Below are 72,089 nucleotides of genomic sequence, written 5' to 3'. Positions count from 1 at the left end.
ATTGGATCTTTCACCCCACTCCATCGAGAGCTTCTATTCGAACGCCGCTATTTTGGTTCACATATTTACTATCCTTTGCATGGGTATAGTACATGTACCCATTGATGTCATAAGCTTTCCAAGATGTCACTTGTCTCGATGCCCCTCCGCCAACCCACTGATGGTAATATAGTCTATGGTTTCTCTAAGCGGTATGTTTTGGTCCTTCAACCATGTAGTTAGTCGTTGCTTGTGCTGTTTCATGACCCAGTCATCTGAACGACCATTTCTCTCCACCATAATGATAGCCAAGTGTTCATCAATGTATGGTTGCATCAGTTGTGTACTCTGCAAGGCACTGTAATGCGCTCGACTCACTTCTTTGTAATCATAGTTGATGAACACTTTTCTACCACTGGTGCCCTTCCCAGCCAGCCTACCCTTGTGACGAGAATCGGGTTTACCAATCACTTTCTATACTTTTAGGTACTCTTGACAGCACTCGATGACTTCTTCAATACTGTAACTCTCTATCATGGAGCCCTCTGGGTATGCTCGATTATGCACGTATCGACTTAGAACCAACATGAACCATTTCATGCAAGTTGGACCATATTTCATGCAAGTAGCAAGGGCCCAGCGCCTGTATCTGATGAACCATGTGAATCATGAGATGTGGCATTATATCAAAAAAGCAGGAGGTAAACATATCTCTAGTTAGTTTTGTGTCTCCACTATAAATTCATGTAGGTTACTCAGCTCTTTCTTGCTAATCGTCTTCTATGAGATCTTCGAAAAGAAGTAGCACATGCGGGTGATGGCCATTTTCAAGAACTATAGCTTTATAGCCCTGATTGCAATAGATAGAAACACTGTTAGCATCACATGACAATCATGAGCCTTGCAGTGTGTTATTGACAAGTCCTTCATCGACACTAGCTTCTTCACATTCGCTGAAAACCAAATCAGGACTTTGACACCCCTCAGGAAAGTACATATAGCTCTCTTCTCTTATGGTGTTAGGTTGAAGCATGCCATGGGCAGAGTGTATTTTCCATTAGCGTCAGGTATCGGGTGAAGTTATGGCAACACGTTTAGCTGCACCATGTCTTTCTGTGATTTTAGACCATCCTTTGACTTCCCTGTGTCCATCAAGGTAGCAATGAGACTCTCAAAGACATTCTTCTGCATGTGCATAGCATCAATGGCATGGGAGACCTCTAAGTCTGGCCAATAAGGCAGATACTGAAAGAAGATCGATTGTTTCTTCAAAGGTACGCCTTCGACAGGAGGTGTGCTTTTATCTCTGTTTGTCCCATCCGGATTCTTCTTTCCATAGATGACGCGTATGTTTTTCACCATTCTGTACACGTGTTCTCCATTATGATGTCTCTCCAGAGGGGGTTCAATCTTCGGGGTGTTGTCATAAAATCTAAAGAATAATTTGCTACGGTACTTCTGACTTATCTTTAAGAAGCGTCGGTTCCTTAGGTAAACTATCTTCTTGGATGCATCCAGGAACACCAATGTAGTACCATCCAAGCAAACTAAGCATCTCGTCTTTCCTTTGATCTGTCCAGACAAAGCAAACAACGTGGTATAATCATTGGTAGTAACAAATATTATTGCTCTAAATATGAAATCCTCCTTTCGAAACGCATCATACATTGGCTCCCTATGCCTCCATAGCCTCTTCATTTCTTGCATCAAAGGCTCGAGGAACATGTCTATATCAATGCCTGGTTGTTTAGGGCCAGAAATAAGAATAGTGAGGAGAAGATACTTTCTCTTCTGACACAACCACGTTGGGATATTGTACATGGTCAAGATCAATGGCCAAGTGTTGTGGTCGCTCATCCTCTCATTGAAGGGATTCATTCCATCGGTGCTCAAGCCAAATCGTGCATTCCTTGGGTTATCGCTGAATTCTTTGTGCTTCTCATCGATCCTTTGCCACTGACTACAATCAGCCGGGTGTGCAATCTTATCATCATCAGTGTTCGCCTAAATGGATTAAACAACCAATAAACGATAAACGGTGGTAAACTATTTTGTTTAGGGAGTAAACGGAAATTAAACGGTTGACTGTTTAAACGATCAAAAAACGGGAAAACGGTCTAAACGGCCTAAACGAAACGGAGATAAACAACATTAAACAGGCTAAATAGCGTTTAAATGGCTGTTTAGGCGAACACGAGGTAAATCTAGTTTAGTTTGTATGGATAAATTTGTATACTTAAGTTTATTATATTTATAAATGTGTACACTTGATATGTTACATGCATAAATATCTATATTTGGTTCTTTTCACATGCATAAATATATATACATACCAAAATAATTGATTTTTACTCGAATAAATATGTATAAATGCTAGAATACTTGATTTTTTACATGCACATATATAATTATATGTATTTTTTCTTAAAAAGTACAAAACCGTTTAGACCGTTTAACTTCGTTTAAACACCGTGTAAACAGCCTAAACGCTAAACGAAGGGTAACCGTGTAAAGACCGTTTACGAAAACATTGATCATCATCCACCTTGCACTCATCATCCCACCATGTCATGAGTGTGGCTTCTTTAGGGTTTAGTATGATACGTCTCAAGCGATCGGTCACTGACAGGTACCACATTACCAAGGCAGGAATTCTTCTCTGCTGTGCATCATTGCCTAATGGAGTGTCCTTTGGGGGCCAAGATTCTTGTACCACCTTTTTGTACCCTTCTTATTGCTCTTTTTCTTCGTGGAGGCTTCGTCCCCACCGTAAAGGTCATTATTCTTATATCGGCTGGCCCCACACCGGGGACATTTATCTAGTGACTTGAACGTTTCGCCACAAAAAAGATATAGTGGTTGGGCATGCATGGATTTTTTTCAACCCCCATTGTCAATGACTTATGACCTTCTTCGCTTGGTATGTGTTGGCGGAAACTGAGTTTGGTTGTGGTAGCACTCATGATAGGAGACACAATAGATCATTGAAACTACAGTCTGACCAGCCGTACTTAGCCTTCAGGATGAGTAGCTCAAGCACAAAACATAGCAATGTTCAATATGTTGGATAGCCCTTTTCAACACCGTACACATTCTCCTTTGATGCTTTTGTCACCCTTTCCAAAAATTTTAGATCTTTCGGGCTCTTTAGTAAAATCTCTGGTCCAAGGGCTCGAATCATGTCCTCAAAATCATCTTCATCACCGACACGTGCTCCGCCATCATTATTGGCACCACCTTCGTCGTTACCATCCCAACCACCAGCATCACCACCTTGTTCATTGCCAAACTCAGGATCCATTCGTGCATCAAGCTCTGCTGAATATTGGGACAGGGATTTTAGGGTTTCGTTATCGTATTTCTCCTCATCCTCATCGTTAACAATAACCGTTTCACCATGATGAATCCACACTATGTAGTCCTCAACAAGTCCTCGCATAATCAAATGTGATCTGATGATAGTCACATCTGTCCATGCCATACAGTTCTTGTAATCTTTACAGGGACAAATAATTGTATCCTTATTCTCTGTCAACGTCGTTGCATGCTTCTCTGCGGCTTTAATAAATTTATCCACCTCTTCACAGAAACCTGCCTTGAACCTTAACGAACCATACATCCAAGAGTTCTTGTACTCCATCTTTTACAACAACAACAAAAGAAACATTAAAGGACTACTTATTCATATATATATATATATATATATATATATATATATATATATATATATATATATATGAATCAAATATACAATTACTTGAGAATAATTGTATATACTTCAGATATATATGAATATAAATCAAATATAATTACATGAAGCATACAAACACACCATGGTAGAGGAAAATTAATTAATGGCCCATTTATCCATAAATAATTAAAATACATATTTGTTGATTACAATAAACAATTTCAAAGACAACAATTATATTTTACCCAATATCTTTCATGCAAACCCTAGTCCAATTTCATCAAACATAAATTTACAAAAACAAAATTAATAAAAAAACCAAACCCTAGATCTAGATCTACATGCACATAAAACATCCATAAAACTAACTAATTGTTCACTAAAATCAAGAAACATGGACCAAATAAGGGTATAATCTTGTTCCCCTACCTAATTTACCCTAGTACATTCAAAACTTGGGTCTAATTTGCTTTATAAGTAGCTCAAACACCATAGAAGAGAGAGAAAATCAAAACTCTAATTACTCACTAACCATTAAAACTTCAAAAAAAGTGTGGAATAGCATTTTCTTACCTTCTACAACCTCTCCACCAAAGGATTTGTGACCAAAACCTTCCCTCCTTAGTATAGCAATTTTTGGGAGGTGCCCAAGGCCTCCATACCTTTTTTCACGAGTTGAAGTGAGTGACCCGACGAGAAAGAAGGGGATGCAGGTATTTATACGTGGGTCATTTGTAGGGACGGCTGGTGATTGAGCCACCCCTACAAATCGCATATATTTATACGTGGGGCATTTGTAGGGTGGCTGGTGATTGAGCCGTCCCTACAAATCGTAACACCGGGGGCGGCTGGTGAGTGAGCCGCCCCTACAAATCGACCTATTTGTAGGGGCGGCTCGTATCACCAGCCACCCCTACTATCCCGAGCACGCCCACTGTAGGGGTGGCTCCATCACCAGCCACCCCTAAAAAAATTATTCCGTTGCTACAAACGTTTTTTTGTAGTAGTGAGTGGGAGCTCAAGGATTTCGAGCACTACTGACCGATATAATTTTATGATAAAGTGAATACAAATTTACTATACATGTGTTATTGTAACTCATAGTGATTATAGAAATAAGCTATTCTATGGCTAACTATAGAATTTCAAATAAACATATATATTGGGAGTGTGTGTGTGTGTGTTAAAATATCATGTGCTTCTTTTTCCTGAAGCTTTTATTGGGAGCATTTTCTTTATCCTGCACTAATTCCATGTTTTTGAGCTACAAACTCTACTTTTAATGTTTTTTGTGTGAGTTTTCTATTGCCCTTTGTATCGTGCAATTCTTCATCTTGAATTTGAGGAAGACACTAGGTGTCTAGGTGCTAGAAGCTTTGGTTATTTTCCATTAATCCAAGACGAGGATAAGAAAAGGGCAGTATTGTCATCTTCCACCGTTACTATTGTTGATGAGTTGAGGAGCGCACGATCATGACTATCATAGGGCACTTGGAGCTTGTTCCATTGGTCTACATTTTTGCCTCTAAAAGCATATCCAAGAGAATTGCTATTTGACTTGTTATTACTATTTTTAGCTATAAAACTCTAGAAAACTGGCCTCCAATAGACTAGCCAATGCGATTGCTATCATATTCGACATGCTATCCCGTGAGCCTCAACAGCTAAATTTGGCTAGCCGGCCTGCCTTGCTATCTTGGTGTATGTGAGGCTAACAGCTAGTGCCATGTTTGCATTGCTCCAAATTCCATTCCTTTCTCTTGAAGATATAGCTAGTCTGTTGGATTATGGAGAAATTTTTTTTATGAAGTCGATAGCTAAATGAATATATGGAACATGAAATTTAGAATGTCACTTGGAGATGCTAATGGAACCATAACCACACGAGCCGTAGGTCTCTTGTGAACGCTCCAGAATCCAAATCAGTTAAGCCAACATCATTGTTTTCTTTCGCGAGACAAGTTGTTGTCCAATTGACTAGAGAGTGAGCTCCGTTCACCTTGTTTGGTGTATCTCCATGTCATAGGAATCTTCTCCTTAGTCGGTTAATCCTGCTGATAATAAGTATAGATGGCCAAACAGACCGCTCGACACGGGTCTGGTAAAATCACAGCCCTATGAGACTAGGCTACGTACGGCACGCCGGGTTGCCGAGCCGCGCCAGAGGGCTTCGTGCCTTTGCCATTGGCGCAAGGGGCCAAGTTCATTGACGGCGACTTATTTATCACAAGAATTAAAGGTAGTCTCCTGTTGCAACCAGAGTATTAGGGGGTGTGTGGCCCCCCTGGTCCCCACTCCCTCCGTCCCTGGTCGACAAGAAGAGTGGTGCCTGAACGATTTCAGGCGCTTGTGTATTATATAGGAGATGTGGTGCAGCACACTTGATAACATTTTCTCATTTGAATTAATTATATTTTTTCTCTCATATGCTCTTGCACCTCTATCCCTTCCTAATTTTTTTTTTTCAAATGTTAACTTATAATCATATAAATGCTCCTGTAGCTAATATTATTTTATAGGGCCTTGCTCCGAACGAATCATGCATGTTGGGCCTTTATTGTGGAGACGTTAGTTGGGCCAAAAACAGCTACAAACGCAGAACGGAAATGCTCAGGAGCAGGCATCCGGTTTCTGGGCTTGCGCGCTACCGGTCCAACAAGTCTGCTTCCTCTCTACATCTCTTCATCCCTCTCTCAAAAATATCTCCCACTCCCGTGCTCGCCCATCGCGTGCTACTGCGCCGTGTGCTCGCTGCTGCCATCATCCCCGCCACGCACCCAATCCCGCGCCGCGCGACTCCCCCATCCAGCGCCGCACTCCATCCCGTGCCGCGCCTCCTCCATCGCCGTGCCATGCTCCATCACACACTCGCTCTAGCTCGCTGCACGCCGTGCCTCGTCCCCTGCGCGCTCCAAGGTGCTGCTGGGGTGCTACTGACGCCGCCGTTCTCCACCAGAAGGTCATGGTCGCCGCGATGCGCGACCTCAACAAGAAGATATTGCGATGAAAGCGCATGTTGTAAACGTATGTTTCAAGTGTTTTAGATGTATGTTGCAATTGTTTCATATGGATGTTGCAAATGTAGATCGAAAAGTTGCACATGTTGCGTATGTTGCAAATGCTTCAGAGGCATGTTGCAAGTGTTTCATAGGTTTCTTCAAAATGTTTCATCTATTTCAGAAGTATGTTGCAAGCATTCCGTACAGGGCGGGCTGCGCGTGCAAGGCGAGTCATCCGGACATGCGGGCACTGCAATGGGGCGAGGTGCGCGTGCAGGACGGGAAAAAAAATCAATGGACAGGGACAGGCTGCGCGGGCGTCCGGACGCGCATGTCCGTCCGGACGTCCGGGCGCTAGCACTGCCGAACAAAGAAGGCGGCTTAATGACTAGTGGATCTCAATTGTATTGAATGGTGATGAGCACTGTCAACTGATGAAAAGAATAAAGAAACAGGTTTATGAGGTACATGCATGTACATATTCGTTGAGTCGTCGGTGCGTTATTTCGTGCCTCTCTAGTCTTTACAGCGATCCAATTTCAGAAGCGAGACCAACTGAAATATCGCTACAAAATATCATACGCGACATGCGTGCGTGATGCTCATGACTATAATCTGAGTCCACTGCATATGCAAGAAACTTTAGGTAAACTTTAGTACGTAGGCTGTGTGCATCCTAATATGCAGTAGGGAGGTCAATATGTTTTCTTTAATTTTTATAAAAGGAATATGTTTTCTTTAATCAACTGAGTTTAATATGGAGTTGTTGTCTTGTATGTCGGTCTTCAGTCCTTTCAATTTATTTGCTTCTTTTGATGCACAGAAGTTATGTAGACTAGTTGAGTTCTACCCAAAGAAGTTCTCAAATAATAATTTGTTGAACTTGAATTGCAGCTACATAATTATATTGATAACATGAGATAGGACAATAGCTTCAAAGGTCTGGACAATATTGTTGATCTCTAAGTTAAGTTTGTTGAAACAAAGAGGCACAAAGTGTATGATATGGTTTATGAGTTCCTCAAATTGATATTGCTTCTACTCGTGGCAACGACAAGTGTTGAAAGAGTATTTTCTGCAATGATTTTAGTGAAAATAAAGTTAAGAAATAAGATGTGAGATAGTCTTTTGGATGATTGTCTAGTCACTTTCACTGGGCTGGATATTTTCTTTGAAGTTGATGAAGATGATATAATCAAGACATCTATGTCCCTTCGAAAACGTCAAATAAAATAGTCAGAAAAGTAGCATTGTAAGTCTCGGTTCTCTTTTATGCCTATATTTCAATTATTAGTATGGCTTTTGAACTATTTATACTATATTTAGTGGATGATTTGAACTTAATCCATGAATTTAAGTCTTATTGTGTTACTTAATGCATATATACCGAATCACATTATCAATTATTACCGATCGAATTGCTGAAATAGATTTACCGAATTGTATATGAAAATTTTTAGACAACATACCCTTAGACAAAATCCTAGATTCGCCTCTCATCAACTCCATGAATGTAACGACCTTAAAAATCAATAAAAACTTCCTTTGTTGATATATATATATATATATATATATATATATATATATATATATATATATATATATATATATATATATATATATATATATATATATATATATATATGCGCTGAATCCAAACTCTAGAACCACGAAATATTCACAATCTTTGTCACGAAACTTGTAGTAATCATGGCACATGGCATGAAGCAAGTGAATTCAAAATTTCATATTATACTATTAGTATATATATAATTATATATTGATGAAGAGATGTATTTTACTGTACTTTACTTGCCTGGTCTCTGGCGCTGGCCTAGTTGAACTTGGAGTTGGAGTTGCTGGACGTGTACACGGAGAGGAAACCCTGATGCACCACGGCCAAGGGGTTGGCGGCGGCGGCGGCGGAGCCCAGCACCGGCGCGGCCGACACCGGCGTGAAGGTGAAGTCGTTGGCCCACTCCAGGTCCTTGACGGTGCCGCGCCACGCCATGACAATGTCGCGCCTCCCAAGCTCGGCCGCGCCCTCGTCGGTGGCCACCGCGACGTACCCGATCTAGTTGGACTACCTGCACCACGCCTCCCTGATCTCCGGCAGCGGCAGGAGGAGGACGTCCGACTCCGGCACGCGCAGCGTGGCCGTGGCGTAGACGAACCTGGTGACGGCGTAGCGGCGCGCGGCGGCCACGCCCACGCCGGGCAGCAGGTCGGCGCGCCCGTACAGGCACGCGCCGGCGTGCGGCGACCGCCTGCACGAGCTCGCCGTAGGAGATGATGGACTCGCGGAGGTCCAAGTCCAGCGGGTCCAGGAGACCGTTCCACGAGTTGTTGCCTTGGAGCTCGCGCCATCTGGTGGCTGTGCTTCCAGACGTCGACGTCGCCGCCGACGACGGCGCGGCCGCACTCAGCAACGAAACCACGAAATGCGTAAAGATGGAGGCCACTAGTAACATCTTTGCATGCACTTGATGAGGCTTATTGTTCATCTATCTATTCTCGTTTCGTCCTCTCTTGGCTTCGCTAGAATGTATGCTTCAGATAGGTGTGTATTATTTATATACATATACATTATCACGTGTTTGTGTCTACACGCAGGTTGCTTCAATGTGATCCATACTGTTGTACTATGGTTCCAGCTAGTCAACGACTCAACGCACAGTACAGCTAGCGAACTGAACCTAGCTTAGCTGGTTAGGGTTATCGTGGAATAATTTATCCTTCAAGGTTTAAATACTCGATTTGACATGGAAGTGATTTAGCGGCGCAATTTTATCAGTGGTAGACAACGTGTCCCTCAACAATAATATAAGACACCTACGGTGACTTTATCAATCTTGACATCTGCCGGTGGGCCAGTGACGCAGTCTTTCAAAGCTGCTCATAAGGGTAGAGTGTGTACATGTGATCTATAGATTAGCGACCTAGCCTTATGACGTGCATGGGCTTCTGGTCAGCGAGACGGCTATGACGACTTTTTGAATCACGCTATCTGTAGGCTTAGTCTTTTAGATCGGAGAGGCTCATAGATGGAGGGAGTGTGAGGGTGCCTAGCCTTAGGCGACGTGCCCCTCATCCCGAGACAGTTGCGGGCTTCGTCAATCTTGCTGTCGACTTAGTCTTTTCGATCAGAAGTGCTCATAGAAGTAGGACGTCTGAGCATTGATCTATAGATCTGTCGGTTTAATAATATATTGGATGTGCTTATAAAAGAAGAATGTGTGTGTTATGATCTGTATTTTTAAAAAATAAAAATAAAAATTGTTGGTCTAGCTAAGATGCTTCCAGGAACGGGTGCTGAACCTCAAAAGTCAGAACCTCTAAAAAAATCGCTCAAGCGTGTATCATGAGCTCGAGGGAAAAAAAGTACTTAGGAATTATCCAGGAGAGACATGATAGTAAAGTTTAGCGTGTATCATTATGGCTTACTTACACTATGGGAAACACGTGATTTGCCGAGTACAAAAATATTTGCCGAGTGCCAAATTTCGGACACTCGGCAAAGACCTGCTTTGCCGAGCGCCGCACTCGGCAAAATATGACACTCGACAAAGAGGCCTTTGCCGAGTGCCTAGCAAAGACCTGCACTCGGCAAAGGCAGACACTCGGCAAAGATTGGTAGGGGCTTAACGGCATCCAGCGGCGTCCTCTTTGCCGAGTGCCCCCCGTTTGGCACTCGGCAAAATATTTTTTTTTTGTTTTTTGCCACCAATTTTTTTGAAGCTTTAGTACACTACCACAAACAACATGTTTAAATTTGGGACATTTTCATTGTCTTTTGGCATATTTCTATAGTTTATTTTGTTTTGTTGAATTTTCCAGAAAATGTAAGTTTGAACTGCAGGTGCATCGAATAATGGATTACATTCGTTCAAAAAATGTTATCCTTGTTTCTTAGTGTAAATTTAGGCTAAATCCAAGAACTGTCTTGAAATTTCGATCAACGTGCTCACGGGGCAACGCCGCCAACTTGTGTGGGAGTGGTTTTTTAATTGTATAAAATGCGAACGAATTCCAAAAATCATGAAACTTGTCGAGTTGTCGCCGTATCATATGCGTATGCCGTGGAAAAAATTTGAAAAAGTTTCGAGCACGTTGTCACGTACAATGCTCACAAACCAGGACATCTCCACATATGGAAAAAATTTGAAAAAGTTTCGAGCACGTTGTCACATGTGGAGATGTCCTGGTTTGTGAGCATCGTACGTGACAACGTGCTCGAAACTTTTTCAAATTTTTTCCACGGCATACGCATACGATATGGCGACAACTCGACAAGTTTCATGATTTTCGGAATTCGTTCGCATTTTATACAATTAAAAAACCACTCCCACGTAAGTTGGCGGCGTTGCCCCGTGAGCACGTTGATCGAAATTTCGAGACAGTTTCTGGATTTAGCCTAAATGTACACTAAGAAACAAGGATAACATTTTTTGAACGAATGTAATCCATTATTCGATGCACCTGCAGTTCAAACTTACATTTTCTGGAAAAATTCAAAAAAAACAAAATAAACTATAGAAATATGCCAAAAGGCAATGAAAATGTCCTAAATTTAAACATGTTGTTTATGGTAGTGTACTAAAGCTTCAAAAAATTTGATGGCAAAAAACAAAAAAATTTATTTTGCCGAGTGCCGCCCAGCTGGCACTTGGCAAAGAGCTACTGAATTTTTTTAAAACTTCGCCGAGTGCCAGATCACGACACTCGGCGAAGAAAATTGACTTTGCCGAGTGCCGCCGATCTGGCACTCGGCAAAGCCGCCGTTTCCTTCAACCGCGCCCGGTCGGCACGCTCTCTGTCTCTTTCTCTCATTTCTCTCCCTCTCACCTCTCTCTCCCTTAGCCGCCGCCGCCGCACCGCGGCGCCCGTCCCGGCCACCGTGCCTCCCCGCGTGGGCCCCCGCGGCGCCCGTCCGGGCCACCGTGCCTCCCCGCCCCGGCCACCGTGCCACTGTAGAAGAGAGGAGGAGGAGTTAGGGGAGAAGAGAGGAGGAGAAGGAGAAGGAAGGTGTCGGCCTAGGCCCGTCGACCCTCACGCCGCTGTGGTCGTCCCCGTCGTCGTCACCGACCCTCGTTGTTGCCATTCTCGTCACGAAGGTATGCCCTACACCTGTAGTAGTTAGTAGTAGTACTTAGTAGTGTTAGTAGTAGTAGTTAGTAGTGTTAGTAGTATTGTTAGTAGTAAGTAGTGATAGTAGTAGTGTTAGTAGTAGTAGTGTTAGTGTTAGTAGTAGTTGTAGTGGTAGTAGTACTTGTTGTACTACTTCGATACTTTCATCTGCATGGAAAGAGAACTAAAGTACATGGCTCATCTTGGTATATATATGTTTGTTGGCCTTCATGCCTATGTTTGGTATATATGTGGTTGTTGGCCATCGCGCCTATGTTTCTTGCAGGTTTTGGAAACCTCCCTGTGCAGGGGAGGTGCTGCCGAAATTTTCACTGGATTCTAACCTATTGCCTTTTTATGTAGGAGAAGGACCCATGGGAGGGACTCGGCAACCCCGATCATCTTCGTCGGTGCTGCTGGTCTGCCTACACCGCATCGCCTCACCACTGCATCGACACGCCACTGCCCCGCTAGCCTGACTCCACCGCCACCCTAGGTATAACCCCCTCCTCCTTTGCATGCATGTTTTATATGGTCACGTAGCCTAGTTAGGCGTCTCCCGTTCGAAAGAGGTACTGTCGGAGGTATGCAGATCTTTGCATATCTGCGACTGTATCTCTTTCGGATTGTCCACGTATTTTGGATAGCCCGCGGATGCGTAGATGAGGTTAGTTTCCATGGTTCGCTCCGGTCCAAGACAGACTTTCGGCATCACCTCCCTGTTGTTCTCCGGATACACACTCTCCCTTGCAGGACGTGTATCGAGAGAACAGCGGGGAGGTGCTGCCGAAATTCTGTCTCGAATAGGAGCGGAGCATTGAAACTGACCTCATCTACGCATTCGTGGGTGGGATTAGGACCTATCCTCACCTATTAGATGGTAGGAACGCCATGCAGATGCAATTGCTGGTTATATTACTCGCTTACATATGTATATGCCAGAGGATGGAGAATCGTGATTGGATGTACACGGGCCATGCAAGTATGACCCCAGAATAGATGACTAAGACTAATGCTTTCTTGGAGCATTCATTTGGCGAGGCTGCTAGAGGGTCGAGTTGGATACCGTGTCCCTGCAGCAAATGTGACAACCATGTAAGAAAGAATAGGAAGAACGTGGGGGGAGATCTTTGCAAGTATGGGTTCACACCAAACTATACCTACTGGATCCACCATGGTGAAGCCAATCGTATTAGAGAGGAGGTGGTGAGACCATGCCTCGAGGCTTTTGATGGAGATGCCGGGGTAGCAGACTGGATGGATGACTTTCAGGAGGCATGGTTCAGTGAAGGATTAGAGGACGAGCCAGAGGAATCCGCAAAGGCGTACTATGATATGCTGTCTTCGGCACAGAAGCCCCTTCACGAAAAGACAATGGTTTCGCAACTGGATGCCATTGGACGCCTAATGGTGTTCAAGTCGTAGTGTAGCATGAGTCGAGACAACTTCGATGGTATGTTGGTAGTTGTTGGATCCCTACTTTCGGAGGGTCACATTCTACCGAAGAACTTGTACGAGTCACAGAAACTTCTTCGTGCCCTTAAGATGCCATATGAGCACATCAATGCTTGTCCGAATGGTTGCGTCCTATTTAGGAAAGATCATGAGAAAGCAACGCACTGTCCAAAGTGAAAATCCTCTAGGTATCTAGAGGTCGACACTAGTGATGGCAAGAAGGAATAGCTTGGTATCCCCGCGAAGGTCCTACGGTACCTTCCTATCATATCGAGAATCCAATGGCTGTACATGACAGAGGAGTTCGCAAAACATATGACATGGTACAAACATGGCAAAAGATACAATGCTGACAAGATGGTACACCCATCGGATGGCGATGCATGGACCCATTTCGATGGCATACATCATGGTAAAGCTGAGGAGGCTCGGAATGTACATGTAGCGCTGGCAACATATGGGTTCAACCCCTATGGATTGCTGGTGGCCCCGTACACTTGTTGGCCCGTGTTTGTGATCCCCCTCAATCTCCCCCCCTTGGCGTCATGTTTCAACCCAAGAACGTATTCTTGTCACTGATAATTCCTAGACACCCGGGGAATAAGATGGGTTTGTTCATGGAGCCTCTCATTGATGAATTGATCCTTGCTTGGGAAAAGGGGGCACTAACATACGACCGAGCTACAAAGAAGAACTTCACAATGCATGTGTGGTACCACTACTCCCTGTATGACTTCCTAGCGTATGGCATATTCTGCGCGTGGTGTGTTCACGGGAAGTTCCCATGCCCAATATGCAAGACAGCTGTGAGGTTCACTTGGCTGAAGAGGGGTGGCAAGTTTTCTTCATTTGACCAACATCGTCAATTCCTCCCTCTTGACCATCCATTTAGACGAGACATCAAGAACTTTAGGAAAGGGGTTCAAGTCACCGACCCTGCACCTCAGATGATGACCGGTGCCGAGGTCCGTGCTGAGATAGAGGCTCTCAAAGATGATAAAGAGAAAGGTGGTTTTATTGGATATGGTGAGGAACACCAGTGGACTCATAAATCAGGCTTGACTAGGCTCCCCTATATGGATTGAGCGGCTCCTTCCTGCGATGACCCGGGGATACGTCCCTAAGCATGTGTGGCACGTGCTGGTAGAGTTGAGCTATTTCTTCCACCAGCTTTGTGCCAAGGAGTTATCTCGAGACGTGATTGATGACTTGGAGAAAGTGGCACCTGTGTTGCTCTGTAAGTTGGAGAAGATCTTCCCACCTGGCTTCTTCCTGGCGATGCAGCATCTGATTTTGCACCTACCGTACGAGGCATGAATGGGGGGGCCCGTGCAGGCCCGTTAGTGCTATACAATTGAGAGATGTCTAAAGTGTCGGTGTTTTGGAACCGGGGGTCCCTCAACCAACAAGTGAATTTGTGCTGCGTGCCCCTAATCCCTGATGGTGATGCAAAGAGACACAAGGTTTATACTGGTTCAGGCGATCGAGGCCCTACGTCCAGTCTGAGAGATCGATCTTATGTTCCTTGCACCGGAGTGCTCGTGGTAGGGGATTACAAGCTAGGTGAGAGAGGGAGCTAGCCCTAGGTCTCAGCGAGGGTGGTGCGGGCTGCTTGAGGCGTTGTTCTCAAGCAGCGTAGAAGTGTGTCGTTCTATCGGTGTGTTCGTCTCCCTTTTCCCCCCCCCTACGAGGCCCAAGTCCTCTCCTTTTATAGTTGAAGGGAGGACGAAGGTAGTACATGTATCACTATGCGACGTCGTGCCAATAGAAGTGGCACGTCCGAACCCTATGGCCCGTTCCGGTGGCGGCGTGGCCGTAGGAGCGATCCGTCCTTGGAATACTGGAGCGACGTGGTTGTCCCATCAGGTCCTGTGCGTCGTGGGAGCCCCGGGAATGTCTCGGAGTAGACGTGACGGCGAACATGCAAGCCCTGGTGGACAGATTGTGCGCGAGGCCGAGGCCTGGTTGGTGCCGAGGCTTGTACTGCGGTGGGGGTCTCGGTAGGCACGAACCCCGAGATTGTCGAGGCCCCGGTGTACAGTGCCGAGGCCTCGAGCGGGCGGCGGGTCGCGGGTGCAGCGTTAGGACACAGTGGCTGGTAACCCCCGTCATACCCTGTCCCAGGCACTGATCGTGGACACAGTGCTGGGTCATAGTTGCCGGTAACCCCCGCCGTGCCCTGTCCCAGCCGGTACAGCGCTGATGCGACTTCGGGTCGCATCGACCATTCTGTGACGTTGAGCCGCTGTCCGGCGGAGATTGCAGGAGTGGTTGAAAGTATTAATGAGACGTGACGTGTTGTCGGGAGGGTCGACCGAGGCGGGGGGCGACGGACCACAGACATGCCAGCCCCGAGTGACACAGAGAATGAGGCCTCGCGCAAGACGGAGATCAGGCCCCTCGCCGAGGCCTCGCGCGAGAGGCCTCGCGTGATACGGAGAACGCGCTTCCCGCTGAGGCCTTCCGTGGAGAGCCTCGAGCGGGGCGGAGACGGCGTTCCTTGCCGAGGCCTTCCCTAGGGAGCCTCGCGCGAAGCGGAGTTGGCGTCAGGATGCCGAGACCTCCTGCTCTATAAATGGGGGTGGCATGTCCGAACCCTGTAGCCGGCCACTGTTGTGGTATGGTCGATGGAGTGGCCTCGTCCTTGTCGTGCAGAGGTGACGCGCCGGTCATACTTGATCTTATGCGTCGTGGGGCTCCAGTACAGCTTGATGCAGGATATGGCGGGTGACGTGCTGGTCATCGTGCGATGACATCGTAGGGAGCTGTGGCTCTGCAGATGGTGAGGCCGAGCCATCGTGGGGGGTTCAGCGAACATGGATCCTTAGGCTGCCGAGCCCCTGAAGCATACTGCCGAGGCCTTGGGGGGAATTATTGATCTTGGGTGCTGATTCCGAGGCCACAGTATCTCCGACGTGGCTCCCCACGCTGCGTTGTTCTCGGAGTAGGAGTTGGCAGCACAGTGAGGCATGGGCATCAACTATGTGCTTTAGTGGTTAGCACAGTGGCGGGTAACCTCTGCCTAGTCCTGCCTCCTGTCCCGTCGGCCATTCTGCTATACTGTGCCGAGCATGCGGCTGATGTCAGGGGCAGCAGTTGGCTGAGTTAATGTGACACGATGTTTTGTCAGAGGGGCGGGTGAAGGAAGAGGCAGCGGAGTGCTGCCGAGCCCGCCTCGCGTGAGATGGAGAGTCGGCGGCCCGGCCGAGGCCCTTGGTGGGGGGTCGCTCGAGGCCAGCGGTGAGGGGGCCTCAGGCGAGTTGGAGAATCGGCCGAGGCCAGCGGTGTTTAGCTGGTTTCGACTTTTACGAAGTCTAAGCAGCCATTTTTTGGTTCTTGCTTAGGGTACCCCTTCTCACTGTATCCGACATAAAGATTCTTCGAAAAAAGTATAGAAATAAAGCCAAAATTGAGGCTTCTGTGGCAGAGGCATTTATTCTGGAGGAGGTGTCAAACTTCACAATGGCATACTATAAGGATGGCCTTCCCAGCATGCACAATCGTCCCCCTCATTACAACGCAGACGAGAGTTCATCGAACCTCAGCCTTTTCAAAGGGCAACTCAGAAAGGCAAGCACATCGGGCACCAAGACCTTGTGGCATGATGAGTGGCGCACTATCATGCTGTATGTGTTGTTGAACCTTGACGAAGTCAAGCCTTATGTGCAGTAAGTTCTCAATGAGCTTGTTACATACGCCCTTGTCACTATCCTCCATCTATCGAACCCCCTTATCTCTTGTTTTTTTAGGAAATTTCTGAATAAATACTGGAGAGGGAATAGGGCTCCTTCCCCTCAAGAAGAAGATAGTCTTCTCAAAGATGGTGTGCCCAATTTCATATCCTGGTTCGATACGAAGGCACCGTCCAATTTACCTCGTTCAATCTTTGACATCCCACTTTGCTCCTACGAGCGAGTAATGTAACGATCTATCCGGCCTCACCTTGCAGGCCCACAAGGATGCGGAAATGGATGCTGAGTTGAGAGGGTTTGCCAAAGGCTTCGCCTACAAGGTCAAGTCATTCACCGTTTATGATGTGAATGGCTATCGCTTTCACATAAGAAACTATGAGCAGAGTCGGCCCAATCGAAAAACCATGAATACCGGAGTTCGTACGCCCGACACCGATGAGCGCAACTGCTATGGCATAGTAGAAGAAATATATGAGCTCAATTTTGAGTGTCGCAAAGCTCATAATCAAGTCGTATTCAAATGCCATTGGTTCGATCCTAATGTCACGAGAACAGCCCCTGAGATTGGACAAGTCGAAATTCGACAGGATTCTATCTATCAAGGAGAGGATGTCTATATTGTGGCTCAACAGGCCATGCAAGTTTATTATCTCCCATGGGCGTGCCAAAAAGACCCCAATCTTATCGGTTGGTACCTTGTGCAGTTGGTATCGCCGCACGGTAAACTGCCTGTCCCAAACGATGAGGATTACAACTTTGACCCAAACACACGGGAGTTCTATCAACCAGAGGGGCTAGAAGGGAGGTTTGACATAGACATGTTTTTGCTGATGGGCATGGAAGTAGACAATGACATTGATCAGGACGATGGAGATGAGGATGACGGAGAAGAGGTGCAAAATGCTAAGGACTTACAAATGCTTGAGTGATTACAGTTAGGCGATGACAATGATGACAACGATGGAGATGAGCCCGATTTACTCGACAATATTGATTTGATGACGACACCTATGATCCAGCCGCTGCCGATCGTGAAGAATATTTCTAATTCATGTAATACTATATTATTATTATTATTATTATTATTATTATTATTGCAATTATGTTTCGTTCATTTTGCATCTCTTTATAAGTACTTGTAATTTAACTGTGCTAATTGGTTTACTCTTTGAAATTGTAGGCACTCGACAAAATGCCGGGCGAAAGGCAGGCCCGTCAGGGGGGTCAACTCCCTCTACATGAGGGAGCGCTCACCACCCCACGCTAAGGAGGACCCCTTGCCGGAGCCGTCGACAAGGAGGACGAGGAGCGGCCACCCCCGCGGCCGTCCAAGGACGAGGGTGTAGCCGGCTGCCACCCTGTCGGTGGACGAGGATGACCAGGCGGTGGGCCTGCACATAGGAGGGGTGGCACTTCCTCTGACTCGTCGGACCATGGGGAGGTGGCGATAGCGACAGCAGGGGGTTCCACTAGCACTGCCTCTAGCTCTACCTCGTCGGGAGTCAACTTGCGTGGGCCCTCGCAGCTCCCAGCGCGACCGATCCCACTTCACCGGCGCTCAGTGATTCGACCCAGTGGCGACAAGTAAGTATTATTTCACTACTATTTCATATGACATGTTGAAAATTGAACTAGAGACTAATAATTCTTCTTAATGACTCTTGCAGCAACTGGGAAGTTGTGTCCGGAATGGGCCGGCACATCAATGGCACCCTGGGCCTTCTGATTCAGTAGCACTACCTTGGCATGGTCACCTATGCCTCGGTGACTTCGCTGCCCTAGATGTGGGACCACTTCTACGTCGCCGAGGACAGCGAGTTCGGCACCGTTGCGGCGCGGATCAAGGCTGAGTTCTGGGTGAGTCTTCATCGCACTAAAATGGTCAATACTATGCATTCATTGGTTGTTCTTGAAATAATGAAATGATACATGATGTCTGTATGCAGGACTTCTTCAGGTGCGACGAAGGGTTTGAGGACCGAGCGGCGCGAGTGCAGGACAAGGTCTGTAGGTCGCGACTCTCGGACCTGTACCACGAGACGTGGCTCCAGTGCATCATCAACTACAGCGCCGACGTCCTTGGTCAGTTGGTGAGGAAGGCCAATGCCAGGACTAGGATGCTCACCAAGGAGCAGCACCTCTCAGTAAGTATGAAACATTAATACTGACTCCTTCCATGAAGAATAGGTAGGCTTCATTTCATCTTCTGACATATCAATAACTTGATGGCATGCAGCAATGTCCTGATTGGTGTGCCAGGCACCGCCTCTGCTGGGAGGCCATTGTGGATAGGTGGCTCTCGAAGGAGTGGGCGGAGAAGCACAACATCCATCGGGACTGCCGCCTGCAGATGGGTGGGGCGCCAACCACCAAGGCAACCGGAGCCTCAGCACGTATGCCCAAACATGGGTAATTTTTTTTGTGTTTTCATCTTTATTTATTTATTCTAACGCTCAATTCTCATTACTTGTAATCATCTTTGTGTTTTCCTCGCAGTCCCAGGCGCACCAAGGCCAGGAATGCAACAAGTTCATGGCGTACACCCTGGCACACAAGGGCAAGGCGACGGCCCTAGAAGTCACCTACAACCCGACGGACGGGCCTGAGGCGTACACCAGCGCGAGCGTCCACAGCAAGCTTAGCGAGTACACCTTGGCGGCCCACGAGTGCCATGGGGAGGACTTCGATCCGGCCACCCAGCCCCTAGACACAGACCTCCTGATGAGGCTGGGAGGAGGGAAGCAGCACGGTCGGTACTGGATGGCGGACAACACAGTCGACTCCGCCTCTGTTCCCAATCTCGCCGAGATTCGAGCAAGGAGCATGAGCTCCTCCCTCCCCATACACTCTCGGCAGCAGAGCTCACAGCAGCAGATGGCGGGACTCTAGGTTAGTACTGTTTTATTCGTTGTTCATTGCTTTTACACATCTACCTTGCCTTTGCATTGTTTAAACATTGCGGGTGGAATGTTGTAGGCCGACTTGCGGAGATTGGAGGCCCAGCAGGTGGCCCAGGCGGAGGCCCATCGGCTGGAGATGGAGGTTGTACAAGCCCAGAGGGCTGCCGAGACGTAGAGGCTGCAGGACATGTTTAGCTTCATGGCGAGCCTTCAGGCCTTGCTAGGTGTAGTCGTGCCCCAGTCGCTGCTCGCTCCAGTTGTGGCTCCTCCTCCTGTAGGGACTCCAGTGAGTATATATGGTTGTTTATTCCTTTAGCTTCGCTTCTCCTTTGTGCAGCAATAGTCGACGGGTTTGAACCCGACTCCTCAAGGTGGCCCTTCTCCATAGGCCGGGTGGACAACTGGCCCTCCTCAAGGTGGCAGTTCACACTCCGGGTGGGGAGGCTGGCAATATGTACCATTTATTTGTTTCTTTTCATGTTGCATGGACTTGTATTAGACTTAGCCTTATGTTGGACTACTACTAGAGACATATATATATATTATGATGGATATTGTCATAGATGATGCGAATGGATGTGATGGATTATGGAGAATGAATTTGTATGTGATGTATTATGGATGGTGGATGTGTATGTGATGGGTTATGGATGTGTATGTGATGGAATATGGATGTGTATGTGATATATCCTATGCTGTGTGTTGATATATATGTGATTTCTTTGTTTGCGCTGATGGAAAGCAAAAAACAAAAAATATCATTTTTCTCCTCTTTGCCGAGTGCCACACTCGGCAAAGAGGGCTTTGCCGAGTGTCGTGACCATGGTACTCGGCAAAGCTGGGAAGCAGAGACCCAATTTCTCAGCTTTGCCGAGTGCCAGAGCCATGGCACTAGGCAAAGATTTTTTTTTAAAAGAAAAAAATTCTTTGCCGAGTGCAAGAGTATAGCACTCGGCAAAGAATTTTTTTAAAAAAAGAAAAAATTCTTTGCCGAGTGCTGCTGAGGTGGCACTCGGCAAAGAGGCCGTCAGAGTTGACGTCGGTTTTTTTTTTGTCGAGTGCTGACGTGACACTCGGCAAAGGCTTTACCGAGTGTCTGATATGTGGCTCTCGACAAAGAAACCTTTGCCGACGGGTTCTTTACCGACTGCTCTTTATCGAGTGTGGCAGTCGACAAAGCCTTTACCAAGTATATTTCAGGCTTTGCCAAGTGCCACAGGCACTCGACAAATTGCCGATTTCCAGTAGTGTTAGCTGTAAGGTGTTGTTAATTGCAAAGTCTTCGTTCTCCCTTGACGGAGGAAGCTGAGGGCACGTTAGTTTGTGGTCAGTCTCATGTGTATAGATTCCAGCTGTCCAGCCCACAGCTAGCATGAGATGACTTGGCGTTGCACTACTGCTCTGAACGACAGTTCTAATACTATAGATTATACTATACCTAGGATATGTCAATGTACTAAATACTAATGTATATACATGCTTTGATTCTGCGAAGATTCTTTTTCTAGAGACCCGTACGATTATTGCATCCCATTATATATACAGAACACTTTATCTGCACAATATATATTAGGACTACAAATATATTGGGCCTGAAATCGACAGGGGGCTAGGCCTGGGTTTGGGCTTCTGAATAGTCCAAATAATTAATGCCGGGCCCTTACAATGGCTGCATGCTTAGCGGAGCTGGCTTGTACGCTTATTGCTTATGCCACTACTACATGATGGCCTTGTTTCGGACGGTAACGGCCTTTAGTTCTGGTTACCACGTCGGAACAACGATCCCGAGATTAAAGGTGGAACCTTCAGTCTCGGGTCATCGAGCCGGGACTAAAGAGAAACCTTTAGTCTTGGTTGGTGTTACCAACCGGGACTAAAGGCCATCCAGCCGAGCAAACGTGGCCGCACCCTTTAGTCTCGGTTGGTAACCCCAATCGGGACTAAAGATTCTTTTTCTTTTTCTTTTGTTGTTTAATTTGTTTTCAGTTCAGTTACACATATTTGTTTAATATATAATATGTTTTTATGTACGTATTCTACGCTGCTAATATAAATACACGCACGCATATAATTACATCTAATTCTCATCTCGAGCATTATTATATTCAAATAAAGTATGAAACTATATATATTATAGATATATATGTATATATACAACACTTTCATAATCCTGTTCTCGAAAATAACGATATCAATAAACATTTAATTTACATCATTTATTCCTTAGGGTCAAGTAGAACTCGTCGTTGGGATTTAGCACTTTTTCTAGAAGAAATTCTGCTATTGACTCTTGAACTGCTTTCAGATGGTCTTTTTTCATGACCCTTTGTTTCAACCATTCAGTCTTACATTTGAAATAAAAGAAAAAGTATTAATACATATATATATTCATTTAAAAATAAATAAAAAATTGATATATACGTACTCTGAGGACATCTTCAGGAGTTCTTCTTATGTGTGCAGTGATAAATTTACAAATGTAGTATCCACACAGGTTATTACCTGGTTGCTGCCGCAAACATCACTGTACGAGAAGAAGATTATTCTCATCATCTTACATGTAAATTGAAGTACGATATAGTAATTAAACACGTGGGGAAGTATATATAGTACAACTTACTGGTATTTCAACTACATTAAGTGGTGCCTTGCAATACTTGCGGTGTTGCTGAATAAACTCTTTCCAAACCCTATGCGACCAATAATATACGATCGTTAATAAATTATGGCAAAGTCTATTCAATAATAGTTGTGCGCGAGAGATCAAAATTATCTCTGGATAATGTCTATCATATCTTGGTATAGTGCCCACTCTTTTCTCAACGAGTCCAAGATTACTAACCGACTTGAGTTTAACTCAATGACAGTGAGTATCCAGTGAAACCTGCATTGGTTTATACACAAACGTACATGCATATAAGTTGTATTGATATTACATAAAATATGTAGACTACATTATTATTAACACTTACTCAAAGTTGTACGGGAAAAGTATTGTTGTCTTGTCGTGCTGCTTCACGAAGAACCTCATGATATTCTTCTGTGCTTCAGATACCCACTGCTCCTTGACAATAATATTGGTTTTGAATACGATATAAGGATCAATGAAGCCAACACTGGTGTCTTGTATTCTTTGGAGCTCTAACATCTGGAATCTGTATATAAATATAAGTTACATGTGAGGATAATTATATACACGTACGCATGGGAGTGAGTTTATTAAATAAAAGTAAGAATCACTTACAAACAAAAGCAGCTAATGATTGATTTGTCCAGAGCGTCCATGTGGTATAGTTGATGCAATTCTTTGAAACTAATATGTAAGATGTCATCACCATGGAAGTAATGATGGTCTCTAAATCTGACAAAGATCCACTCCTCACCCTTGCCACATGCCTGCATATACCACTTGTTGAGCAAGTACATTTGCGTACCCAATTCATTCAGAGCCACAGGGTTGTACAGACTTTTGCCAAATTTATAAGTCTTCCAGGTATCAGCTTCTAGGTTCTGGATTGGAGCTTTGCCCATCAATTGATCCAAGGTTAAACTAGTTACTTCAAAAAAAGCATTAAGGTCTTGAGCCGACACTTCTCCAGAGTTGTCTGGTCTATAGACTTCTATGTTGGAACCATATTCATTAGCAACAAGAAAATTTTGCATTGGTTGCTTCAGTTGTCCGAGCTATGGGACATCCTTCTCTGATGCTCTTTTTTTTCTTATCTGCATCATATGACTTCACGAGGGAGCGGTCATAGTCTGATAGTGGCAGAGGCTTACGAAGTTTAAGAATCTTTTTCTTGTGAGCTTCGACCTTCTGCCTCAGCAGATCTCGTGGTATGTAAAAGTACGGCTTCTCCTTAAGCTTCGCTTGTCTCTGCTTTTTGATATCTATAAAAAAAATCTTTCACTTTTTTGTCTTCTTCAGCTGCTATTTGCTCATCAGTCTTTTCAGGAAGTATTTCTTGAGAAATAACTCTTTTTTTCAGGGTCTTCTTTGCTGCCGGGACCTTAGATGTCTCTATACTGCGTCGCTGTGGAGGGGGTGGGGGCGGTGTTGGAGACCGGCGTGGAGGCGATGAGGCCGGTGTTGGAGACCGGTGTGGAGGCGTTGGAGATCGTTGTGGAGGTGGTGGGGCCGGTGTAGGAGTTGGAGATCGTTGTGGAGGTGATGAAGCCGGTGTAGGAGTTGGAGATCGTCGTGGGGATGAAGTCGTCTCGCCCCCCGCGACACTGTGATGAGATGGGGAATGAATGATTGGGCTAGGCTGGGGGAGACCCTGCTACAAAAACAAGTTGTAAGTCAATTATTTTTGAAGCCAATATAAAATTAATGGAAAATAATATTTCATTCACTTTCATTCGTACCTAGGGTGAGGTAGGGGAAGCGGTGGCGCCCTAGGAATGATGATGAAGCGTTTGCGCCATTGAATAAATGTCTTCTCTATTGTTTCAGGTATGATTCCCTTGGCAGTAATCTCTGCTTTTAGGTTCTACCACTTGGGAATAGCACTCTTATAACCACCTGATCCCATGCAATGATGGTATTGCTTCTGTCGGGCATTCTGCCGATTCCTCATCACACATTCCTCACTCTCTTGAGATGTCTTGTATTGTACGAAGTCATCCCAATGGGACTCCAACTTGACAAACGCCTTAGCATTGAAATCCGGCGTATCATTCTTCAAGATAAACTTTTTATACAATGTCTTCTTCCAACTCTGGAACAATGTTGCCATCTTCTTCATTGTCCAATCCCTCACTAGCTCCTTCAAAGCATCATCTGCTTGTAATATGAAATGCTGAGTGATATCTCTCCAAGCTAGGTTCTTGTCACGATCAGATACAAAACTAACATTAGGAGCATATATCTTCTGCTTTCATTCACGAGCACTAACTGGGATCCTATCCCTTACAATGAACCCACATTGATTGATATATGTCTAAACATGTGGTCCCAATGGTTTGTCGGTGTCGGTGTCGAATTCTGATATTATGAAACGGCCCTCTAATGGCTTTTTTGGCCCTCGGACTTTCCTACTCTTGCCGGTGGTTGATGTAGATCCAGAGACTGGCTACATGAGTAGAAACACAACGATTAACAACAAATATACGTACGCATGTATCTATAAGAGATGATAGATAATCGAATATACCTCGCCAGTATTTTCTTGCGCGACAATTTGTTGATCTTCAACCACCGGGATATTCAGGATATCCTCATAATCAGCAAAGTACTGACTCATGTCATCTACATCCGCATTGGTGCCGGCGTTGATAATATCCGCCATTATGTCATTAGTCAAGTTATCATCCGAAGCAGCCATTTGTATCTTCAAGATAACACATAGATAGAATTACTATAGCACATAACATAAGTACATGTGATAACACATATAGAATTACTAAATCCAATTAAATATAATAACACATAATATTTCATAAGGATAAACAATAATAAGGTATAGGCTTTGGAATCGAATAAAAAACACTTTCGATCTAAAAACATGGAAATAAGTACATGTATATATATACACATAGAATGATACAATTTTCTCTCTCTCCCTCTCTCAACACATAGAAATAAGTGCATATGTATATATCTCTAGATATGCATGTGATAACACATAGAATGTCTCTCTAGATACAATTTTCTCTCTCTCTCAACACATGAAAATAAGTACATGTATATATACACATAGAAATAATTAAGTACATATGTATACATATAGAATCTCTCTCTAGATGTGCATGTGATATATATAGAATTACTAATAAAATATCCAAGTGATATATAGATAGAATTACTAAAATAAAATATGCATGTGATATAGAGATAGAATTACTAATAAAATATGCATGTGTCAATTACTAAAACAAAATTAAATCTAACATATATAGAGAGAGAGAGAATATAATTACTAAATCCAATTAAATATAATAACACACATATATCTAGATAGAATTAATTACTAAATCTAATTAAACCTAACATAAATACATAGATAGAATTACTAAATCAAAATTAAATCTAACACATATATAGAGAGAGATAGAATAATAATTACTAAATATATCAAAAACTATAATAAAAAACTATCTAAAAAACTATCTAAATAAAATACTAATTAAATTTTAATACATTTAAATCTAACATATATCAAAAACTATCTAAAAAACTAACTAAAAACTAACAATAAACTACTAATTAAATTTTAATACATTTTAATCTAACATATATATCAAAAACTATCTAAAAACTATCTAAATAAACTATTAATTAAATTTAACATACATTTTAATCTAACATATATATATAAAACAATCTAAAAAACTAGAAACTTTGTAAAAAAATATGGTCGAGAGCAGCTAGCTAGCAGGCTAGCTGGGGCGGATGGCGGGCCCGGCAGGGCGTGCTGGCCGGCCACGGGGCTGAGCTGAGCACCTCGCGCGAGGACGACGATGGCGCGGCGCGGCAGACGAGCTCGACGGCCGCCGGGCGGGGCTCGACGACGAGGCTGGGCGGGAAGCGGTCGGCGACGGAGGGTGGGCTCGGGTGCGGTGGCGGAGAGACGGCGGATGGCGCGGCCAGGCGGGGGTAGACGACGACAGCGGCGTGGTAGAGACGAGCTCAACGGCCGGGCGGGGCTGGGCGACGGAGACGAGATCAAAGATGGCGGTGGCGGCAGCGATGATCGACGTGTAGATCGAAAAGTAGAAGATAAACAGAACAGGAACCGTTCGATATATATAGGCCGGGACCCTTTAGTCCTGGCTGCTAAGCCGAACCAGGACTAAAGGTCCAATCCTTTAGTCCCGGCTCGGCTTACCAGCCGGGACTAAAGGAGCTTTAGTTCTGGTTGGTGTTACCAGACGGGACTAAAGGTATTTTTGGTCGAAATTGCCGCCCACCCTTTAGTCCCGGTTCCTGGCCTGGGCCGGGACTGAAGGCCTGAAAATTTTGGCAGTCCGCCAGAGTAATTGGAAAGGCCTGAGATTTTAATTTTGTTCTCCTTGTTTAAAACTAGGTTAATCAATTAATTCTATAGCAACTTCAATACTTTGCAATATTTATTTTAAAAAATACTATTGATTAACAAATTATTTATTGTAAATAGGAAAATTTTGTAACCCAAAGTTTTTAATTTCTTTTATGAATATAGAATATAAATGTTACTAATACTAAGTATTTTGTTAATGCAAAAATATATTTGTAACTTAAAATTAATAAAACTAATATTATTCGATGGGAAATTTATTATCACATTATTGTAATGTTAACGTTTCAATTTTTTCTCGGTTTTTTACCAAAATGACAGGAAATTTTTGTTGAACCTATAAAAATAAAGAAAATATAGTATTTTTTTACAACTTTTTCAAATGAAAAAATGGCCTATATAAGGATTGTAGATCTTAATGAGTTGAACAAACTTACTATTCAAAATTTTTCAATTTGAGACAATCTAGGGTTCCGAAAAATAGTTGGTAGGCGTTGAAATTTAAAAATCATAAATTTGAACCATCTAAACTTTCTCAAATGGAAAGTTGACCAAAACAACAATTGTATATATTGATGAGCTGAACAAACTTGGTATTCAAAACTTTTCAATTTGAGACAATCTAGGGTTCCAAAAATTAGTTTGTAGGCGTCAAAATTTAAAAATCACAAATTTGAACTATCCAAACTATCTCAAATGGAAAGTTGACTAAAACAACAATTGTAGATCTTGATGAGTTTAACAAACTTGGTATTCAAAACTTTTCAATTTGAAGTCATTTAGAGTTCATAATACTAGAGTCAAAGTGTTGTTTTTTCATTTGACCAAATTTGACTTGGTCAAACTTGCTCAAATGAGACACTAAATGACCTCAGATGAAAAAATCTCTGAATACCAAGTTTGATCATCTCAGCAAGATCTACAATTGTTACATAGCTTATTTTCCCATTTGAGAAAGTTTTATCAAACACTAGTCACAAATTCTTGAATCTCATATAGATTTTCTAAAACGATGTCACACACTTATGAATTTTGAACTACATTTTATTCAAACTTTCTCAAATAAAAAAATGGTCTATATAAGGATTGTAGATCTTGATGAGCTGAACAAACTTGGTATTCAAAACTTTTCAATTTGAGACAATTTAGGATTCCAAAAACTAGTTTGTTGGTGTTGAAATTTAAAAATCACAAATTTGAACCATCTAAACTTTCTCAAATGAAAAGTTGACCAAAACGACAATTGTATATCTTGATGAGCTGAACAAACTTGGTATTCAAAACTTTTCAATTTGAGACAATCTAGGGTTCTGAAAACTAGTTTGTATGCATCAAAATTTAAAAATCACAAATTTGAACCCTCCAAACTTTCTCAAATGGAAAGTTGACCAAAACAACAATTGTAGATCTTGATGATTTTAACAAACTTGGTATTCAAAAGTTTTTAATTTGAAGTCATTTAGAGTTCATAATACTAGAGTCAAAGTGTTATTTTTTTATTTGACCAAATTTGACTTGGTCAAACTTGCTCAAATGAGACACTAAATGACCTCAGATGAAAAAACTCTGAATACCAAGTTTTATCATCTTAGCAAGATCTACAATTGTTACATAGCTTATTTTTCCATTTGAGAAAGTTTTATCAAACACCAGTCACAAATTCTTGAATCTCATATAGACTTTCTGAAACTATGTCACACACTTGTGAAATTTGAAACATATATTAAACATATTACAATGTGAAGTCATAACATATTACATAATATCCATCTCTAAAACATAATATATTAAACATGCATCGTTGTATCATGCGGGCACAACAGTGAATTTCTTCTTGACGTATGACCCTTGGTTATGATCTTGTCGTAACCATGGAGTGTGGAATTCAGACATTTCTTTCATAATCTTCTGACATGTCTGACTTGTCTTTAATTCCCACTATATTTATTTTCCTAGAAAGAACTATGTGGTGCTTTGGCTCATTGATCATTGAGTTGATGTCTTTGTTTTTTTCTCTCTTTGATTTTGTAGACATGTCTTTCACATAGAACACCTGACTCACGTCGGCAGCAAGGACAAATGGTTTGTATTTGTATCCAATATTGTTGAGGTCTACTGTTGTCATTCCATACTCTTTGTCGACTGTTACCCCTCCTCCGGTCAGCTTCACCCATTGGCACCAAAACAAAGGGACTTTAAAATTAGGTGCGTAGTCTAGTTCCCATATCTCTTCTATGCGGCCATAATATGTTTGTATATTCCTATTTGGATCTGTGCCATCTATGCGAACACCACTATTTTGATTGGTGCTCCTTTTATTTTGGGCAACTGTGTAAAATGTATTCCCATTTATCTCGTACCCTTGGTACATGAGGATATGCCACGATGGTTGCCTAGCCAACAAATACAGTTGCTCATCAATATTGTCATCGCCTTGACATTCTTTTCACAACCAACCACTGAAACTTTCCATGTGCTGACGCCTAATCCAAGCTTCAGTCTTTCCTGGAAACTTGGATCGTAAGAACTCCTTATGTATCTCGATGTACGGATGCACTAATGACGAGTTCTGAAAAACCGTGTAGTGTGCTTTATTAAAATAATCATCTTCCATGCCAATATATGTTTTCTTCCCTAAAGTCCCTTTACCACTGAGTCTCCCCTTGTGTCGTAATTCGAGAATGCCAATCGGGGCAAGGTCAGGAATAAAGTCAACACAGAACTCAATGACCTCCTCTGTTCCATAGCCCTGGGTGATGCTTCCTTCAGGCTTAGAACGGACTTTCACATATTTCTTCAAGACTCCCATAAACCTCTCGAAGGGGAACATGTTATGTAAGAACACAGGTCCAAGAATACTAATCTCCTTCACCAAATGAACTAGGAGGTGTGTCATGATATTAAAGAAGGATGGAGGGAACACCAACTCAAAGCTGACAAGACATTGAACCATATCATTCTGTAGAGTAGCTAGTTCCACTGGATTGATTGCCTTCTAAGAAATTGCATTGAGGAATGCACATAGCTTCATGATGGCTAGACATACATGTGGAGGTAGAATTCCTCTTAAAGCAACTGGAAGCAATTACGTCATAAGCACGTGGCAGTCATGGGACTTTAAGTTTAGGAATTTCTTCTCTAGCACATTTATTATACTCTTTATATTGGAGGAGAATCCTAATGGGACCTTGATGCTACTTAGACATTCGAACATGCTGTCCCTCTCTTCTTTGCTAAGCGTGTAGCTAGTAGGACTTAAGTAATGACGTCCATCATCTATCTTCTCTGGATGAAGGTTGTCTCGTTCTTTCATGCCCTGCAAGTCCTGGCGTGCTTCAAGTGAATCCTTTGGCTTTCCGTACACGCCCATGAATCCTATTAGGTTCACACAAAGATTCTTTGTCAGGTGCATCACGTCGATTGCGTTGCGGACCTCTAGGACTTGCCAATAGGGTAGCTCCCAAAAGATGGACTTCTTCCACATGGGTGCGTGTCCCTTAGCATCTTTGGGAATAGATTCGCTGCCTTGTCCCTTTCCAAATACTACTTTCACATCCTTGACCATTGCGAGTACATCTTCCCTGGTTTGGTTATGAGGCTTCTTCCGGTGGTCTGGCTTACCTTTAAAATGCTTCCCTTTCTTTCTTACTTGGTGATTCAAAGGAAGGAATCGACGATGGCCAAGGTACACGACTTTTCGACATCTTTTCAAATATATACTATTAAGGTCATCAAAACAATGTGTGCATGCATTATATCCTTTGTTTGTCTGACCTGAAAGATTACTTAAAGCAGGTCAATCATTGATTGTTACGAACAACATTGCTTGTAGGTCAAAGAGTTCTTATTTGTACGCATCCCAGACACGTACACCTGGTTTGTTCCATAAAACTAGAAGTTCTTCAACTAATGGCTTTCGATAGACATCAATGTCGTTGCCAGGTTGCCTCGGACCTTGAATGAGGATTGGCATCATAATGAACTTCCGCTTCATGCATAACCATGGAGGAAGGTTGTAGATACATAGAGTAACTGGCCAAGTGCTATGACTAGTGCTCTGCTCCCCAAAAGGATTCATACCATCTGTACTTAATGCAAACCTTAAGTTTCTAGCCTCATTTACAAACTCTAGAAATTCCCTGTCTATCGCTCTCCACTGGGACCCATCAGCTGGGTGTCTCAGCATATTGTCTACCTTACGGTCTTCTTTATGTCACCGCAACAACTTTGCATGGTCTTTATTTTTGAACAAACATTTTAAGCGTGGTATTATAGGAGCATACCATATAACCTTGGTAGGGATTTTCTTTCTAGGATGTTGTTCACCCTCGACGTCACTAGGATCATCGCGCCTGATCTTATACCGCGATGCTTTATATACTGGGCATTCATCCAAATTCTTGTATTCATTGCCATGGTAGAGGATGCAGTCATTAGGACATGCATGTATCTTCTGGATTTTTAATCCCAAAGGGCAGACAACCTTTTTTTGCTTCGTATGTAGTGGTGGGTAATTTATTTGGCTTCGGAAGCATCTTCTTTATGAGGTTCAATAAATTCTCAAATGCCTTGTCGGATACACCATTTTTTGCCTTCCACTGTAGCAATTCCAGTGTTGTACCTAGCTTTTTTTGCCCCTCTTCGGACATCGGGTATAGTAACTTCCTATGATCCTCAAGCATGCGCTCGAACTTAACTTTCTCTTTTTCACTTTCGCATTCTTGTTGTGCATCACGAATCATCGCCAAGAGCATCACCGAGATCATCTTCAGCCGCTACCTCTTCTTCATCTCCCTCCATTGTAGTATCATCAAAGGCACCATACTGAGTAATAATGTCATCAATGTCTAAATCTTCTCCTTCACCTTCTTCAATCATGACTCCGATTTCTCCATGCTTAGTCCAACATATATAGTTTGACATGAAACCTGACTTAAGCAAATGTGAATGAAGACTCATTAAGCTTGAATATTCCTTTAAATTCTTACATAGGGCACATGAACAGCACATGAAACCATCCCGCTTATTTGCCTCGGCCACATCTAAGAAATAGTGCACGCCCTCAATAAAGTGTTGGGAGCGGCAATCGGCATTGTACATCCAATGGCGTGACATAATCTACATTACACGACAAATTATGAAAACCTTGAATATATTTAAGTATTTTATTACACAACATAGATGACACACACACGGTTGATTAATTAACTAAGCCTGGCTACAACGTAAGCAATCCCAACTATCACTAAACAAACTAAAACTACAATGCACTTCAGTAACATAATTATTTTGTGACCGTACGCAACTAAAACAGACAAATCATTCGTCTGTTGAATATCAATAAGCTTCTCCTGCTGGCTCACTGCCTCATCATCAGCAGCCGCTACCTCAAGCACACCCGAATTCTACACGTATGTAGCATAATCTTCCTCCCAGTACCAACCATCTCATCCATTGCCCTCCCACTGAAATTAAAGCTAAAAAATATTTAGTTAAAAATATTCAAGAAAAGCAGATCAATTAGCCATAATAATCAAATGCGTAAGAAACTCACATCGCGATCCGGGCACTTGTAGAAAACACGACCCTTGTTGGGTCCCTGTCTCTTGACTCGGTACTCCATCACAATCTTCTGCTTACACTTGCCGCAGATAATGAGAGGGAGTTCTGGCCTCAGTCATTTCGCAACCGAACGAGAGGCCGAGGATCCGGTACCAGTTGTCATCTACTTTCTATACTTATTTTTGCAAACTAGTGTAAATTTCACATTTTCTAAAATAATATATTTAAATAAAACTAAAATTATTTATTTATCTAACTAAACCATGAAATATGTACTATGTATAATAGTAAAATACCAAACTATCAAGTGATTTTACTATTGTAAATCATCATGTGATTTTGAGCTAGAAATGACATAGAAATCATAATCAAATCCACCATATCAAGTTACTTTCTATACTTATTTTTGCAAACTATTGTAAATTTCTCATTTCTAAAGTAATATATTAAAAAAATAAAAATATTTATTTATCTAACTAAACCATGAAATGTACTACATATACTAGCAATACTAAACTATCACGTGATTTTGATGAACTAATTTAACTTTTATTTATCCAAACATATATACAAATCATCATGTGATTTTGAGCTAAAAATGACATAAAATCATAATAAAGTCCAACATATAAAGTTACACATGCATCTACATCGCAAAATGAGATAAGCTACTAATAAAACATAAGAGGATTAAGTTTGTTACCTTCAAAATCGAAGAGCAATACCAATGGAGGGAGAGAGAGCAAGAACAACAGCAAGCTGAAGAACAGAGGCAGTGAGTTTCAATGAAATGGCTCGGGCTCGGGGAGGAAGAAATGAGCTGGTCTATAGGCCGGGATAATTAGTCCCGGTTAGGAGGCCAAACCAGGACTAAAGATTAATCGTTATTCCCGGGGCATCACCCAAACCGGGACTAAAGTTTTACCTTTAGTCCCGGTTGGTAATACCGGCCGGGACTAAAGATCCCTGCCCCGCGGACGACCGTTGGACAGGAACCTTTAGTCCCGGGGGCAAAAAATATCGAGGCTAATGCCAAATTAGGACATCGTTCTAAAGTCTGTTCTCTAGTAGTGTGCTAATGTTTTTTCTAAAATGTTCACTACTAGAGAACAGACTTTAGAACGATGTTCCAATTTGGCATTAGCCTCGGCAGTTTTTGCCTCCGGGACTAGAGAGCCTTTAGTCCCGGTTGGTGTCTCCAACCAAGACTAAAGGTCCCTGCCCAACGGCTAAACTGGGACTAAAAGTCCTCCAACCTTTAGTCCCGGTTGGTAATACCAACCCAGACTAAAGGTAGACCCTTTAGTCCCGGTTGGTAACACCAACCGGGACTAAAGGTCCCCGGATGGGTTAGTTTAAAAGGAAAGCATCCCATCCATTGTTAGATGTGTTGTGTAGGTGGGGTGGTAAGCTACGCGCGAGGCAGTGCATGAGGTCTTGGGTTCGAATCTCACAGAGCGCAGCGGTGGGAGGCATTATTTTTTTAAAGCTAGGAGGATCTTTAGTCCCGGTTGTGGCAAACCGGGACTAAAGAACAACACCTTTAGCCCCGGATTGCTAGTCCCGGTTGAGAAACCGGGAGTAGAGCTAGTTCCCAACCGGGACTAGATCTCATTTCTATAGTAGTGGTTGTGAGAGAAAAACACTATTACATTGCTGAAAAGTAGTGCTGAATAAGCTCAAATGAACAGGGGATGCTGGATTAAACGAGTTCACATATCACATGACTCGTTGGCACAAACTGTTGCAGTCCATCAACAATAGGCTCTTCTAGCAAAAGGTCGTCTAGTGTTAGGGCTGTCCAGTGGGACACTACCTACCAGGGTTCGAACCCTGGTGTCGCATTTTTTTCTGGAATTTTTTCAGAAAAAGTAGGGTACACGCATGCGTATGCGTTCAGTGGTACTGTATGTTTTCCACGCACTGGAGGCTAGAGAGCCTCCCAATCTCTTTATTTGCGTGTGTACGGACGTGCACATGTGTGCATATGGTGTGAGTGTGGAGTGTTTGAGTTGCATGCGTTCAAGTTATACCCGATCAAAAAACAATAGGCTCTTCTAAAAAAATATATCAACAATAGGCAGCCACTGTCCCCATAGGTTTCGGTTACTTTTCCTTTTTTTTCTCCTTTGTTTTGTTTTTGTTATTTCAATTGCTTTAACTAACCATGTTTGTTAGATTACGATTTTGTACATACACTTATGCATACTTCATTGTTTTGTTAAAAAATTGATTCAGCAAATATGAAACCTATTTTAACATTTTATATGGAAACATTGAGAAAGTATACCAAACTATTGATATATTCTCTCTATCCTAATATATAAGGCGTAACATTTTTTATTTAAGTCCTATAATACAAGATGTGCTCTCTTTAGACGCGCGTACATCTATAGTGTTAAGAGAAAGACATTAATATGTTTCTTGGTCTTTGAACATAAGATGGGTAAGCGTTATATAATATAGTACGGAGGGAGTAATACATTCTAATTTTTTTTGTGAAATTATATATGACACTGTGATCGCCATAGGAGATAACGGTTTTCACCTAGAGGATCTGCTAAGGGAAGAGTGAGATAAGGGATGCCGCAGTGATGCCTCCCAAGTGTAGAATGACACCCTTGGGCGTCACTATCATAACGCTTTCACCACAACACCACTACACTTTAGATTTTTATAAATGGCTTTTTAGAGGGGATGATGCTACATGATGCTTATGCTTATCAGGAATGCAACTAGTTCGTTACACCTACATTCCAAAATAGATAGTGAAGAACTACAATTGGATATATATATCCAACTTAGATGTGAACCTAGTGAAACCTAAACAAAAGACCACCTTCTCTACCCTCATTACATATACTTTGCTGTTCTAATTCTTCCATTCCCCTAGGAACAAATAGTTTCTTGACCCTATGAAAATCAACACCATAGATTATTCTTGAGTGAGAACAATGTCGACGTCCATACGCTTGCATATTTTATATGCTAGGCTGAGGAACGCCAACAGAGGCGCACGCAAGCAACCTAAGATTCAAACTTGTATCATCTGAAAACAGGATTTAAACTTGTTAATGTTTGGATTGCACTTAATCCAAGAACTTGTATTAGTGGATTCATATTTGTGAACACTTTCATGTGATGCCAAATCTGTAGCCAGGAACATTGCTTTATGCGAGATAGTAGTGGTCAATTTGATACATTACTGGGACTAGGTCAAACCACCGCTCATCACAAAAAATAGAGGAGGACGCTATGGAGTTTCTGTGTATTTGAAATAGCAATGCAAACAGCCTCTATTTTCTCTGCTACAACACCAACTAATAATGTACAAGTTCATTTTGTGTGACTGGTCGAAACAAAAAGTTGATGTCTCCATCATCCATCCCTGACGCCGGTGAATACTACTCGTAGTATATATATATATAGCTAGTTTCTCATCTGTCGTCTCCACGTCGGCACTGCACATGCACGTCGTCGTCCATCTAGAAAGGAAGCGTTGACCGGCCAGTGATGCTGCATGCACTGCCCAGCCTGGGTGCGCGGGAGTGCTTGCATTGCTTGCTGCTGCTCGACCTAACCAACTTGCATTGGTCAGAGTCAACTAACCTGCAATATTTATGATTCTCTGTGTGACAATCTCAAATAAGACTGCTGTACTACGTAGACCGGTAGACGTAGTGTAGTCGATTCCTGCTCGCCACCAGGTCAACAAAAGCTGCACCGACCGACCCTTGCTAATTTCAGTCATTTTTATTAACTGGTCTAAAATCCTATGCAATGCATGCTTTGCTAGCTTTGTGTGTTATAATTAAAGTTAATCACAAAGATCTACAGCTAGCGTTACAATTATTCAACATGGTGATACCCGAGGTTTTTGACATGTTTGCTTTGTTGTCGCCCGGGCATTTTACCACAGCTAGCTAGAACGTACGACTAGTATTACCTGCCATGCGTTCATCAGTAGAAAGATGAAAAGATTGCACGTTAAGCTTGCTTAGCTTATGATGACTAATTCTGATCAAGTAGTCTAAGTGTACGCCTATATATATTGCATTGTCAACAAGAAGCTTGCTTGTGGATTGGGGTGCCTGTTTTTTTTTTCAGAAGAAAGCAGAACAGGTCATCATCCTACGATCCATTCATCTCGATCGATCGTAACATGCACTACATTACATTCTTCATCGATGATGGATGCATAAAGAAATAAATGATCCATGAGCAGACCTGACCTAGCTCCTCCCTCTCCCTTGGCGAGCTAGTCTTGGTTAAGAAAGAGTCTAGTCCAAAAGCAAAACTTGCATGCTGCATGCATGTCCATCTACCCAAGCCAAGCAAGCTGCAACAGGGCATGCAGGCGACTCTTCTTCCTCCTCTAGAACTGCCTAGCTAGCTATGGACGACATAATCTAGTTGACAATATCTCCATAAGTTGCTCTCGATCTGCTCCATGTGCTGTGCTCCACACAAAGCCAAAGCTTCGTCGTCTCCACTGCAACACAGGGCCCATGCATCCCATCCCATCATCCATCCATGCCCATTCTCGTCTCGCCACAGCCATACATTCAGTCAACTATGGCCGGCTGGCTGCGTAAGTCTCGCCGCCAATCGCTAGTCCTCGCCATGCATAACTTATCAACGCACCCCATCCCAATATATATGTTGCATGCAAGCAAACAAACCAATCGACAACAGGACCAGAGGAAGAAGACGACATCCACAACCCACAAACCAGCATGGCTCCATCGTCGCCAGTGCTGCTCCTTCCACTGCTGCTCGCCGCCGCGGCGGCGTTAACGTTGGCGCCGCGGCCAAGCTCGGCCGTGGACCCGGTGAGCACGTACTGCGCGAAGAACTTCACGAGCGCGCAGACGCAGGCGAGCATCAGCGCGGTCCTCGCCACGCTGGTGCCGCGCGCCTCGGCCACCTACTACGCGACGGCGACGTCCGGCAGCGGCAGCTCCACGATCTGGGGCCTGGCGCAGTGCCGCGGCGACATCCCGTCGTCCGACTGCGCGCGCTGCCTGGCTGCGGCGGCGCAGCAGGTGGCGGCGTCGTGCCGGGGCCAGGCGGACGCGCGGGTCTGGTACGACTACTGCTTCCTCCGCTACGACGACGCCGACTTCCTGGGCCTGCCGGACACCGGGTACACGCTCATCCTCATCAACACCATGAACGCCACCGGCGACCTGGTCGCGTTCGACCGCGCCGAGCGGAGGCTCATGGCGCGCGTCGCGGAGGAGGCAGGTGACCCCGCGAGCGCCGGGCTCGCCAGGGAGACGGCGAAGTTTGGGTCGGACGGGACTACCATCTACGGGCTCGGGTGGTGCACCAGGGACATCACCTCCGCCGACTGCGGGCTCTGCGTGGCACAGGCGGTGGCGGAGCTCCCCAACTACTGCCGCTTCCGGAGGGGATGCCGCGTGCTCTACAGCAGCTGCATGGCACGCTACGAGACCTACCCCTTCTTCTTCCCGGTCACCGGCGCCGACGATGACGCGGACGCCTCCTCCTCCCACGCCGGCGAGTACGAGACTGTCATCTTGAACCACAAGTAGTAGTTTCAACTTTCAAGTGTAAGTTTATTTCCGTCTGTTAATCGCGCGCGGTAAATCAATCGTGCGCTAGCTATATATCACTTGTTGCAGTGATAGTAATAATATGGATGCTTCTTGCATTGCATGCACAAACTATACTAATACGATATATCTATCTATATATATAGAACAAATGAGTATTAATGTACGCCATCTTTTTTACTGAATGGTATATAGATGGCGGAAATTGTTGCAGAAATTCCAATTAATTAAAATGCAACAATTTTCAAGTGCAGCACGAAGTCTATCTTGTCATCGTGTGCATAGTGGTAGTTACTGTTGACCATGAGCATTGGCACATGGCGAAAAAGTGAGGTTTGTGGTCACTAGTGACCGGAGACGGAGATAGTTTGCTGCTGGTCAAACCATTTTACAACGTGGACGCCCAATGCGCCCTGCCGTTATCCAACCACATTGATCGGTCGCTTTACAACGTGGACGCCGGCGGTCAAACCTTTTGGGGCATTGCATTGACCACTAGTATGTACACACGTTGCACCATTACTATAGCAAAGTTTTTATGTTAAAAAACTTCACTGATGTACTGTACTCCCCATTTAGAACCAAAATGGCGACCAGATGGTTACTAGCAGCCGCTAAAAAAAAGGGGCTGTCTAGTCTGTAATCGAGTGTTTTAGAGGCTCTTGACATCTGAGTGTCAACCGGCTCAAAAACACTCGAAACTGGTCTGGCCATAGAATCAGTGTTTCTAGGCCACGGAACACTTGATTCTCGTAACCACAGGATCCAGATCAAATGATCAAAATTAATGCAAACAAATAGAACATATAAAATAAAAAAAAAATTGCCAGATTATTTTTTATGAAATCCAAATTGGAAGATTTTAAAGGGAAACAAATAAACCATACATACAAACAAAAAAAGAGCCAAAAAAAGATTAAAAAAGCGTTCAAGTAATCCAAATGACCATTCTCATTTACGAACAATCAAATTACACCAATTGAACGTAGAACTTACACCCAAATCAGAATAGTAAAATATGCTACAACAAAATGTAATCTGGAACTAGGAGCACAAGGAAGTGGCGGTGGTCGACGAGGATTAGGCCCCAGGCGCCGTACTCCCTGCCGCGGACATTGCCAGCGACGCGAAGGAGAGGGGAGGAGAAGGTGAGGAGTCGCGGTTACCTGCCCCTGCTGGCCTCTCCGCGCCCGCGTTGCTCTAGCCATGCTCCTCCGCGCGAGACGGCAGGGCGCAGGGAGCGCGGCATCCGCGGTGAGGTAGGCGAGGCAGGGCGGTGACGGAAGAAGTTGCGGTCGACCAAGGAAAGGCCGAGTCAGATAAGATTGAGGCGTCCGACCGCGACACCCTGGGGCCCGCCACTGGTTGCTGCGTTGCTGCGCTTCATCCGTATCATCACAGCGCCATCTGATGGCCAGGAAATTTGAGCGTAGCGAGCGTTAGAAACGGTCGAGTGGGTTATAGATTTAGCGAAAAAAATTCTTCACTAAGAAAAAGCTTGGCCTATATATATCCCAACTACAACCAGCACGCCTCTTTCTAATTATCACGGTTGTACATATGTAACGTGCTAACCTTAGGAATGATGAGGTCTTTATCAAACATCGCGAAAGCAAAGCAACGCGAGAAAGCACGGATTGATTATAAGCAACTCACTAATTAGCCGTCTAACATAAAAGCATCAGTGATCAAACATGCTTTCAATTGAGTAAAACTAATATTTGATTCTCAGCTTATGCATGTGGCAGAACTACCTAATCTAATACCCTCTCAAAGGTACTTATCTTTCATTAGACACTAAGTACCTAAGGGGGTGCACTAAATCGTGCTGTTTCGTCGAGCACACCCCGAGAAAGAACTCAAAAATCCACATTTTTTCATCAGGATCATAAATGAGAGAATAAAGCTTACGACATTCTTAATCATTTCTTACATCACTTGATTACAACATTAGAGTACTTAAGCAAGTTGAATGCAATAGCGAAATTAAGACAATTTTACATGTAAAAGAGTATGCATTTTAGGTTTACATTTTTATCTTGCAACGGAGAACAACATTTGATCAGAATTACAGCGGGAAATAAAGATTAATGGTGAATCATAAAACTTTTCTTCTAAAAACTTTTAGTGAGGGTTATAAATAAACACTACGATCGTAGCGTGAAAGGAATCCTCTCTGAGCCCACAGGAGGTTTCCACACACAAAAGTCGTCTACCATCCATCGGTCACATGCAACAGGGGGATAAAACCTAAGTACTCGATTGTACTCAGCAAGACTTACCCGACAAAAGAAAAATAAAAATAAAAGACTCCAAGGGCATGCAAGGCTTATTTGGCTTATGTGTTATTGCATATGTGGAAGCATTACTAAACATGCGTCCTTATATTAAATTTTATTAGCAGTCATCATTAGTTCATTAACTATCCATTCTATGTAAGCACCTATGCTACTTTCAAGCCGGTGATAAGCAATTAGAACCATTTTATCACCTTTCAAGTTCCAGTTCTTACTACGGTGCTAGACCATATCCAAGTCGTACTGTCTCACGTAAATGGCGTTTTGTGAACCAATGTATCCCAGCTGGGTACCCCGAAACACACGCCCCGTATGTACCCTAGGCACAAACAAGACCAACCTATTCCACTCCTGTCATAGGGTCCAGGTTCCCGTCTAAATTAATGGTATGCACTGGTTCATTCTTTAGCAATTGGACAACTACCTAGTGCATTAGATGATAAGCAGATCCTAGCAAGTATTTTCCAAGAGGGGTTTCATTGCTAGCTGCTAGACGCTCTATCAGGTATTTATGATTGAAAGTTGGACCACAAGATGATGCACAAAAGATGAATCTTTCCAGCCACATGTTTAAGAAAGCTATATGTTCCTTTTCGGCCACAGTTGATCCGTCTCCAAGATGGTTTAGAATATAGTTTGCCCATCCTATGCAATCTGATATTTTGGCTAATTTTTTGGATCCAGCACTTAAGAAGTCGTAAGGTTGCATTGATCTTGTTATTCTAAGGCCGATCAACATATGAACATCAGCCAAAGTGATGGTCATTGGGCCATGACAAAAAACAAAAGCATTTAAGGTGTTGGATCAGAAGTAAGATACAGAAATCAGAAGTGAATCATTCCTCTCCATTCCAGACAGTGAGAGTGTCAAGCATTGATTCAAGTTATAAATCTCCCAATCTCCAGTTGTTTCCTCCGATACTCTATAAAATCAATATCTCCATCCCTTAGGCATTTTGGGCCAGTTTTTAAAGGGAGTTTTGGTGTTCGAGGAGGACAAATCTACTATAGATTATTTAAAGAGGATTCGGTTGGTTTCTTGTCTAATAAAGTTAGATGGATAAGGGTCACCCATAGGCCCAAGATAATAGACATTAGGAACAACAACCGATGGAATCAAGATTTCATTCCTTATTTCCTAGAAACCAGATAAAATAAATTTGAGAAGAAAGGAAATACAGGGTAACAACTAATATTTGGAAGACGGGAACTTGAAAGCATACCTCAGGGACATGGTCGCTGGTCGCCATTGCAGCCAAGATGGATCTAAATCTGAGGAAGATTATTTGAATAACAACTTGATAGAGCAGAGAATTTGCTATGGTTAAGGCCTTGGCGATAGCGGCTTTGGTTGTTGAGGCTTGCTCGAGAAAGAAGGAGAAAGCGAATAGGCTGAATGAGTTGGAAATGATACTGTTGGTGTATTATATAACATTCGGACCGAGAAATCAGGAGTTGCGCGTATATTTCTGAATAAATGGTTGCGACAAGGTGAGCAGGTAAATAGAAATTTTGGAATAAAACTATTTTTTATCCCAAAATTGGGGGGCATGTGTTTACACCAAAATCTGGAGAGAAGAAAGCAGGAACTCGAAGCTTCTAAGATTATATCATCAAGGAATCGATCAGATGTGAATCGATATCGACTGGTTTTGATGTAGTGTCAGAATTAGCTATTTTATAGATGACGTCAACAGACGACGTCAAAAGACTACGTACGGATGACGTCGGAGAAAAATATGTCGGACTCTACAAAAAGAAAAAGATTAGAGTCCAAGTTATTTTTAAGTTATGAATATTTTCTTTTGTTTCAAGAATTGTAATGAGTTGTATTTGAGTAGGATTCATATTTAGGTTCCGGGTATAAATTTTGGACCCTGGTTATTGTAAAGAGACGAACAGTCAATCAATACAATTACTTTTTTCGGCTTCACGCCAACCCTTAAGAGTAGGAGTAATGTAGATCTCAGCGAGTTTTTCAACAAGCAGAGCTGCATCGAACCGTCACGACTTATATTATGCTTGTAAAGCTGCATCAGCCGATTGATCTTTTACGAGTATAGTATAAGTTAGTTATCGATCTGTATCATTATTCGTAAGGCTACATCAGCTAATTGATCTCTTACAGATCATAATATAGATCAAAGTTATCTATCTTATGTTAAATAACTTATTGTTTAATATAATATCACCAGTTATCGAATCTTCTAAGATTAGTAAGATTTTCTTGGTTGTTCTTGGTTGATTCATCAGTTATCGATCTTGTTATAATTAATATTTCATTAATCATAACAAATCGTCTAATTGAGATAGAGATAGATCGGCATCATATCATCATAATTGGTCGTCTTCTAGTCTGGTCACACTTTGAATCTCATAATTGATAGCTTAATCCTGCTAGATCAGCTGTTTTACCTCTATTCCAATCAAGCATAGTATGTATTCAAAGGTATGTTTTCGATCTTGGATGAACTCACTAGTTAATGAGATCTAATCTAATGACACCATCATAGCTACATCGATCCGATTGAACCTCACTGGTAAGACTTTAGATTAGAGATCATCGATTAGTGATTTTGTTTGTGATTGAGATATGTACTATGTTTGTTTGCTATGCATGCATTAGCTATTTTAGCCGATTCGTCTGTGCCTTCACACATATAGCATGTTTTTTATGAACCTATCAATATATAGATGATTTTATGGATTTTTGGCTTTAGTTTGTTATCATTATCATAGTTATATCGATCCGGTCGAACCTCACTGTTGATGGTAACATATTAGATTCAGAACATTTGTAGATTCGTTTGTACTAGATAGTCGATTTGTTCGCATGTTATATCTTTCCTCGTTAAACTTATCGGCTCAATGCTTTACACTAGTTATATCTATCTAGCCGATGGTGTTACTTATATCTAGGTGCATTGTACTTGTTATCATAAATCAATCATGACCCACGATCATCACAGTCCTTAACAATCGATTTCTCCTCATATCGACTATTTAGTCAATTCTCCTGTTTGGCTGCTCTCGAAGCAGCACACTTGGAACTGTCTGAGCAAAACCGGCATGTTCCACCCTAAGTTACTGATAAAACTTCCTCTTCTTATCAATTGCAGGTCAAATTGACTGACACGCCTTTCGGGATTTTTAGGATCGACTAGTCTAGTTGTTAAGCCAAGCAAGATCTATGGGTTGACCTCACTCAGATCGCTCTGGCTTGCTGTGTGTCAGACGCATGGCCAAATTTTTGCGTCAACAAACCCATAGGAGCGAAACATTTAAGCACATTTTAACTATTTTGCTCAATATAATTCTCAATAAATGACGTTCGTAACCTAAGTTCAATTTCTTGTCGATTCAACGAAAAATTCTAGTTTAATTTTTTGATTCAATGTTTGAGCTCCCAAAACACTGGTTAACACTATTCTCTTTCCAAACCTAAAGTTACATTCTTATCTACACTATTTGCTCATCATTTTTACATAAGCACTATACACAAGTTATATTTTATTTTTATTTATATAAATTGTTTTTCGTTGACCTTAACCTAGGTGCTAAGCATGCTCGTAACACCAGAGGTGTTACAATGCAAGCTAGATATGATGACCAACATTGATTCATACAAGATGAAGTGAGCCTAGCTCAACCGGTTAGGTGAGAGATGTGGGAATGCACCCAACCACCCTGGTTCAAATTCTGTCTTAGACTGAATTTTGGTTTCTATTTATCTTTTTAATGAAAAACCGTAGGATCTCATTTTTTAAGCCAAGCTGGAACTACAAAGATGAGCGTGCAAGCAGCATGTAAAATTGTCAAGTAATCAATGCATGCTCCTCACAAGGCTCACATACACCCTTGAACAAACGGCTCAAGCAAAAAGGCACCATGCATGTGCAGCTGCTGGTAGGTGAAACATGCTCTACATATTTTGCCCCGTTTGCATGCCCTTAAACTCGGCTTGATCCGTTTCTTTTTCATGAATGTACCCATCTTGCTATATTTAGATATAAAGCCTACACCCACATAGAAGAGTTTTAAACAATACTCCCTCTGTTTCAAATTATAATTTATTTAACTTTTTTTACCCCAAGTTTGACCGCTCGTCTTATTCAAAAAAATTATGTATACATAGTTCAATTTAAGTCATTCTTGAAGAACTTTTGTTAATAAAGCAAGCCACAACAAAAGAAGTGATATTTAGCACAATTTTTTGAATAAGACGAGTGGTCAAACTTGGGATAAAAAAAGTCAAACGAACTATAATTTAAACAGATTTAGTACATATTTGAGTAGGATCTCTGAATTAGCATCCGACAAAAGTGGTGAAAATATTGCATTTTAGCCCTTTTGACAAACAATTTGTTAAAATAGACTCCTCTCGAAACTTTTTTTTTTCAAAAATACTCCCTCCGTCCCAGTTTAAGTGCACGTTTGCACTTCAAAAATTTTCCCCAAATAATCGGTTCGCATAGGCCTGAACGTGGCATAGCAGTGCAGCAGTAACCTCGAACTTGGAACGTGGCAGAGGCGATTAAAAAAACATGAAACAGTCATTCCAACGCTTCCTGTCCACTCGTTCCCACTAGCCACAAAACGATTTGTCATTAAAAAATGAAAATGGACGCCCAGCCTTATCCCTCCGTCCCCATGGACTCTGCGAACTGTTATCTTCCCAGCCTTATTCCGCATGGCCGTCGTTGCCGCCGCACCTGCTCATCTTCCTCCCTGCGCATGCATAGCTGGATCCAACGCTTGGGCGGCGCTCTCATGAAGCCCCGCAACAGAATCCAGGTCTAGTGAAGTTGGGCTCGATCGACGATTGGCACGCGAGCTTAGCTCCGGCCGGTGGAGCCCCGGCCCCGGCTGCCATGGGCTACACGAGCTCGTCCCTGGCGCCGCGCGGGAATGGGGACATGGCGTGGAGATGGACGCCGACACAGGCAAGGCGCAACTAGCGCTCGATGTGGGGGCTCAGCTCTGGCCAGCAGGAGCCACGGCAACGCGGGTGTGCGCGGGCGGAAAGAGAAACAGAGCTGTGCGAGAGCGCGAGGGAGTGGTGGGACGGGTCACTGAAGGAAGTATTGCGGCTGATATTTGCAAGGGCATTTTCGTAATTTCGTGTACACCTTGGTTTGCGCGCCCAAACCTAGAGGTGCAAATATTATGGGACGGAGGTAGTAGACCAAAAGCTCGGCGTTAAATCTTCGAATCGGCGTCATGTCAGGTTACGCCAAAAACATGCCACGTCAACACCAACGTGGCGTGTCACCACTGGAGCTCGGCGCGGTGCCATCCAACGCCATCCGTCATACATCGGCGTTAAGTAGAGATCTAAACACCGATTTGCTTCCTGGTGAGGTGCTACTTGCGGGCGGAGAGTTCGGCGCGATCTGCGCCGTTTATGATACGTACTGGACGTGAGTGATCTCTTTTGATTTCTCGTTAGCTGCTTCTCTATGGACGCTTCGTTAAGGTACATACCCAAATTTTTCGAGTATTCCATTCAAACTAACTAACTTGTCAAAAGAAATGTTGCGCACATTTTTAAACATTTCTAGAAGATTAAAATAAGTTAGATATATGATCTCGAGTAGTTCTCTCGATGAGAGGAAGGACACCGGTACAACGTATATTGGGTTCTGAGATATCTACACCTATTTATTATTAATAAAGAGGTAAAATTTCTCTTCATCCATTTTTTCGTTCACCTCCTCCCAAGTACCTGGACAATGAGAGTTTTTTTGTGTCCCGACTTTACTTTTCAAAATACAACTTTCCTCCCAGATGCTGGAAATGCTTCTATTCCGGGCACCGAGCGGCTGCCTGCATCCCCAAACCAAGTGCTACCCACTATAAATTGATTTTTAATTCTTTTTTAATCAATATTTTAATAATAACTGCAACAAAAAAAAAGATTAATCAAATATAGTCGCTTTTGGTCCCGCCAGCGTGGCTGGCGCGACAGCACCACGCTGTCGCGTTACATGCATAGGCGTGACAGGCTGCAGGGTTGGCCGACACGACCCAGTTTTCTTTTCTCTCTCTCTCCACCTTCTCTTTCGACGCCCGAGCCGTGAGCGCCTCCCCGCCGCCGCCGCATCTGTCACCTGGCCGCGGCGCCGCCAGCCGCCACGGTTTCCCCCACCATCTAGGATTATCGTTGATTGATACGGTGGAAAATGGCAGGATCTCTTCACAGTTACTTGCGCAAGTGTTGGTCCAGGTTTGATAAAAGACCAAAGAAGGGCGTTCGACGGCACTGTGATCTACTTTGGTTGAACGTTTGGAACGAACGAAATAGAAGAACTTTTTAGAACAAGACTTTGCAGCCTAGTTAGATGGTGCTGTTGTGCAAAGAAGATTTAGAATAGTACCTGTTGTGAGAAGAAGAATGTTATTGTGCCGCACTCATATGTGCTTGGACTCACAAGTCGTGCTCGTATGAGTTAGAACAAAAATAGATAGAGAAAAGTGTAAGCAGCAGCATATAGAAGAGGAAGAACAAGAACAAGCAGAGGATAGTTCGGACGGATGAATCTTAGAACAGAGAAGTATTTAGTTGCGAGACAAGGTTCATATCATTTCTTAATTTCTCCCCTCTCGCCAGAACTGGACTTATACTACTTGGCTATGCTTCTGCCTACAGCTGGCGACGGCATCACGGCCATTCTGGGCCTTGGACTCGCGTGTTGGGCCGGCGCCCTCTTGTTCCCCGCCTTGGCCCATCATCAGAACTGTTCTCGCGCTTGACGCCTTCACCGTCAGCGCCGGACACAGCTGGGGCTGGTGTTGGGTCGCTGACAGAAAGATGACTAGCAAACATGGCCGTGCAACGGAAATAAACATGCTGCGTAACTATATTAAATAAAAATACAGTCTTGGTAGATTTTTTTTTCTTGCATTGCTAAGCACTAAAGTCTTGATAGATCAAATATTTAACTTATTTTAATCTTCTAAAAGTTTTTTTGCGAAAAAATCTTCTTAAAATATTTTTAAAATGTGCACAATATTTGTTTCAGCAAATTAGTTAGCTTGCATGGAATGACTCAACATTTTTTTTTTGAGACGAGAATAACTCAAAAAATTTGGGTATATACCGAAAGGAAGCGTCCAAAGAGAAGAAGCTACCGAGAGAAATCGAGATACAGGTCCAGTAGTATGTACGTATCTCTTTGCCGATTAGATATTTGAATACGTGGCCTGTTTTGCCGTAAGTAGTGAGTCACCAGGAAGCAAAGCGGCGGCGTTTAGATCTCGGCGTGATACTACTTAACGCCGGGGTACGACGGATGGCGTTGGATGACAGCACGCTGAGGTCGATGGTGACAAGCCGCGTTGGTGTTGATGTGGCAGGTTTTGGCGTAACCGGACATGACGCCGATTCGAAGATCTCGACGTTTTATTATTTAATTATTATTTAACGTCAAGCTTTGGTCTATTTTTGAAAAAAAGTTTTGAGAGGAGTCTATTTTAAGAAATTGTTTTTCTCGAAATGGCTAAAATGCAGAATTTTCACACAAAAGTGCCATAAGATCTTCACAATGACTTATTGGAAACATGCAAACGCTGTCGGGCAATGACAGCCAAAACCTCCCAAGGCCACATTGAGCACTACGACAATGAGTATAAAGTGTCGAGTCTAAGATTTATCGTAAGATTCACCAACTAAAGCACACACCTTGGCAGAGATGACAGACTAGAGTTGGCTCTGAAATCAAGAGGTGCTCGACCCAATAATAAGGGCGCGTTTAGTTTTTTTGGGTTTAGCTACTGTAGCACTTTCGTTTGTATTTAGTAATTAGTATCTAATTATAGACTAATTAGGTTCGAAAGTTTTGTCTTGCGATTTCTCACCTAACTGTGCAATTAGTTTTGTTTTTCGTCTATATTTAGTACTCCATGCATGTGCTGCAAGATTCGATATAACACTTTGGGTTGAAATTTTTTGGAATGCCTAAATAATGAATCTCAAATGAGCAACACCACAACATCTACCATTCCGCTCCACCTGCTCGGTCTGCACTTCAACGTTCACTGGCACCGGTGTGTCCCAAGAACAACGGCAAGTAGAGCGCAACATCGCCCTAGCAAGCTGCACACTGACCAATTGCAACTTGAGCACCGTAACAGTTCAAGGCAGAACAGAGCCTGTAGCAACATACATAGAGGGGACAAGAGGACTCGTACATACACTCATCCGTATGAATGCATACACATACATCATATCCTTATGAGCACCTTTAAAAGACTGAGGTAGCATATCTCGAGATTAACGAAGTCACCGTAGACGCCCAGCTACCGACGGCCGCGTCACCTACCACTGAAAGAGCAACATCGTTAAATCTTGGAAAATACGATCACCCACGTTAAGTCGAGAACTTCAACCCGAAAGAATAGGTTACATCACAAGAAACCAACCAGCCGGGCGAAGCTCAGTTCACACAACCACATCACTTAATCACCTATGACAAAAAAATGGATACTATCCTTTTTAATTATGTCATACGAATTTTGTATTGAATACTTCAGTCACAAAATGATTTAAAATGAAAAAGTTTATATTACAAAGTTTTAGATCTCGGTGAGAACTATAACTTTATTATAGGGTGTGTCTATCAATATCGTTTGAAAAAAATCAGAATTTTTAATTTCAATTTAACAATTTCAAATAAAAAATCATCAACTACCAAGTTTCAGACGATCTTACCGAGCTCTGTAATTTTAATGTACATTTTATCTTCATTTCACTACTTCACTCGGAAAAAGTTGTGAATTTATTTGTCTGGCACCAACAGTCCTTAGAATTTATTTGTTCGGCACCTATTTTTATGGAATTTAAGTCTTATGGAGTTTTATTTCAGAAATTCAAAGTTTGGGTCAGAACGTGACCATGTGGCCGGTGTGCACATCGGGATTTGCATCCCTACTTGTGACCACTAGTACTCCCTACCTTTTTATTAGATGTCATATTTGCTTTGTCCTAAATTTAATATTTATATCTTTGACCATTAATTTTAAAAATGTTATATAGACTCATATCATAAGATTTATATTTTTAGATTCACTATAAGAAATACTTTCATAATATATAATTCATATATGTTGTGAAATTTATAAGTATTTTTTTAAATGGTTGTGTCGGTGCAGAAAGTGACCAACAAGTAAATATTTGTAGTTTTGCCGTACGTTGTGATCGGAGGTGGTCTAACACTCAATGACACAAGGTTTATACTAGTTCAGGCAACGTGCCATACGTCCAGTTTGAGTCGGTCGGTGACTTTATTCCTGAGCCCAGGTGCTCGAAGTTTTCAGTGGGGTTACAAACGAGAAGGAGAAAGATAGAGTGCACGAGAGGTCCGGTCGGCTCCGGTCGGAAGGGCCGAAAGCGACAGGAGCTCCTCTATGAGCTAAGTGTTCAAGCGTGTGCTTGAGGTCCGAACCTAGCGGTTCTGTGGTTGTGAGCTAGTGAACTTGATCGATCTAGATTAACTGAGTTTCTTGGGAGAAAACGCACCCCTTTTATATATAAAGGGGAGCGCTTTACAAGTGAGAGGGAGAGAGTACGTATGCTCCTAAACCTTGTTGCCCATGCCAGCAGGTACATGATGATGGTAGACGCCCACAACACTATTGGATGTCGAATGCACGTGGGAGGTTACGTCGTCTTGTTCGGGTATGGCAGATGTTGGTATCTGCTATACTGTTGATGCCCGGAGGCATGTGAGGGGTTTCACCATGTTAACTCGGTACGGTAAATGTCGGCGCCCACAACACTGTTGATGCCCGGAGGCATGTGGGGGGGGGGGGGTCTTACCATATGGGAGTTAATGGTGCCCACAATACTGTAGAGAAAAATGTCGACGCCTACAACACTGTTTGTGTCAGGGCGGTTGTAGAGTACTGTTATGTAGCTGTACAGGGTATGGTCCCCGGTACCGTGGTTTGACTTGTGCGCCCTGCCTTGCTTTCTCCGTTCGTTCCCTGGTCCTTTCCGAGCGGGCTTCCCCAGTCGGTTGGTCCTAGTTGGCTCTGGTTGCGCCAGTCAGAGAAGAGCGGTGAGCAGGGCTTCTGCGTACTCCGGTCGGAGACATGGGGTCAGAGTCGGAAGTAGTGCTTCGGCCAGGCCTTCCGGTTGGAGAGAGCTGTCCGGAGGCGGTTGGAGTTGGAGTCAGAGCGAGCGCTCCGGAAGGAGAGGTAGGCCAGAATCGGAAAAACGGGTGCCGCTTCTCCTCGGCCAGACCTTTCAGTCAGTGATTGGATCGCCCTTCTGGCCTGTTGTCCTGATACTTGGGCTGGCCCATGAGTTTCGCGCTGTCTGCTTGGGGTGAGCCTTTTGCGAGGAAACCGGTCCATGAGGGACCCCGGATTTATGAACCCGATAGGAGCCCCCAATCCCCTGGGCGATTCGGGTAGAATCGTCTGAGGGATTTTTGCCTCGACGGTGGGTGCGCACGAGCGCACCTGCGGCTGTAGCCCTCGAGCCCTCGTGCGGTTCGGGTAGAACCGTCTGGGGGGTTTTTCGTGTTGCCAGCGGGGGAGGTTTTTGTTTTTGTTTTTGTTTTTGTTTTTGTCAGCGGGTGCGCGCGAGCGCACCCACGGGTGTAGCCCCCGAGCCCCTAGGCGATTCAGGCAGAATCGTCTAGGGGGTGTTGGTCAGCGGGCGTGTATGCATGTTTTTAGTTGAGATAGAGTTTGTTGACCAAGGCGTCATTACGCAGCCATGGCGTTTAGTTTCTTAGGGATCGGGTGAGACGGAGCTCGCGGATGCTGGTGTCAGTGTGCGCCGTGGGATCGGGCGAGGCAGTTAGTCAAGGGATCGAATGAGACAGAGCTCACTGATCCTGGCGTCAGTGCACAGTGGGATCGGGCAAGTTGGAGTCATGGATCCTAATGGGACGAGTTTGGGTCGCAGACCCAAAAGGTTTTGGAGCACAGTCGAAGCATAGCCGGATGGGGCGAGTTCGGGGTCACAGACCCAGGTAGTCTTGGAGCACAGTCAAAGCGTAGCTAGATGGGGTGAGTTACAGGTCACAAACCCAGGTAGTTTTTAGCGCAGTCGAAGCATAGCTGGATGGGGCACGCTTGGGGTCGCAGACCCAGGTAGTTTTGGAGCGCAGTCGAAGCGTAGCCAGATGGGGCGAGTTTGGGGTCGCAGACCTAGGCGTTTTGTTTCTTGGCCCTCGAGCCCCATTGGGCTTTAGTAGGGGTTGGTTTGAGTTGTGTGCGTTACCCCATCCTCAGTTCCTCACAACCGGAGGGCCTGAGTTTTGTCGCTTGTCCCGATCGCTCGGGCTCGAGTGACGCGCTCGGTGAGTTCGCTAACGGGTATGATCGAGCAGAATCCGGGTCCATCATTCGTGATGGGGTCGGCATAGCCCTATTATGACATTCCACTGCTCCCTTACCTATAACCCGACAGATGCCTGGGTTGTTCTGGAGAATGACCCGGGTGGCCTAACGGCCTCCCCTCAATAGAGATTCTGTGGGCTTGGCAGAGGCTTAGGATCGAACGAGAAGGTTGAGATGACCCTGTCTGCCAGACTGGGCAAGGGCCGCATGGGGCTCATCTATGTTTTTCTCCCATGGCTCTATTGTTGCTCATGTTGAATGAGGCAACTGCCGCTTCGTGACGCAACACGGAGCGTTGTGATGCATTTCACTGCACGTGTGATGCTTAGTTCCTGAGCCCTCGGGTGGTTCAGGGCCCGAATCATCTGGGGGGCATGGGCGTATGGAATGAATGCGCGTATGGATGTATGAAATGATTTAAATAAAGAAAATAGCGGGGGTCGGTAGTGTTATCTTGATGACTCAAGTGACGGGGTTTGAAGAGCTCTAGTCAGAAATGTCCGACCGGGACCCATGCTCGCCGTTTGTGATGGAGTCGACATGGCCTACATGGGGCATCCCTTTGCTCCTTTCCTGTCTCTCGGTATTTTTCCTAAGCTGTTTGATTGACTTAAGAAGCCCGACGGTCTCTCCTGGCGGAGATCTCATTTTGGGTTTTTTCTAAGTCCTGTTTGGGGATGCGAAGAGCCGCCTATGTGCGGTGGCACTTTAGTTCTTATGCCCAGCGTGTGGTAGTGGCTAGCGTGCGGTAGTGGTGGGCCATACCCAGGCCACGTCCTGTTTGATCAGGAGCCGTTCCGTCGGGCAAGGCACGTCTCATCGGTCATGGCACGTCTCATTAATCCTCCTATGATCCTGGAGCGAAATGTCAGACTAGAGGTCATCCACCGTGAGGGAGTCGGTGTTGAAGGCCTTCGTCGCGAAGGGGTTCCTGCCGCTGAAGGAGGTGGCACACTAGAGGGCTCCCGGGAGGGAGAAGTTCCCACAACCTCGTCCTGATGAGGTGGTGTCCTTTCTTACCTTCCATGAGCGTGGGTTAGGGTACCCCACGCATTGGTTTCTGCATGGGCTCCTCAATGAGTGGGGTCTAGAGCTGCAGCATCTTAATCTGACGGGGGTGCTGCACATCACTGGCTTTGTCACCGTCTGTGAGTCTTTCCTCGGGATGGAGCCGTATGTGGACTTCTTCCGGTGGCTGTTCTCTGGGAGAGCCTTGATGGCGGGGAATCCGACCGAGATCACGCCGGTGGGGGGTTTTGCCCTGCAGAGGAAACCGAGCGCGGGAGGCTTGTATCCTGTGTACATCCCCTGTGACTCCAACCGGGGGTGGCATGGGGAGTGGTTTTACATCAGGAATCCGGTGGAGGCGCCGTTACCGGCGTTCACCGGTGGGAGGCCGGAGAAGCAGGTTGGTTGGTCATGGGGTTGTGTCCATAAGGAGAAGAAGGTGGAGGTCATCGAGGAGGAGCTCTGAAAGATCGTGCGGCATGGTCTTGATGGGGTGCGAGTGTTCCACATCCTCGACTGCCGCCGGGTTGCGTCTTTGGCAGAGAGGATGCCGCCGATGTGGATGTACAGCGGCCCGTCGGACCCGGACCATGCATCACTAGAGGAGCTACCGGACGACGAGGTCTGGAGTCGCCTTGGCCGGGTGCTACAACTGAAGCCCAAAGAGAGGGTCAAAGGGAAGCCCACACCTTTCAACTCCGCGATCATGTCCAGACTGGTATGCTCCCTTTTATTTCATCCGTGCTTCTTCCTCTGCTTTTCCTATTTTTTGATTTCAGGCCACTCGTTCTATAGGGGCTTGGAGTTTACAAGTCCTGGACGCACCTTCCCAAGGGACCAAAGGGCGTGGGCCAGCAGGTCGCCCAGAAGGAGGCGGCGAATGCCAGGAGGAAGAAGAGAACTAGGGAGGTTCGGCGGAAGCAAGAGAAGGAGTAGGAGATCACCTGGTGCATGAAGCCTAGGGAATGTAGGAGCGACGTTGAGTTGGAGCTTGCGTCAGAGGATCCCACGAATGTGGATGACATGGTTTTCTTTGAGGAGGAGGAAAGTCGAGAGGTCGTTGTGACCTTGGCGGAGCGTCGTGACCCTGTGGCGATGTCCGCTGGTGAGGAGCAGGAGGTGGAGAGGTGCACGATGGTTCCTATGTTGAGGAAGCGTGCGGCGAGCATGGATGCCATCGACTAACGGGAGGCGAAGCAGACACGGTCACCACGTCCTTCAGTGGCGTCACCGGTCTTGTCCCCGCCTACCGCGAATGCGACCGAGCAAGCTGGGCAGTCCGAGGAGCGAACTAGCACCCGTGTGTCACAGGGACCAATGCCAGCGCGTGAGTCATAGCCGGAGGATGCCCCGCCTTCTACTCTGGTTAGGGAGTCCTGAGCCGAGGGTCACGACGACACGTAGGCCGGGCAGGAGCCGGTTGGGACGACTCCACCCCCGGCTAAAGTGAGGGGGTGCGGGTCGTAGCCTGGGAGCTGTCCTTGCCCTACAGGTCTGTCGATGTTAGGTCTTGCCTTTAGGGTCGTGCCGCTTACCTCTCGGTATGTTTTTCTTTGTTTCTTTTCGATCTTTCGCCGTTGAGTCTTCTTGGAGTGTGACTTACCTACACTTTTTGTTAGTGGCCGGGCGATGATGAGGTTGAGCATCACCCCAACTCCCGTGTAGGAGACTTGGAGGCCCACCCTACAATGTGTCGTGGCGAGCGACGGGGGGAACAGGGTGTCGGTAGAGAACCCTTCCCTTCCGTGGGTGGTGCCCCCCAGGTCGGTTGCTGGTATGGTGGCAGCGGCGTTGGCGGTGATCCCAGCGCTGATGGCGGATGTCGCGTCGGAGGCAACTCTCACGGCCCCTCCTCCACCAGCCATGGTGGAAGAGGCGAGGGAGACCAAGCTCCCTGCCTCACTGGGTGGAGGGCTGCATGGCTCACGCTCGTGGTTGGAGCCAAAGGCGCCGGGGGGAGACATGGCCGGGATGGGGTCAAAACACCTAGTGGCGTCCCATGCAACCAAGGTGGTGGATATCCCATCTAACGACGAGGCGGATGTAGCGGCGGAGCTACCGACGGCATCGTGGGAGCTGGCAGTGATTCAGTCGGAGGTGGAGCCCTTTTGTGGGCTACCGGAGGGTGACCTGGAATGACCCTGCCCCGAGGACCCAGCAAAGGTGCGGTTCGTCCTTTGGGATTTGCAGGAGCGTTAGCTCTAGGACATCCTTGGGGAGCAAGGACATACCGTGGTGTTCGAACTCGCCAACCTATCTGCAAAGCTCAGAGACGCCCATGAGCGGGTTAAGTCCGCTCAGTAGTTAGTCGAGGTTGACCTACAGCTTGCCGTGGAGGTGAGTTTCCTGTACTTGTCCTTGACCTCTGAATCTTTTATTGGTTGCCTTAGCATGCTTATTTTCATAGAGTCTGAAGGGGATGTTGTCCCGCAAGTCCTGCTTCCTCCGAATGGAGCACGCCCAGGTGGCTGAGCTTGAGCATCAGCTAGAGTCTGCTCACCGCGAGTCCTAGGACTGGGCAGCCGAGGCGACCGTGGCTCAGGTGGAGGGGCAGCGTGCAGCGGAGCGAGCGACCGCCACTGAGCTAGGGCTTGAAGCGGCAAAGGCCCGCCAGGTGGAGATCGAGATAGGGTTGCAAACATCCATGGCAGACACTGAGGTGGTGCTCCAAAAATCCTAGGAGACCCTTGAGTCAGAGCGGAGTGCCTTGGTGTCAGAGCGGAACGCCCTGGAGTTGGCGCGGAAGGCCCTAGAGTCAGAGCGAAAGGCCCGGTCGGAGGTAGACCGGGAAGTGCTCGCGCTTTGGGGCCAGGTGATGGGGACGGAGGAGGCGAGCACCCGACTACACGAGCAGGTGGCCCGGTAGGTGGAGGAATTCTCCACCCTTGAGAACTTCCGTGTCGGTACGTACCTTTTCTATTTTTCGTCATTTTGGTTTTTTTTTCTTTAGCCTGTTTCTAAGCTTGTCACCCTTCTTTCAGAGCTGGGCGGAAGGGTGAAGACGCTGGAGCAAGACCTAGAGACGATCAAGGTGACTTTCAGCCAGAATGTAGAGGAGCTGGCCAAGTCCTGTGAAGAGCGACATGCTCTCAAGCGGAAACTTGACCAGATCCACAATGTTGCCTAGCTTGTCGTCTTGGAGGTCTTCAGGTCAGCGCTAAGCACTAGCGTGTCCACCATCCAGCTAGCGGAGGTCCCAGAGGTGGTTTGGGACCTTATCACAAGTGGGTTGTTCTATGGAGCGTCGGGGGTGTTGACCTCAGTGGTGACGTACCACCCGAACCTGGACTTCACCACTATCTGTAGTGGGTACGCTGATGGCCTGAGCACGGAGGACATCCAAACGCTCGGGGAGAGCTTGGTGCCACACGCAAGGTTGGTGGTAGAGCAAGTCTCTGCTTAGTGGGTGATGGACTTCCGCTGTGAAGACATGGCTAGAAGCATGCATCGGGAGGACGTTGCCTAGCCTGTGGATGGCACGGAGCCTGGGTTGGAGGTGGACGTCGCCTTGGCTTCGACCGAGCTGAATGTCACCACGCCAGTGAGTGAGCAGCACGCGCCTTTGCCGGTTGCACCGATAGTAGATGTCGCCGAGCCGGCCCAGTAGCTATGCTAAGGAAAACAAGCTTCCCCAAACGGAGTGGCTCCATCACAAAAACAAAATCCGATTGTAGTCCTTAAGTACACAAGAATGTTTACACGGGGCATGGCCCGCTCCGCTTGTCCCATAGGCCACAACCTTGGGAGCCTAGGGTGTGGCCCGCGAGGCTCAGCTACTCGTAACCATAGGTGAAGGCGGGGTGCGATCGGTCGGAATGTTTTAAAGCAAAGCTACACAAGGCAAATTAAAGGAACAAACTACCCTTTTGTTTGGATAGGGAGGAATTTCACCATATGATAGTAAACAAAATAGGGAGGTAGTAGTGCATCCTCGTGGAGCCCCCCGAGCGGCCTGGGCTAAAAAGTGTTTAGGTCAGGGTGCTCTTATCGGAGCAAACGCTAAGAAAATAATGGTAAGACTGAATTTTAGGGGAAGAAAAAAGACATAGCTGTTCAAAGTGTTCGGTGAGAATGTTGTCGTTGTTGTCCTTCAGTCAGTAGGCGTCCGGTTGGATCATTTCAACCTTTAGTCATCCGGATCCTTGCTCGCTACGCCCCCTTTCTCGGTCGCTGTTTCTTCGCCTTTTCTTCCTTTGGCCCGCCGGCCTGCCGCAAAAGGCGCTTGAGGAGCTAACAGTCCTTGTAGAGGTGTTTGATGGGATAGTTGTGGTTGGTGCATGGGCTCTCCATGAGCTTGTGTAAGTGGACCAAAGGGTCTTGCTGGGGCTACATGCTCACGTGATCAGCCATGGCGACCAACGTGGAGTTGGCCGGTCGACGGCGATCCTTTCTGTTCTTTTTCCCCCTCTGAGTGGAGGGGCCCTCGTCCTGGTCCTGGCGCTTGGCCTTGCCTTTGCCCCAGCCTCCGTTGGAGCGCGGTGGGAACGGCGCTTGCTGGAGGTGTTGGACAAAGGTCCGTGGTCCCGGGCCATCAGGGCTAGGACTCTAGTCGCTGCTGCGTGTGTCTCGGTTCAGCCCGAGCTACGCGTTTACAGGAGGTTGGTGCGGTGATCAGGTGGAGCGACCCATCTGCTGCGTCCCCATTCCCCTGGTGGGGAGTGAGGCCATGAGTCGGCGTTGTGATATGGAGCTCTCCGCTTGTTGAACGGCGACGGTCTCCACTAGTGCCTGGAGGTTCCGATGGATCGCCTATTCATGAGGGTCGTTCGGCTTGGGGAGGCCATGTAGAAGCATCGCCGCGGCGGTGATGTTCTGATTGGCCTGAGTGAACTGTGGGGGATCATTCCCCCTGTCCATGGTGTTGGGCTAGACCCGACGGGCGTGATCCCAGGCACCGCTCGCTGGTCTACACGCACAGGGGTGCAGCGTGGTGGGCCGAGCGCGCTGGCGCAGTTTGTGGCTGGTGCTGCCACTGTTGTCGTGGTTCCTCGTCATGCTCCCGTGCGAGCTCGGGGGTCTCTGCATGAGGGTCCGGAGGGGCATGAGTCTACAAGGACTACGTTACTGCTGGTGGCTGTCCCGGAGCATCTGCCATAGCGCACTCCTAGGATGGATGGTGGCTAGGCGCCACATCGCTGATGCTGGAGCCATCACTCTCAACATCGTCATCCATGAGGTTGAGGAAATAGGTGGGAACATAGCTCGCCATCCCCACGAATTCAGATGTGAGAGGGGGCGATGCCGACATCCTTCGGAGCCCTCGGGCGTACGTGTCTGTGGGAGATGCGAGGCCGTAGGGGAACCAGTCGTATGGCGGTCGCGTCGGGGACAACAGGGTCCCTCCGGGTAATTGGCGGAGGATAGAGAGTAGTAAGTAAATAACAGCATGTATATTACTTACAATGGGGTTTGAGCAGAGAGTTTACTCGGAATGAAGCGCAGATGACACGTTGTCGAAGTCGTGCGTCCTGGAGTCGATGGAGGGCGCCCATCCGACGGGTGCTGGAATGAGTGCCTCCTCGCGGAGGTGTAGTACACCGATCCGGTCGGCGATGAAGTCTAGGCTTCCGAGGAGGAAGGCCTGGGATGGCTCGAAGACGAGTAGAACCCACATCCCAATAGGTGGGAGTGCGGGAAGCTCCAGTGCGTCGAAGCGAATCGAATCGCCAGAGCCCGCCATGGCGAAGGTGGTGGAAAAGTGGGCCATCCGATGACCAAAAAGTGTTGAACGTACAACGTCTTCCCCACGGACAGCGCCAACTGTCGGTGCAGAAAGTGACCAACAAGTAAATATTTGTAGTTTTTCCGTACGTTGTGATCAGAGGTGGCCTAGTACTCAATGACAGAGGGTTTATACTGGTTCAGGCAACGTGCCCTACATCCAGTTTGAGTCGGTCGGTGACTTTATTCCTGAGCCCAAGTGCTCAAAGTTTGCAGTGGGGTTACAAACGAGAAGGAGAAAGATGGGGTGCACGAAAGGTCCGGTCGGCTCTGGTCGGAAGGGCCGAGAGAGACAGGAGCTCCTCTATGAGCTAAGTCTTCAAGCGTGTGCTTGAGGTCCGAACCTGGCGGTTCTGTGGTTGTGTGCTAGTGAACTTGATCGATCTAGATTAACTGAGTTTCTTGGGAGAGAGCGCATCCCCTTTTATAGATGAAGGGGAGGGCTTTACAAGTGAGAGGGAGAGAGTACGTATGCTTCTAAACCTTGTTGTCCACACCGTCATGTACATGATGATGGAAGGCGTCCACAACACTGTTGGATGTCGGATGCACGTGGGAGGTTACGTTGGCTTATTCGGGTATGGCAGATGTCGGTATCTGCTATACTGTTGATGCCCGGAGGCATGTGGGGGTTTCACCATGTTCACTCGGTACGGTAAATGCTGGCGCCCACAACACTGTCGAAGCCCGGAGGCATGTGTGTGTGTGGGGGGGGTCTTACCATATGGGAGTTAATGGCGCCCACAATACTGTAGAGAAAAATGTCGGCGCCTACAACATTGTTTGTGTCAGGGCGGTTGCAGAGTACTGTTCCTGTAGGTGTACATGGTATGGTCTCCGGTACCGTGGTTTAACTTGTGCGCCTTGCCTTGCTTTCTCCGTTCGTTCCCTGGTTCTTTTCGAGCGGGCGTCCCTAGTCGGTTGGTCCCAGTTGGCTCTGGTTGCGTCAGTCGAAGAAGAGCGGTGTCAGGGCTTCTGCGTACCCTGGTTGGAGGCGTGGGATCAGAGTCGGAAGTAGGGCTTCAGCCAGGCCTTCTGTTCGGAGAGAGCTGTCCGGAGGCGGCTGGAGTCGGAGCGAGCGCTCCGGTCGGAGAGGTAGGCCGGAATCGGAAAAACGGGTGCCGCTCCTCCTCGGCCAGACCTTCTGGTCGTTGATTGGATCACCCTTCTGACCTGTTGTCCGGATACTTTGGCCGGTCCATGAGTTTCGCGCTGTCTGCTTGGGCCGAGCCTTTCTGAGAAAACCGGTCTGCGAGGGACCCCGGGTTTATGAACCCGACAGGTTGATCATCAAAGATGGTAATATTTGACTTAGAACAAGGCAAATGTGACATGTAAAAAATCGGAGAGAGTAGTTTAGAAAGGTAAAAGAAAACGAGGCTTAAATAACAGGTGGAATTCCATTGAAGCATATACGTGTATTTTTTACGTACTCCGTATAATAATAGCTCATGACGGCCGGCCGCCGGCGTTATTTATGTTTATAAATATTGCATGGAAGGTAAGCATGCAGCATCAGGGCTCATTAGATTTGCTGGAAGTCGTTGAGCTTCAACTGGCCGTCGGCATCATCCTTCGCCATGCCCTTGTTGATCTTTGGCGCCCACCAGCTCGCCGGCACCGGGTACTCGTCCTTGAGCGCGTCGGCGCCCTTGTTCACCAGCGCCACGTCGCGCTCCACCTCCAGCTTAAACCCTCCGGCGCTGCCCTGCTCGCCGGCGACGCCGTGCAGGTAGCACTCGAGGTTGTGGAGCGTCTGCACCGTGCCGGGCCACTTGAGGTACGGCGACCGACCGGTGTTGATGTTCAACGTCACGGCCACGTCCACGTACGCCAGCGGCGGGTACATTGGCACGACGTCGCCGGCGTTCTTCACGTGGAGAGCCTTGAGGTCCTTGAAGGATTGGAAGGCCGCCCTGAAGAAGCGGTCGCCGACGTGCGGGCACGCGAACACGATGGCCGTCACCGGGCACGGCGGCTTATTGGTGGATGATGAGCCGCCGGGCACGTTCACGCCGTTGCTGACGATGTCGACGGCGTTGAGGATGGAGATGGCCGCGCCGAGGCTGTGTCCGGTGATGGTGATGCTCATCTCCTCGTCCTTGTAGAGCTCCACCAGCCTCCTCACCTCCTCGAAGACCTGGTCCCTGGCGCTAGTCTTGTTGAACTTGGAGCCGGCGTGGCTGGACGTGTACATGGAGAGGAAGCCCATGTGCACCATCGCCAAGGGGTTGGCGGCGGCCTTGGAGCCGAGGACCGGCGCGGCGGGCACGGGCGTGAAGCCGAGGTCGTTGACCCACTCCAGGCTCTGCACGGTGCCGCGCCACGCGACGACGATGTCGCGCCTCCCCAGCGCGGCGGCGCCCTCGTCGGTGGCCACGGCGACGTAGCCCATGAAGTTGGACTCCCTGGACCACACGTCCTTGAGCGCCGCCAGCGGGCGCAGGAGGAAGGCGTCGGGGAGGGGCTGCCCCGACGTGGCGTAGATGAACCTGGTGACCTCGTAGTGGCCGGCCGCCGCCACGCCCGAGCTGGCCAGCAGGTCGGAGTAGCCGTACATGCAGGCGCCGGCGTGCGGGGACCGCCGCTCCGTGTTGAACCCGTCGTAGGTGGCCTCGGCGAGCTCGCCGTAGGAGATGATGGACTTGCGGAGGTCCATATCCAGCGGGTCCAGGAGGCTCTTCCAGGAGTTGTCGCCTTGGAGCTCGCGCCACCTCTTGGCGATGCTTCCATTTGCAGAGGATGCCATGGCTACTAGGAGTTGAGTTACCTCCCTCGCGTGCGTTGCGCTGCGCAGGCACCTACACTAGCGAGTCGTCCAACTTGAGTAGCTGATGACGAGCGAGCTAGCTATCGCTTGGCGTTGTTTGGGTTGCTTGGTTTGGTGCTTCAGCTTGGAGTGTATTTGTAGCTGCCGAAGCGACGACCATAGTCATCCTGCCATGTGTGAATCTACATCTTTTATAAAGCTAATCTCCTCTACATGTTCTATCTCAACGTATAAAACATACACATCATTTTCCACTAATAGCCATATCATGCCACTAACTACCAACCTCTTAATGCAAGCTATCCACATCATCTTAAGTTCTATCTCAACACGCAAGACATCTACATCATATTCTACTAACTATCTACGTCATCTTTCACTAATAAACATATATGTCACTAGCTTTCAATCTAATACAAGCTATCTTTGTTCTCTCTACTTGATTTTATTTTTATTTTTTTACAATCTCGGCAACAGCGCGCAGATCAAGTATCTTCTAGTAATCTACTACTCTCTCCGTCCCAGAATATCTGTCTTTCTCGCTTCTCGAGAAACAACTTTAACAAAATATATATTAAAAAATATTAATATTTATGATACATAATTAGTATCATCGGAAAGATCTTTGAATCTAGTTTTTTAATAAATTTATTTGGAGATACAAATATTGCTAATATTTTCTACAAATCGAGTCAAACTTATGGTACGAAAACCGGAAACGACAATTAAATCGGGACAGAGGGAGTACACTTGATACATATCCAGTATTCAGATCCGAATCTGTGCACTAAAGGACGTCTGCAATGCATGCAGCTCCTCAGGTACAGTGCGTGATTCACATGCATGACAAATTGGCAATCATGGGGTCGGCATCCCTGGAGCGAGCAGTACATGACAATCAGGCACTACTGGAGATGGCATCCTTGTCAAGTGTCCTAAACTTTACCGAGTATTTTTTTAGCGGGCATTTAATAAAGAGGGTGTTTGTCAAGTGCCAGATAAAAAAGCACTCGGCAAATAAATGGCACTCGGCAAAAAGATGGTTTGCCAAGTGCCGAACGCTCGGCAAAGAATAACACTCGACAATGACCAGGTTTGCCGAGTGTCAAACAATAGCACTCGGCAAAGGGCCACTGCCGTTAACGGCCGGTAGCCGCCGTTAATTCTTTGTCGAGTGTCTTCCCCTGACACTCGGCAAAGAGGCTCTTTTGCCGAGTGTTATTTTTTGACACTCGGTAAACCATATTTTTTTTATTTTTGACCTCCAAACTTTTTCTGTAGTCTTCAGACAATACCTGGTACTCCATGTTCCAATGTGGCACATTTCTCTGACTTTTTCTATATTTTTTTAATTTATTTCATTTAATTGAATTTTCTTGGATAATTAAAATTATAACTGCTAGTCATTCGAATAATGAAAAAAATTGAATGGAAAAATGATATTCATGTTATTTAGTATAATGTGAGGCCATATCCAGGAATAGACCACCAATTTCGAACATCTTGTTCACGAAACATGACCACGAACTTGCGATCGAGTTATTTTTAAATTCTATAAAAAACAAACGAAGTCCGAAAATCATGAAACTTGTCAAGATGTCAAGATATCATATGTGGAGGCTGTGGTAAAAAATTGAGAAGGTTTCGCGCAAGTTGTCACATACGATGCTTGCAAACCGAAGTCGGCCTCTTCACGTACGATGCTTGTCACGTATGAGGAGGAGAGGAGGAGAGGAGGAAGGAGGAAGAGAAGGAGGAGGAGGAGGAAGGAGGAAGGAGGAAGAAGGAGGCGCCAGCCCCGCCGCCGCCCCTGCCCATGCCAGCGCAGGCCGCGCCCGTGCCGCCGCCACCCCCGCCCACGCCCGCGCCGTCCCCGGCGCTTCCCCAGCCATCGCCTTGTCCACCGGCACCCTAGTCCCTTCACCACTGCCACCCTACGACGCCCACAAGGTATGCCCTACCGTCGTCATCGTCATAGTATTACTAGTAGTTGCGGTAGTAGTAGTGGTAGAGTAGCAGTGGTGGTAGTCGTAGGAGTGGTTGTGACATTGTTATATATATGTGGTTGGATATAATCTTGTGCATGTCGGCCATCGTGTCGTTCATATATATATATATGTGCATGTCGGTCATCGTGTCGTTCATATATATGTGCATGTTGGCCATCGTGCCGTTAGTTTTCTTACAGGTTTGTAAAACCTCACCGTGCAGGGGAGGTGCTGCTGAAATTTTGTATTGACAGTTTATGTTTTTTTTGTAGATAAGAGCCCGTCAGAGTGGAGCCGGAGTACCTCGGTGACCCCGATCGCCTTCCTCGCCACTGCGGGTCTACCTGCACCGCGTCACGTCACCACTACACCGACCCGCTACGGCTCCGCTAGCCTGACTCCACCGCCACCCTAGGTATAACCTCTCTTTCCGTATCATGGTCGTAGATCACATAACCTAGTTAGGCGTCTCACGTTCGAAAGAGATACGGTTGGAAATATGCAGATATTTTCATATCTAAAACCGTATCTGTTTTGAATTGTCCACGTTTTTTGGACAGCCCGCGGATGCGTAGGTGGGGTTAGTTTCCATGGTCTGCTCCGATCTGAGATAGAGTTTCAGCATCATCTCCCTGTTGTTCTCTAGATACACACTCTCTCTGGCAGGATGTGTATTTGGAGAACAGCGGGGAGGTGTTGCCGAAATTCTATCTCGGATAGGAGTAGAGCATGGAAACTAACCCCACATACGCATCCTCGCATGGGATTAGGACCTATCCTCACCTATTAGATAGTAGGAACGTCATGTAGATGTAATTGATGTTTGTATTACTCGTCGCTATATATGTTAGAGGATAGAGGACCATGAGTGGATGTACACGGGCCACGCAAGTCAGGGTCAGGTCACCAATGAATGGATCGACAAGACTGATGCTTTCTTGGAACGGGCATTTGGCGTGGTTGCTAAAGGAGCGAGTAAAATTTGTTGTTCCTGCAGCAAATGTGCAAACAGGAAAAGACAAACGAAGAAGGTCATGGGGGAACATCTTTGGAAGAATGGATTTACGGCAGACTATACCCGGTGGGTCTACCATGGTGAAGCCGATCGTATGAGAGAGGAGGTGGTGAGACCACGCGTCGAGGATTATGATGTTGATGCCGGGGTAGCAGACATGTTAAATGACTATCACAAGGCACAGTTCGCTGAAGGACGTACGGAGGAGGAGCCAAAGGCAACCGCAAAGGCGTTCTATGACATGTTTGCCGCGGCACAGAAACCCCTTCATGGCCAGACAAAGGTTTCTCAACTAGATGCCATTGGATGCATAATGACGTTAAAGTCCTAGTATAGCCTGAGTCGAGACGCCTTCGATGGTATGTTGACAGTTATTGGCAGCCTGCTTCTGGAGGGTCACCTTCTGCCAAAGAGCATTCACGAGTCACAGAAACTTCTTCGTGCACTTAATATGCCGTATGAGCATATACATGCTTGCCCGAAGGGGTGCATCCTATTTAGGAAAGAATACGTGGAAGCAAAGTACTGTCCAAAGTGTAAATCCTCTAGGTTCCTAGAGGTTGATTCTGGTGATGGCCAGAAGAGGCAGCTTGACATTCCCGTGACACCTTCCGTTCATACCGAGGATCCAATGGCTATACATGACCGAGGAATCCGTAAAACAGATGACATGGCACAAAAATGGCAAATGATACAATCCTGATAGGGTGGTACATGCATCCGATGGAAGCATGGACCCACTTTGATGGCATTCATCATGAGAAAGCTAAAGAGGCTCATAATGTACGTGTTGCACTAGCAACAGATGGGTTCAATCCTTATGGAATGATGGCTGCCCCATACATATGTTGGCCCATGTTCGTTATCCCCCTCAATCTTCCCTCCTCGGCGTATGCTTTCAACGACAGAACGTATTCTTATCGTTGATAATTCCTAGACACCCGGGGAATAATATGGGTGTGTTCATGGAGCCTGTGATTGATGAATTGGTCCGTGCTTGGGAGGAAGGGGTATGGACATACGACCGAGCTACAAAGAAAAACTTCAAAATGCATGTTTGGTACCACTACTCCCTGCATGACTTCCTGACGTATGGGATATTCTGCGCCTAGTGTGTTCACGGGAAGTTTCCATGTCCAGTATGCAAGGAACGTATGAGGTTCATTTGGTTGCAGAAGGGTGGTAAGTATTCATCGTTCGACAAACATAGGCAATTCCTCCCTCTTGACCATGCATTCAGATGAGACATCAAGAACTTTACGAAAGGTGTCATAGTGACAGACCCTGGACCACCGATAATGACTGGTGCCGTGGTTCATGAACAGATAGATGGTCTCGTGGTCAATCCAGAAGGTGGTTTTGTGGGATATGGAGACCAACATCTGTGGACTCATAAGTTGGGCTTGACTTGGCTCCCCTATTTTGATGACCTTGTCCTTTCACACAACATTGATGTAATGCACACTAAAAAGAATGTTGCTGAGGCACTTTGGGCAACAATCATGGACATTCCTGACAAGTCAAAGGACAATGTTAAGGCTAGAGTGGATTTGGTAATGTTATGCGATAGACCAAACCAACATATGAAGCCTCCTAGTCGCGGCAAGACATGGAGAAGGCCTAAGGCCAATTTTCTCTTGAGCAAGCCACTACTGAAGGATTGAATTTGTGCAGCGTTGCACTTTTGGCCTCCGTGGCGAGCACTGAGTTTGCCCGCCATGGTAAATACAACGATTTACCGAGGCGGGCATTTTTTATTTACCGTGACGAACTTTTTTTGCCTGCCACAGTAAATCAATTTACCGTGGCGGGCGCCTAAAGACGTCTGCCATGGAAAATACCCTATTTACCGTGGCGGTCGTCTTAAGGCGCCCGCCACAATAAATTGATTTATCGCGGCGAGCATCGTTTAAGGCCCGCCACGGAAAATCGGAGGCCCAATAGGCCCAAAGCGAGGCCCACTATTTCCATCGTCATATATATACACAGACTAGGGTTTCACTCGCACTCCCAGCAGCCGCGCCTCCCTCTCTCATCTCACTCTTTGCGCCGCGACTCCCTCCCCTCCCCGACTCCCTCTCTCTCTCTGCAACTGAAACAGGCTTGTTTGATTTGTAGATGGAGCCACACAGTGCTGGAGACGTTCTCGCTCCCGGCCGTCGGGACATCGCTCATCGGCACACTGCTTGGGGCTTCCTAGTTCTTCATCGAGCAGATGACCAATAGCATAGCCTCTTCACCAACCCAACAGCACGTATGGTTATGCAGTTCTGCTTCACTTAAAAAACAAAAGCTAATGAAATGGTCTTGATGTTACAGTTACAATCGATCTGTACAGTATTTGGTCTGACCACACAAGCGGCGAGTGTAGGGCAAGAACAACAGAGGCGTTGCTGGGTTTCACAAGGAAGATGGATCGTCACAGCAGCAGCATCCTAGCGCGTGGGGAGACGGCACGCGCGGGACGACAGCATGCGGGTCGATGTTGATCCAAGGTAGGTGAGTTCATCTCCCTCTTCCTCTCCATCTCCCTCTTCCTCTCTCCATCTCCCTCACTCTTCCCTCTTCCTCTCTCCAGATCCGGCGGTGGCGACTTCCTCCTCCATGGATCATGGGACGGCAACGACAAGCCCATCCTGAGGCGGATCTGGCCGGTGGCGGCGCGCAGTGACCGGATCCGGCCAGTGACGGCGTCCCGAGGCGGATCCGGTCGGTGGCGGCGCGCGGTGGCCGAATCCGGCGGGCGAGGACGGTTCGGTGCGGCGGCCTCCCTCCACCACGGCCACGACGCCGGGACCTCCACCATGGTCCCGAGACGCTGGGGCCCTGCCGGCTGCTCCTCTTCTCCCTCCCCGAGCGGCACGGATCTATAGCCATGGGAAGCCCGGATCCATCACCGGTGGGCTCGCCAGTGGGCTCGAGAACGGGCTCGCCGGTGGGCTCCTGTTGTTTTTGTTTTTTTTAAATCATTAACCGCAGCGGGCATCCTAACGTGCCCACCATGGTAAAAGTATATTTACCGCGGCGGGCACGTTACACCGCCCGCCGTGGTAAAATCTGTTAACCGCAGCGGGCAACCCTGCCCGCAGCGGTTAAGCCACGATTTACCGTGGCCTCTAGGCCGCGGCGGACGGCTTTGCCCACCGCGGAAAACCGAAAACGCCCGCCTCCAGTAAAGTTTGTGTAGTAGTGAGCCCCAAAGGAGGGAAGTACTAGAATGGATGCAGACGTTAATGTTCTCTTATGGGTATACAGCTAATCTGAGGAGGGGAGTGAACTTATCTACTATGCGAGTCTTAGGGATGAAGAGTCATATGGATTGAGCGGCTTCTTCCGGCGATGGATCGAAGCTATGTCCCTGAGCATGTCTAGCTAGTGCTAGCAGAGTTGAGCTATTTCTTTCGCCAGCTTTGTGCCAAGGAGTTATCTCAGATCGTGATTGCTGACTTGGAAAGAATGGCACCTGTGTTGCTCTGTAAGTTGGAGAAGATCTTTCCACCTAGCTTCTTCAATCCGATGCAGCATTTGATTTTGCACCTCCCGTATGAGGCACGAATGGGGGGCCGTGCAGGGCCGTTGGTGCTATCCAATCGAGAGATGTCTAAAGGTTCTTCGAAAGAAATATAGAAATAAATGCAAAATCGAGGATTCCATTATAGAGGCATACATTCTGGAGGAGGTGGCAAACTTCACAACAACATACTATGGTGACAATCTCCCTAGCGTGCATAATCCACCCCCTCGTTACAATGCTGGCGAAAATGAATCGAACCTCAGCCTTTTCCGAGGGCAACTCGAAAGCGCAAGTGCATCGACCCCCAAGACCTTGAATCATGAAGAGTGGCGCCATATCATGCTATATGTGTTGACCAACCTTGATGAAGTGGTGTCGTACATGCAGTAAGTTCTCAACAAACTTGTTAAATACGCCGTCACTATTCTACATCCAACCCCCTTGTTTCTCGTTGGTACAGGGAATTTCTTCATGAATTCTAGTGTCAATCGAGGGATCCTACCCCGCAGCAGGTAGATACCCTTCTTAGATAGGGTACGGGAAATGGAATGCCCGATTTCATTTCTTGGTTCAAACGGAAGGTACCGTCCAATTTAGCTCGTACTTAGTTTGACATTCCAAGTTAATCGTACGTGCGAATAATATAACGATGTATCCTGCTTGAGCTTGCAGGGCCAGAGGGATGCGTCTATGCATGCTGAGTTGAGACAGGTTGTCGATGGCTTTGCCTATAGGGTCAGGTCATTTTCTGGTTATGACGTGAGTGGATATCGCTTTCGCACAACAAGCTACGAGCAGAGTTGGCCCAATCGAAGAACCATAGGTTCTAGAGTTTTTACGCCCGGCGTTGATGAGGTCGAGTATTATGGAAGAATTGAAGAAATATATGAACTCAAGTTTCATGGTTCCAAACCTTTTAATCCCATCATATTCAAATGCCATTGGTTTGATCCTGAAGTAACGAGATGGACATATTCTAATCTTGGGCTAGTTGAAATTCGACATGATTCCGTCTTACCAGGAGACGATGTCTATATTGTGGCCCAACAGGCCACACAAATTTATTATCTCCCATATGCATGTCAAACTATAAGGCATCTTAAGGGTTGGGATATTGTGCATAGGGTATCGCCACACGGTAAAGTGCCTATCCCAAACAATAAAGATTACAACTTAGACCCAAACACATATGACAGAGAGTTCTTTCAAGAAGAGGGACTAGAAGGGAGGTTTGAGATAGATTTAACCGAAATGATTAGAATGGAAGTAGACAATGAAATGGTTATTGAAGAGGATGCTAGAGATGAGGTGCAAAATGTGAAGGACTTACAAATGCTTGAACGATTACATTTAGACAATGACAATGACAACATTGCTCATTCGGATAGTGTTGATTATTTCGATATAATTGATAGTGATGATGAGACTTATGATCCAGCTAATCCCGATCATGAAGATTATTTCTAATACATGTAATACTATGTTATTTTATAATTATGTTTTATTTATTTTGCATCTATTTCTAAGTACTTCTTGTTTATCTGTGCTTATTGGTTTACTCTTTTTAATTGCAGGTGATTGAACAAAGATGGTGGGCGGTGAGATGAGGAAGCTAACGTCCTTGTACCGAAGGACAAGGACCGCTGCACCGGGGGAGAGTAGGAGGAGGAGGAGCCGCAGGAGGGAGTCATCTCTTGCCACCCCGTCGCATGAGGAGGAGGAGGAGCAGGTGCCCTAGGAGGATGCTGAGGAGGCATAGGAGGACACGTAGGAGGACGATGAGGACGAGGCGACAGCGGGGGGTTCTGCTTCCTCTAGTTCATCGAGCGTCTACTTGTGAGGTCCCGCGAGCCTCCCTCAGCGACCGATACCTCGTGAGAGACGCCCACTGATTCGACTCAAGGGGGAAAAGTAAGTAACTTTAGATGTTATCACTACTTTATATGATATGTTGAAAATCAAAATAGAAATTAATAATTTTTCTTAATCACTTAGGCAGGAACTATACGATTGTGGTGAGTGGAGGTGGTCACACACGCCAAGTCAATGACATCCTCGGTCTTCTGTGCAAGGAGCACTTCCCTAGCGTGGTTGAGTACGCCAAAGTGACGGGGCTGGCCTACTCGTTTGACTACTACTACGCCGCCGCCGATGCTGTAGATCGGGCCCACAGGGTATTCAACAACAAGGCGGAGCGGGTGAAGCAAGAGCCGTGGGTAAGTCTTCCTTGCACTACATTGCTCAATACATTCTTGAAATAATGAATGGATACATCGTGTTTGTATGCAGGATTTCTTTAGATGCCAGGACAGACATGAGGCCAGGGCGGATACGGTGGCTACCAAATGCTACAAAAAACTTGTCGTGGACATGCATTACGAGGCGCGTATCTAGGCCGTCCTAACTTACCACGGGATCGTCCTTGGAACGAAGGTCCCCAAAAGAGACGCAAGATCCATGACGCTGACCCGGGACCAGTACCTGCAGGTAAATACGGAACATTAACACCGATTCCTTTTGAGATTAAGTAGGCTTAATTTCATCTTCTGATATGTCATGTACTTGATGGCCTGTAGATGATTCCTTATTGGTGCGCCGTGCATCCCCAATGTTGGGAACATATGGTGGACAGGTGGTGCTCACGCGCTAGGGAGGAGACGCACAACTTATGCCGGGAGCAGTGTTTGATGATGCCAGGTGTAGCACATCATCAAGGCAACCGCAGCCTTAGCGGATACGCAGAAACATGGGTACGCAAATTCATTTATTTATTCTAACACTCAATTCTGCATCTTCAAGGCATTTGCTATGGCCCAAAAGGGCAAGGCGACGTTCGATGTCGACTACAACCCGGAGGACGGGCCCGAGGCGTACAACAATGCGACCGTCCACAACCACCTCAGTGAGTACACATCGATGGCAAGGGAGGTCCATGGGTCAGAGTACGATCCGAGCACCGAGGACCTTGATGGAGAAGTCATCATGAGGGTGGGAGGAGGCAAGAAGCATGGGCGGTACTGGATTGGTGACGGCGCAATCGACTTGGCCACTATTCCCAGTCTCTCCTAGATTCGAGCAAGCAGCACGAGCAGGAGTCCGGCCATACGACCTCGGCAGGACACTTCACACCACCGGGTGGAGGCACTCGAGGTTATTCCTAGTTTATTCATCGTTCATTGGTTTTTTATACCTTTTCTTTGCATTATTGTAACATTGGGGTGAATATATTATAGGCCCAGCTGGAACAAGAGAGGAGGATACGGGAGTAGATGCAGGCGAAGATGGAGAGGGTGGAGGCCGAGCGGGAGGCCGAGCAGCGGAGGATGGCGGAGATTCTTCAGTACATGCAAAGCCTTGGCGCCGCTACGGGTGTAGCTCCGCCACCTTCGCTATTCGCTCCACCTCCACCTCCACCTCCTCACTATTCTACTTCTGTGAGTATAAATATTTTAGTTTGTATGTTCATGCTTATGGTCAAACCTAGTGGAGTATGAAAGTTTTATTCATGTATGGCATATATTTATCTTGTCTCACACATGCAATTTCTTCTTCTTTGTGCAGAATCAATCGACGGCATCGAACGATCCTCATGCTTCAGCGAATCATTCACCAAATGAGTGATGATACTTGTGGTTGTTAATGATACTTCTATTTGCAATTGTGGTTGACGATGATGGAGCACTTGGATTGCTTGTGAACTTATTTGTGATATATTGTGAGACATGTGACGTTTGTGATATATATGTGACGTTGGTGATATATATGTGGTGTTGGTGATATATATGTGATGTTGATGATGTTTGTTATATATATCTTCGGTTTGTTTGGATGGGATGTAAAAAACAAATAAAAAAGGTTGTTTTCAATCACTTTGCCAAGTGCAATGACCACTGCACTCGACAAACATCACAGATTTGCCGAGTGCCACGGTCCAGGCACTCGGCACAGGTCGCCACTTTGCTGAGTGTCTTGTCGGCGACACTCGGCAGAGTGGCCATCTTTGCCGAGTGCCTAAGTCAATGGCGCTCGGCAAATCGGGTACCTTTGCCGAGTGCTTGACCTTGACACTCGGCAAAGCCGCCGTCACGGTGGCGCTCGCCGTTGCCGATAAACTATTTACCGAGCGTCCTTTGCCAAGTGTAACACTCGGCAAATGCTTTGCCGAGTGCCTCAGGCACTCGGCAAAGAAGCCGCCTCCGGTAGTGAGGTACGTGATTCACGTGCATGACAATCAGTGCGTGTAGCAAAATGGTCCTGGACGTGGACGTCACACAGCCGGACCGATTCATAGAAATCATGCATGCATAAGGACAGGGAGCAAATATATATGCAGCAGCCAAGAACACAACAATGCAAGGAGGACGACTGCATGCATGTGAAGAGTATCCAGCGAGTGTACCAGCGGCCGGCCGGATCTGCTCGCTGCCAATCGTGTAACCTTC

At 46.0% G+C, this 72,089-nt stretch overlaps 2 protein-coding genes and 1 pseudogene across 2 annotated transcripts; 1 reads left to right on the top strand and 2 right to left on the bottom strand.

Annotated features, from left to right (window-relative positions):
• Positions 1-8,467: 8,467 nt before the first annotated feature.
• LOC136515199 (phospholipase A1-II 7-like) lies at positions 8,468-9,140 on the bottom strand (annotated as a pseudogene).
• A 27,961-nt stretch (positions 9,141-37,101) lies between these two features.
• On the top strand, positions 37,102-38,088 carry LOC136518814 (cysteine-rich repeat secretory protein 55-like). The gene has a single exon (XM_066512502.1). It carries the CDS (start codon positions 37,140-37,142, stop codon positions 37,959-37,961), a length of 822 nt encoding a protein of 273 aa, XP_066368599.1. The 5' UTR covers positions 37,102-37,139; the 3' UTR covers positions 37,962-38,088.
• Positions 38,089-59,759: 21,671 nt separating this feature from the next.
• Positions 59,760-61,237, bottom strand: LOC136518586 (phospholipase A1-II 7-like). Its single transcript, XM_066512257.1, has one exon. The coding sequence runs from the start codon at positions 61,107-61,109 to the stop codon at positions 59,886-59,888; it is 1,224 nt and encodes a 407-aa protein (XP_066368354.1). The 5' UTR covers positions 61,110-61,237; the 3' UTR covers positions 59,760-59,885.
• Positions 61,238-72,089: the final 10,852 nt, after the last annotated feature.

This window comes from Miscanthus floridulus, chromosome 17 (genome assembly GCF_019320115.1).
Source record: "Miscanthus floridulus cultivar M001 chromosome 17, ASM1932011v1, whole genome shotgun sequence".
In the NCBI taxonomy this organism is placed as follows: Eukaryota; Viridiplantae; Streptophyta; class Magnoliopsida; order Poales; family Poaceae; genus Miscanthus; species Miscanthus floridulus.
This window is presented reverse-complemented; position numbering and strand designations above follow the sequence as displayed.

Coding starts and splice junctions, on each gene's coding strand:
- LOC136518814 (XM_066512502.1), top strand. CDS start 37,140: ATGGCTCCATCGTCGCCAGTGCTGCTCCTTCCACTGCTGCTCGCCGCC.
- LOC136518586 (XM_066512257.1), bottom strand. CDS start 61,109: ATGGCATCCTCTGCAAATGGAAGCATCGCCAAGAGGTGGCGCGAGCTC.